General features: G+C 35.9%; 1 protein-coding gene and 1 non-coding gene across 2 annotated transcripts; one reads left to right on the top strand and one right to left on the bottom strand.

The window, feature by feature from the left end:
• Positions 1-31,911: 31,911 nt before the first annotated feature.
• Positions 31,912-32,018, bottom strand: LOC120266255. The gene has a single exon (XR_005538097.1). It is a non-coding gene; the product is annotated as a small nucleolar RNA R71 (small nucleolar RNA).
• Positions 32,019-51,583: 19,565 nt separating this feature from the next.
• LOC120264383 (uncharacterized isomerase BH0283-like) lies at positions 51,584-56,953 on the top strand. Its single transcript, XM_039272198.1, has 6 exons — positions 51,584-51,674; positions 51,774-51,971; positions 53,028-53,357; positions 53,533-53,694; positions 56,387-56,470; positions 56,621-56,953. The coding sequence occupies exons 1-6, from the start codon at positions 51,645-51,647 to the stop codon at positions 56,726-56,728; spliced, it is 912 nt and encodes a 303-aa protein (XP_039128132.1). The 5' UTR covers positions 51,584-51,644; the 3' UTR covers positions 56,729-56,953.
• The last annotated feature ends 15,136 nt before the right edge of the window (positions 56,954-72,089 follow it).

The following is a 72,089-nucleotide window of genomic DNA, read 5'->3' as shown; positions in this document are numbered from 1 at the left end:
TAATGTTTGGCAACATACTTTTTTTTGTACTGCACCATGAACATAGAATTATCCAAACACAATCCTTTGCAGAACATCTAGCTCTTACCCACTTTGCATCATTGTTTACATACTTGAACTCAAATCCCTTTTTGGATTGAGAAGTCAACAAGCTGATTCTTGAACATTTTCAGTTCTTTAAACCTATGATCAAGTCTAAAATTTTTTGATAGGCTTGCTAAGGATAAAAAAGTTGTTACTTGACATGTGCCTCACTGTATCATCTGTGTCAAAACTCCCGCTAGTGTCCACATAATGTCCGGGATCTAAGGAGTCAATGTAATTAGATTCATAGCCACTAACCTTTCATTGTCAATTACATGTGCTATACCTTCATTTTTAGGAAGTTTTCAACCTTCATAGGTCCTTCCTTCATCCTCATCCTCATTATCACTATGATCAGCATTCTTAGTTATTGTTTCCATCAATTTAATATATTTTGTGACTTGATCCCTAGCATTTTCCTTTCTTTATCAACATCTGAACTATAGTTAATAATCTACTCATTTGCAAGCATATTCTCATCATCTTCATAACACTCCCTCTTATTGTTCTTCTCCAAATCAAGTCAACATCATTTTTAGAATCAGATAATAGGACATTTGGCATGGTTTTTCCATATTTAACATCTAAAAACTCCTCATGGAAGTCTTCTTTGCAAGTACTCCTCAATTTTGCAACTAAGGCCATCACCCCCTCATCATCACAAATCTCCTTCAATTTTTCCTCCTTGTCTATTAAGAATAAACTCACTACCTTTTTAATATCATAACCTAGCTTCTTAAGATCTCCTATGAAGTCCTAATAACAAAGCATATCTGTGTCCACAACAAATTCCACCATTGTTCCATTGTCATATCTAAAATCTCCATCTCTAACCAATTTCCCTCCATGATGGTAGTTAATAAAGTTGGCATCCCAAGAAGCCATATGATTTGCAATAGAAAGAAAATGCAAAACAATCAAAATTCCATGCAAAAGAGCAACAACAACAACAACTATATTTAAGAAAGTCAATTCAAGATATGGAATTAATTATTGTCTTTCAAATATTTTAAGTATGTGCACATACATACATAACATACACTTATAAGCAAACCTAAGTCTAGAAAGGAATAAATTACACATAATAGAAAGGAACAAATTACTGTCAATTCAAGAAAATACTAACTCGGGGAAAAAATCATACTTGCTCAGTAATACCTGAAATTGCTAAAGGAATAGATAAGTGCTCAACTAGGAGTGTAAATTTATACTTGCATAATGTAATAAACAAGAAGCAAACCTAAGGGAAGAATGGAGACATTAACAACATTAAAGGGACCAATTTGGCCTTTTCATCATTAATGAATACAATCGACTCACAACTTGAAAAAGCAGATGTAAAGCTCCCAAAAATTTTTTAAAAAACAAACCCTAACTAGATTCACAATTAAAAATTTTTCTATTGCCCATATTTATATTAAAATAATTTAATTATTGAGTAATGAAATTTTAAATAGTTATTAATTAGTTACGGTAGATTGAAACAAAAATAAACTAAACGTTAAGGGTTAATATAAAAAGGGATAAGATGGAATTATATGGAATCAAAGCAAATCCTAGGGATTAATGTGAAATAAACAAATATCTATATATAGATATATTCTTAACCCTAAATCTATTCTCTTACTTTCCTCACAAAGCTGTCAATGTTCCCCATCTAGAGGGTTAGATCTATTGATGTTCAACATCGGTTAATAAGAGCAAGATAAGGGTGAAGTAGAGGGTGCGCAAACTTAGGTTTATCATTGGATAAGAGGTAAGTACTTGCTTATACTTGATTGTAGTTGTATGGTTGTTGCTTGGGTGATTGCTTTGTACGGAAATCTATGTTTGATCATGTTAATTTATAGATCTGTTTCGATTATTGGATTGAGAAATTGTTGTAAGTGCTTTCTTTATGCTTATATGAGATTGCATGTTTGATTGTGTTAATATATATATATATATGATTGAATTATTGAATCGAGCTATGTGGATGCATGTTTTGCCATGTGAATATATATATGATGAATTTATTTTGGATTGAGAGCTTACTTTATATGTATATATATATATATATATGATAGAGCGAGATCAATTTGTTGTTATGGTGTGAGATATGTCATAATAAGAAAATAGTGGATGAGTAGTGCTTGCCTTGTTTAGGTATGTTCTTTGGCCTAAAATAAAATAAAAAATAATAATTATGTTGTGTGTTGTGATCTTCCTTGCACCTATCCATATAGGTGATGATAGGGTATCATGGTACTGTGTCCATATAAGGTGACGATAATAATATTTGAGATTAATGAGATTGGGATGCATGCCCATATAGGTGACGATAGCATATGCATTGGGAGAGAAATATAACCATTAGACCATCAGACATACTTAGCTAGGTCAAGCGAGCCCTAATAAATCAAATTGAATAATTAATGGTGGCATAGATTATGTAATGATTTGTGAATTTTAGATTGACATGATCAATTGTGCATATTATTTGTATGTGCATATTATTTAATTTGATATAATTGCGTGTATGTTTTTAATTGTATGTTATTGTATGATTGCCTACATGTTATTATCATTGGCATTCCTTAAATTAGATGATTTCACATGTTATTATCATTGGCATTATTAATATTAGTTGTAGGATATGATATCTAGTGGGAATGAGTGTACTGACTATGCATTTAGTAAGGAGTATGTAGGATATTATAATGCATTTAATACACCCGTAGCTATTGGTGAGCCTAGGTTGAGGGGAGCCTAGGTTCAAGTCTAAGTGGGACTTACATTTAATTGCAATTATGGGAGGATACGCAAGTTCAGAGTCATAGAGTTTAGTGGAATATTAGATCTAAGGGAAGATGAGGCTTAATGGGAAAAAATAAAGGATGTCATAGATTTGATTGAATGTACTCTAGAGGATAGACTACCATTGGTGACTACAATGCTCACCATGAATACCTTGACCTGGTGAAATCTGTGAAGAGAATCAGAGGTGATTAAGGAGTTATTTGAGAGATATTTAGGCAAGAGTTTAACAATAAATGTTATCCATAAATGTACCAGGTGGTTTGTTCCGGGTGTGGACAGACTAACCACTACAAAAAGGGAGTGTCATGTTTTGACCGGAGCAGGTAGTGAAGCACTATTTTGGCTGGAAGTGAAAGTAGTATAATAGACACTACCATAGGAGTTGGTAGAGGTAGAGATCGAGGTGATAACAGGAACAGTAGATTAGAAACTTTTGAAAGTGCACAGTCGCATATATGGTTGCAGGGTCACATAAATGTTATATCCAAGGAAGAGATACCAATGATAAGTGCTTGTGTATAAGTAATATGAAGTATACTTTTCTTACATTGAGCATTACTTTTATCAAATTTTATAGCTCATTCATGTGTATTTGTGTTCTTTTGTGCATTTAGGGTTGTGGAGACAAGTTTGGAAGAAAGGAAGCAAAATTAGATCATGGACGTGATTGTTGATGAAATTCTTGGATCGAACAAGGGTCAAGACACAAGTTGTGCTTATATACATATGGGTGTGTGCCAACCTCTATTATGCTCAAGTGAATATACAAAGTGGAGAGACACAAAGACAGTCATACTCATATATTCTGACTTGTGCAACATTGATAAGAGCTTCGTCAATGTGGTTTAATTGAGGACGCGACATGATCTACCGGATGGATGTGTGCCCAATCATGTGGCCTCAATGAAGAAAGTGAATTCGGGAGCATTTTGGTGAAGTACTGTAGTAGTTTGTTGTAGCAAAATCACTATAGCAGTTACTGTTTATAGCGCATAGGAAACAAAACCTGGAAATCCACACGGCCATGTGGAAATTCCACACACCCATGTGGATGCCCGATTTTAGCCCTATAAATACTGCTTAGAGAGTTTTATTTGGGGAGCTTCTTCCAATCTTGTGCCTATCTTTTGGGGCGAGTGCGGCTAGGGTTTGGAGAGGCTTTTGCTGGTTTTTAGGAGCGGTTCTACGACATTCGACATCGATTATCTATAGAGAAAGAGCTATTAGGGAGAGCTTTCGTTGGCATCGATTCGGTGAGGTGTACCCTAGGCTTGACAAAGGAGTCCTTAGAGTAGACGAAGCGGCTCCTCAAGACCATCGATAAGGACGACATGGGGGTTTTCTCTATAGATAGCTTACATTTATTTTTGATTTCATTGTTGATTTTGTATTACTCCATGGAGAACTGAATCCCTAGTAGGTGCTTGGACTTGTAAACCCTAGGATGATTTTGTTTCATTGACTTTTATCATGTTTCCTTTAATTGTTATTTTAATTGAGTTTCAATCTTGTGTGCTTGTTGATTTGATTTTCCTTAGAGTGACACTAGGGTTGAGAATCTATCTAGGTAATCCTTTGAAGGGGTGACAACTTCATTAGAATTAGACTTAGCGAGATTGAAGAGGGTTGAGAGGGTGAGTCGAGAGGTAGCGGAACGTCCCCTTTCCCATCCGACGTGATTTATCCTACCTCCACATTCCACGAGTTCTTTGCAGTCACGATAGAGTGAAGTACTAAGAGACAAAGTCCACTGGGGCTTAGTTCCGCGAGCAACAAGTGAAGTGTTGAAGTAATCCTTAGTGTTGGGGCTTAATTAAGACTAGGGGTCTTCTGGCTAGACCAAAAGGTTAGATCTATATTAGGGAATAGGGTTTATCACTTGGAATCCCTAGAGCTTCAAGTAGTCCTACACAGTGTGAGGCGTTGAGAGTATCCCTTTCCGCTGGGCATAGTGTAAAGGGCTAGTCACGGTTGACCTTAGGTTTGGGACCGTGTGTCTTTGGATCTCCACTACTTATTAAACCTCAATTAGGAAACATAATATTAGTCTTGCACTTGAAACAATAGTCCTAGGGTGAGCATTGTCCGAGTACCCCATTTTACCATCGATTACCTCTCCTTACTCGTCTTGCTTTCTCTTTTCTCTTTTACTTTTCTTTGCATTCATATTTTGAAGCAATATCACAACTTGGTTTTCACTCTAGCTAGATAGTAATACTTTGTGCTTCTGAAACAACTATTCCCTATGGATTCGATTACCCACTCACCGGGGTATTTTATTACCTCGATGACCCATGCACTTGTGGTACACACACGCAAGGGGTGTGTCAACCAACACCTATAAAGGTCATATCTTATGTTGTTTCTATTTGTGGCATTCTTGAAAAAAAAATTTAGACTTAGGGTCAACTCATTCTTACATGAATATTGAGGTCGCATTGAGAATCTCTAGGAAGATAGAGCCTTTAGAATATGACATGAGAGTGCAGTTACTTGTAGGGGATAGTGTGGTAGTTAGTAGTGTTAAAAGAAGTTGTCCTATGAAGATACATAATAGAGAGTACCTAGAAGACTAGGTGGTAATAGAGTTAAAGGGGTTTGAACTAATTCGAAATATGGATTTGTTATTTTAACACAGAAGAGTGATAGATTGTTATGCAAAGGAGGTAATATTGTGATATTCTGAGAGAGCCAGGGTAATGTTTGTGAATAAGAGACATGTAGTTTCATCCTATTTGATATCTTGATAGATGAGACAAAGGTGTGCGACCTTTTAGCTCCTATTGTAGATATGAGGATAGTGAGGATTAGATTGAAGGATATACTTGTAGTAAGGACTTCTTTGAGATGTTTCTTATTATTTACCTTGATTTCCATGGGAAACAACATAGGAGGTAGAGGAAAATGGGTTGAAATGATTTAGCTAGAGGCCTATATTGCAAATTTGATTGAAAGATAAATAAATAAATAAATTAGTGTATGTATTCTATGAAAGTAAATGATGATGTTGATAAGGATTCAAATTATGGTGCTAATAGTGGTATGTCAAAGATGATGTTAGTGGTTGAGAATAAGGAGAAAAATTTTGGAGGGTGTAAGTGTATATAGGTATGTAAAGTATGTATGGGTTATGCATGAAATCATGTGTAGACTTGTATTTTAAAATAGGTGTTGGAAGGATGACTATATGATATTCATTAAATGACTTTGAAGATTGAATGCAAGTGTTTAATGAAATTACTGTAAGAATTAGAAGCGTGAATTAAAGATATGTAAGAGTTAGGGAATTTTTATTAGGGTTAATTGAATGTTCATGGGGATAGTAAGACTAGTGCTAGATGAATTTGCCTTCGAAGATTAAATGCAAGTGTTGGTGTAAAGCTTATAAGAATTGAAGGAGATGGTATGGATATATAAAGATAGAATTGGTGTCATATCAATTAACGACTTCATGTGGGTTATACATTCTAAATTGTGACATGTAGAGGATACTTGTAATGTGTTTAATTTAATGTCTAAAATGGTTGAAAGTGAGACTAATTGGATTTATGTTCTTGTTAACATAAAAATATATGAGGAAGTTTATAAGTTATTAGAGGGATGTAAATGCATGATTGCCTAAACTTTAACCTTATGGAATGGTGTGGAGAGATTTGTCTAAGCTTGAACTTATATTCTTTGTCAAATTAAAAGCTTGTTAAAAAAAGGAAGGGAGAGGGGTATTGATGATGGTTGAATATACATGGGATATGCAATTATATAAATTCTCATTTAATAATCTGAATACATGAGTTAGTTGCAAATTTTAGTTTGAAAGCATCTGGGATTGGAGGTGAGATATTGATGTGATTAAAGCAATTGATGATCATGCTCTATTTACGGATATACTTTAAAGAAAATAAAAAATAAAAAGGAAAAAGAAAAATAGATGAAGTAATAGGATTCATTCGAATGTTTGTTTCTTAAAGGTAATAAAATCATGTGGATAAAGTTGATAGGATGGAAAATTAGTAATTAGAACAATTCTTGATCTCAAAGTATACTGATAGAATGAGAGGGTGGGTATTATGAAGATATTTGATAGTAGAGCCATGGGAGATAGGGAAGCATATTAGGGCTCACTATCTTCATAATTTTTTTCTTATGCTCCGGAAAGTGAATTTTGAGGACAAAATTCTTTTTAAGGAGGGGAGAATTGTAACTGCCCCGAAATTTTAAAAAAAAACCCTAACTAGATTCACAATTAAAAATTCTGCTATTGGCTATATTTATTTAAAATAATTTAATCATTGAGTAAAGAAATTTTAAATAGTCATTAATTAGTTATGGGGGATTGAAACAAAACTAAATTAAATGTTAGGAGTTAATATAAAAAAGGGATAATATGGTATTAAAGTAAACCCTAGGGATTAATGTGAAATAAACAAATATCTATATATAGATATATTCTTAACACTATAGCTATTCTCTTACTTTCCTCATGAATCCGTCAATATTCCCCACCTAGAGGGTTAGATCTACTGATGTTCAATATCGGCTAATAAGAGCAAGATAGGGGTGAAGTAGAGGGTGCATAAACTTCGGTTTAGCATTGGACAAGAGGTAAGTACTTGCTTATACTTGAGTGTGGTTGTATGGTTGTTGCTTCGGTGATTGCTTTGTACGGGAATATATGTTCGATCATGTTAATTTATATATATGATTTAATTATTGGATTTAGAAATTGTTGTAAGTACTTTCTTTATGCATATGGAATTGCATGTTTAATTGTGTTAATATATATATATATATATATATATATATATATGATTGAATTATTAGATTAAGTGATTGGTTTAAGTGCTTTGTATGTGGATATATGTTTTGCCATTTGAATATAAATATATATATGATGAATTTATTTTGGATTCAGAGCTTACTTATATGTGTATATATATATGATAGAGCGAGATCAATTTGTTGTTATGGTGTGAGATATGTCATAATCATAAAACAGTTGATGAGTAGTGCTTGCCTTGTTTAGGTATGCCCTTTGTCCTAAAATAAAAAAATAAAATAAAATAATTATGTATGTGCATATTATTTGTATGTGCATATTATATAATTTTATATGATTGTGTGTATGTTATTAATTGTATGTTATTGTATGATTACCTACATGATAATATAGGTATAGTACTTATTGAGCTGGTATCTCACCCCTTGCCACCCAAATTTTTCAAGAGTAGACGATGCTACAACATATGCTTTAGAAAGATTCCTAAGCTTCACCGCATGGTCTATTATGGTTCGCATCACTTCTGGATGGGGAGATCATATTATACTTTGGTTACAAACTTAATTATCTTCAAAAATAGACATATGTACAAGGTGGTCCTGCATATGATTGTCACATGTACAAACAACTACAACATGACACTACATCAAGCATGAATTCATAAGAAAACTCTTCTGGAAAAGGATGAGAGTCCTACCATACCACATCCATAATTATATATGTGTATCACACATCACCACCATCCATAGTCACAAAATAAATTGGCTAAATAAGGGCTAAATGGCAAACCATACACAAAAAGGGAGCGGTGGAGAATGGTACCTAGCCAGAAGAGTTGAAGACGGAGCATGGTGAAGGGTCGGCAGGGTTTTGCGATCGTTGGGGTCGCGATAGTAGAGATCAGTGGGGATATCCTTAGGCAATGGGTCATGAGGGTGGAGATCAGCGGGCAGATCCTTGAGGCAGCGGACTGGGATTTGGGGGATTTGAGAGTTTGGGGCTGCAAGACAGAGGTTGAAGAGATGGAAGTGGATTCGATCCCTTTCAAGGGATCCGGATCCACTTCCATTCTTTATTATTACTTTTTGCTTTCTTGGGGGGTTTAATGGATATTTTAATATTAATGATGCCACGTCATTGATAGAAAAAGGCCGAATCAATGTTCGTCAGCTGGAGGGACCAAAAGGACGAAAATGTGCAAATACAGGGACCAAAAGGACCGGTTATATAATAAAGGTACTAAAAGTGTGGAAAATGCTAAGTAGAGGCATTATTTTGATATTTTGACTATTTTAAATAAATAATTAACTTTAACTATTCTCTATTTAGATAATTATTATTAATCTTTTTTATTTATAAACTATTTCAAATATCATTATTTGTTTTAATCATTATAATTAACTATTTGAAATGAATAAATATCTATAATTAACTATATCATCTTGTAATATTTGCACAAGAATAAATTCATTGTCCTAAATTCCTAATAAATTTCTTTAGTTGACTACAATACGACTCTATCAATCCAAGTTATTGTTTAGCCTTTTCCTTTTGAGGGCCCACCATAAATTCACAAATGAATTTGATAATGATCATCAACTTCATCTAAATTATAACTTTAAAAACCAATACTGCAGAAATCCACACGGCCATGTGGAAATTCCACACACCCGTGTGGATCTTCGGGGCGTGAAAACCTCATGGCCAAGTTGCAAAAATCTTCCAAATACATCATACAATTGTTCTAAAATCATTCTCAAATCACTCACCAACCATTTAAACATGAAATCATGCAACATTAACCAAATGAACCAAAGAAAATAAGATTGGTGAAGAAGAAAGGGGAAGAAAGGCTAACAGACGAAATAAGAGCCTGAAAACTTTGAATACGGCCGGAAAACTTACTCAAATCCCTTTAAATAGATGGAGAGGGGTCGAGAGCTGAAAGGAGGCATTCTATGAGCATTTGGGAGTTTTAGAATGAAGAGACGTGAGCGGGTTTTAAAGAAAAATCGCGCCCTTTGGTGTTCTATGTATCCACACAGGCGTGTGGAAATTATCCACGCCCGTGTGACTCCCACAGGGTCGATCACAGGGGCATACACATGCTCTTGTGTGCTCTTAGGATAGCTCTTTTTGCCTCTGAGCGCATCCACACGGGCATGTAGAAATTTCCCACGCCTATGTGCCCGACCCATAGGGGCACCCACACGCCCCTGTGGCTTCTTTGTCCTCCCGAGAAATTTGGGTAAGTGTTCCACATGCCCCTGTGGAAATTCCACACGAGCGTGTGGATGCTCACAGGAGGACTCACAAGGGCATTCACATACGCCTGCATGCTCTCAGGATGGAGAGGAAGTATCTACAGAGATTCACACGCCATTTGCTTCCTTTCTCCTAAATTTGTCTCCACAACCTTGAATACACAAAAAAAAACATAAATACACATGAATGAGTGGTAAAATCTAATAAAAGTAATGCTCAATGTAAGAAAAGTATACTTCGTATTACTTATACACAACACTTATCAAATTTTGAAATATCAAAGAGTTTTTGTTTGAATACAATAATTGAAGCACTACTTACTGAAAGTTTCTAAATCAAAATTAATACATGAAAAAATGACAACGTTCTTTTGCATGTGAACCGCAAGTGCACGGGTTTGTCGAAGTAATAATACCCTGGTGAGTGGGTAGTCGTATCCATAGGGAATAGTGATCAGAAACAGAAAGATTGCTATTTAACTAGAATGAAGATGAATCGATAGTAGTGTGAACAAAATCAATGAAAATGGAAATAAGGAAAGAAGAAGGAAAAGAGACGCTATAAAAAATGAGAGGAAAGACAATCAATAGAAAGTGGGGCACCCGAACATTGCTTCCCCTAGGACTATTGCTTCAAGTGAAAAACCAACTATTATGTCTTCTAACTAATGCTTAATGAGTCATGAAAATCCTAAAATACACGGTCCCAAACCTGAGGTCAACCGTGACTAACCCTACACTATGCCCCGGTGGAGAAATCGCTCATTCTCAACACCTCACACTGTGCAAAGTTGTTTAAAACTCTGGGGACTCTAAGTGATAAATCCTATTCCCTAACATAAATCTAACCCTTTGGTCCAAGCGAAAGACCCCTAGTCACAATTAAGCCCCAACACTAAGGATTACTTTAATGCTTCACTCTGTTGCTTGCACAACTAAGCCCCAGCGGAGTTCCTCTCTAAGCACTTCACTCTATTGTGACCACAAAGAACTCTTGGAACACGGAGGTAGGATAAATCACACCGAAGAGGAAAGGGGACGTTCCGCTACCTCTCGACTCACCCTCTCGACACTCTCCAATCTTACTTTGTCTAACCCTCATGATGTGTCACTCACTCACAAGGATTACCAATGTAGGCTCTCGATCCTAATGTCACTCTAAAGGAAAACCATTTAACAAGTATTCAAGATTGGAACTCAATTAAAGACATCAATTAAAGAAATATAAAAGAAAGGTAAAAGAAACAATATCATCCTAGGGTTTACAAGTCCAAGTACCCAATAGGGGTTTAGCTCTCCATGGAGCAAGATACAATCAATAATGAAATCGAAAGTAAGAACATGTAATCCATAAGTAAAACCCCCTTGGTATTCATGTTGATGGTCTTGTGGAGTGGCCGCGTCTTCTCCAAAGGTTCTCTCGTCAAGGCCAGGGCACACCTCACCGAATCGATGCCGACGAAAGCTCCCACAATAACTCTCTTCTAAAGGAACGCGGTGTTGAAAGCCGTAGAACCACTCCAAAAGCCTTGCATAGCCCCTCTAAACCCTAGCCGCAAGCGGCTCCAAAGATGGTGAAGAGATGGGAAAAAGATGGGAAAAAGATTCTCCAAACAAGCTCAAATCACGACTTAAATAGGGCTAGAATCGGGCATCCACACGGGTGTGTGGAATTTCCACACGCTGGTGTGAATTTGTAGGAATTGATTTTTTTAGCGGCCTGTGAACAGTAACTACTACATCGATTTGCTACAGTAACCTACTACAGTACTCTGCCAAAATACTCCCGAATTCACACTTTTCATCGAGGCCACCTGAATGGGCACACATTCTGTGGTAGATCGCATTGCTTCTTCAACAAAATCACATTTGACGACAATCTTGCTACCATTGCACAAGTCAGAACACATGAGTGGGACTGCCTTTGTGCCCCTCCAATTTGCATATTCACTCGAGCACAACAGTTGGCACACACTCATGTGTCTTTGAGCATAAGTTGGGTTTTCACATTTGTTCACTCCAAGATGTCATCAACAAAGTGCCTCCACGATCTACTTTGGCTTCTTTCTTCTATACTTGTCTCCACAACCCTATATGCACAAAAGTAACACAAATACACATGTATGACCGATAAGATCTGAGAAAAGTAATGCTTATTATAAGAAAATAATACTTCATATTACTAATACACAAGCACTTATCAAAAAACCTAACAACAAAAACCTTCAACAAATTAAATGAATAAATCAAGTGAATACCCACCATACAATCAAATATCATAGAATTTTGATTATGTTGAGAACCCATGAAACAAAACAAGCATTTCATACTAGGTCTTGTATATCAAATCCACATACATATTATGTGATTACATACCTGATCACAGTGAAACATAGCAAGCATTACATTCCAAAACATGGTGCATATAATAGAAGATTGTCATTGTTTCTTGAACACACAAACTAGAACATGATGCCTACATATTGAAGAGTGTATAATTTTAGCCAATGTCTTTAAAGATAACCACTATACAAGGAAGTTCTTGAAATGACATTTTTGCGAAGATGTTCTACACATTGGGTGGATAGTATGACATCCTTCCTAGAAGTAGATGACAAAAATGTAGCTTTTTTCTCCTTTGGCAAGTCTCAGAACATGTTTTGTTGCTCTTCATCTTTTCTCAAAACATGCATATGCATTACCAATTATGCTTCCTCCTCAGAAAACCCATTAAGATTGAAAATTACTTGATTTAGCAATTTCTTCTTCTCTTGAACTTCTCAATGAGCATATTTCTTAACTATGTGCCCTTGATATTGCGAATTGCACATTCAACCATCATCTTGAATCTTGGTCTCACCATTGTCATAAATTGCCTAAAATTTTCAAAAATCACCACTATATTTCGTTCCTCAGTACGACTTTTCCTCTTTTAACCTCCAAAGCTTGAGGCACAATTTTTTGAAGACATAGGAGATGAAGTATCAATGAATTCCTCCATGAGTATATAAAACAAAACCATCGGCGGGTTTCTTACAAGTGATGGATCGATGTTCCTTGGATATATGAGAGGGAGCTTCTTATAAATAAAAGCTCAAACCTTGCATAGGTAAAAGATTACGTGTTCTACACACAGTAGTACACAGTAATATTCTAAGTACAAACATTGCTATCAGCACTCACACAAAGCCTTAATAACTAAGATAGGTTATGTACAGGCAGATATATTCTCCCTTAGGCTACATTGTTTTAGTCTTCCATCAAATTGACAAGATTCTTGGCTCTTTCTTCATCATCATCTGAGTGGACTACAGGGAGATTGTTCACCAAATCAAGATTAATCTCTCCAAAATGAGATTCCATTTGTTCCATCATGGAGCTTCCTTCAAGGGGATGATCAGCTGGAAAATGATCTCCAAAGGTGCGCTTGTTGTACCATGTGCCAATCTTTTTAAGATTCTCTGTCATTCCTGGAGAGAAAGATAGGGTGTTGCCGAAAGAAATTTCAAGTGGAGTAAATCTTCTAGGAATAAAGACCTTCATGGTTCTGTCCTCCATTACAAGTGGCAGTGCCACAATGAACTTAGAACCTCTCTTTGCTAACATGAAAGTTCTCCATTGTTGCATATGTTCAGCGACATCATCTAGTTGTAGAGTGAATTCTATCAAAATATCTTGTTTTTTTATGGAGCAATCAGGACTTGATAAGGATAACTCTGATAAATTAGACAGATTTCAATAAAGTGCCTTGCTTCATCAGGGTAACAAGTTTCATATCATGAAGGAATGGATTCAGTAGGTAAATTAATAAAAGCTCTGACTTCCTTCTTCTTGAATAGTTTGTGAATCACCCTCCTGAGTTTCAGATTTTTTGTAAACAATTTTGTCCGTTTTTCTTTAGTGATGGTGACTCTTGAAAGAAAACCATAATCCATAAGATTTTCTAATGAGAAATATTTTCCCTCTAGTTATTGGTCTTCCTATAATGATAAATCAAGAGATACTCTGATGACCACGAAGCCTTTTTCATGGTGACAATCTTGATGTTGATGTGGCTCTTCTTTGTAGGTCATACCAGTAATAGAAAATCCTAGAACAAATTCTCCTTTTGATGCAATTTTTCTTAAAATCAATTTAGTTGGGATGAAATCTTCATTTTTTAACTGCATGACTTTTTGATGAATTATTTTTTGAACTTCATGTAGCTAAGGTGAAAAGCTGGCCAATTGTTCTTCTCTTTCTTTCTGTATTCCTTGAACATATTGAGCTTGTTCTTTGTAATCTTTTTCAAGCTTTTCAATTTTTTCTTCTTTATCTAATTTTTCCTTTTTTTTCTCCATTCAATTTCAGCTTCTAAGAGTGAGATATTTTTTGCTGTTGGGACATGACATATTCAAGATTTTGAGCTTTTTGTGGAGTTTGAGATTGAAAACCTGGTGGAGATAAAGGATCTTCAGCTAATTATTGTATGTTTGTGCTATATAAATATTGATCTAAAGTTCTCATGACATGCACAAAATGGCTTGGATTATTTTTGGAGGCCCAAAGGTTATCTAACAGGACATGTTGTTGGATTTGTAATTTGTGTGGGGTTCTGAACCTAAGTCTTGAATGTATAGAATGAATTGGCAATTTCAAAGTAGGTTCCATAGGCAGATTGTTTTTATTTTCCATACCTAAAAAAGAAAAGAAAGATTTATTTAGTAATTTATATACAAATCTCTAACCTTTATTGGTAAAGGATACTTAGTTTCAACAATCAAGTAAGCAAGGGAATGGTCCTGCGAGTTTCGCAACCATAAGCTTCTTGATGCATATGGACAAACTAAGGGCTAAGGATAGAGATACATAGTTCCCACAATCAAAGAAGAACGCGAATGAACCTGCTAGCTTTGCAGTCATAGTCTTCAATGATGCAAATGGACAAACTATGTGTTTTTTGGAATTTGTAAAATTGCTGCACTGAAATAAACATCTTGTCTAATTTGTTACAGTCCTGATTTCAGTTCTTGTATTTCCTTTCTAAATCCCAAATCCTTTTTTCTAAAGAGATTTTTTGTTCTTTAACAGAATTTTTTAAATCATATTCTTTCTCTATTGGCACTGGCTTTTTTTTTCTTTTTGCTCTTGCTTTGGTTAAATCTATTAAACCTTGTATATTTTCTAGTACTCTGGATCTTGCATATGATAAAGAGTACTTTCAAATTACTTTAGATTTAAAGTCATTTAAATCTTCTAACTTACTTTGTAGTTCATTTTCATCTTCTGTACTAGTTTCTGCTTTTCTACTTCTAGCTCTGTACAAAGTAGGAAAAGTAATATCCATTAATATCTAGTATTATGAAAAGTTTCCTGTATAATTCTACTTTGTTTATCTCCCAGAAAGTTATCTGTTCCTTTTATGTGTTCTACATGAACTTTAAAACCTTTTATATTTTCTACTACTCTGGATCTTGCATATGATAAAGAGTACTTTAAAATTACTTTAGTTTTAAAGTCATTTAAATCTTCTAACATACTTTGTAGTTCATTTTCATCTTCTGTACTAGTTTCTGCTTTTCTACTTCTAGCTCTGTACAAAGTAGGAAAAGTAATATCCATTAATATCTAGTATTATGAAAAGTTTCCTATATAATTCTACTTTGTTTATCTCCCAGAAAGTTATCTGTTCCTTTTATGTGATCTATATGAACTTTAAAAACATTTCCTACTATATAATCGGCGAAATTTAACCATCTACTTGCAGAAAGTTTATTTTCATCATTGGTATTATTATTATCATTATGATGATTATCATCATCATTATTATTATTATTATTATTATTATTATTATTATTATTATTATCATTATTATTATTATCATTCTCATTATTATGATTATGATTATTATTACGGGAAGTACCCAAAAATCCCTGGAAAGTTTGGATAATCCCATTTAATCCTCCAAAGTATTGAGTTTCCTCACGGGTCCCTCCTTTTTTTTATTTACTTTTCAGCCCATTAGCAATTGACAAAAAAAATGGAGGCGTTAAAATCATTGTGAAATTACGCCAATGCCCCTGATAGAAAACATTTGAGAAGTATTAATTGCCCATTATTTCAATCGGCTGAAATGATAATTTTAACCCCACTTTTTTCCTTGGGAATTGCTAGCGAGGATGGTCATTGGGATTCAGGATCAAAACAAAGTTTGGATATTATTATTATTATTATTATTATCTTGTTAAAAGTTGAATTTGAAACTTTGTTTTTTGTTATTTTGAAGATAATAAATTTAAAATTTTTTTTATCCAAATTTATAGTATTTAAATTTTGTTTAAAGATTAAGATAGTTTTAAATAATATTTAATTATTATTTTATAAGTAATTAATGGAATTGTTTTTAAGTTGGTTAATAAAACTTATTTTATTTTGTAAGAATACCAATCACTCTTAATGATCTATTCCAATTTCTTTGCTTCTTTCTTGTCATGCTACCTTGCTGTTTTTTTTTGTTGTATTTTTTTATTAATGAAATTATGATTTATTCAACTTCATAAAAAAAAATTCATTGCATATCCAATTAGACTGTTATTCATAAAAAAAATCCAAAAAATATATTAAGTTTTTCTACAATTTTGAAGAATTATTGAATTTGTAATTTGGTTTTATTTTTTTTATAATTTTGAAAATTGGTCCATGCAATATATATATATATATGTTTACTAACTGTTTAAATTAAACTTTTCTTAATTTTAATGGTGTGTTATATATGATGGATACTAACTGTATAAATTAAGCTTTTCTTAATTTTAATGTTGTGTTATATACATGATGGAGGAGACAACGGTAGACCTAAACTCCAAACCTGAGATAAATTTGTAGGGATCTGACATCAGTACCTAATGTAAACATTAACATTGCAAGAACTTCAGTATCCATATTATTACTTGTTAATTTTTTTTGTTGTTTGTAATTACAAAATCAGTCGTAAATCCAAAATGTACTCAATAAATGATGCACATCAAATGGAATGTTAAACAGGAAAATATAGACAATATACAGGAAACATAAATAATACACACCAAACAAAGGTAACACACAGGAAACATACTTAATATATAGTAAATAGAAATAATACACACCAAACAGAAATAATATATACATAGGAAACAAAACTACTACACACTCAATAGAAATAATACAAATGAAATGAAATAAATACATATAAAAGAAAATTAATACATAGGTACCCAGTCAACTACATAATAACATCAAAACATACACAATTCGTGGCATTTTAAGTGTGCACATGAAAGGGTGCGCCATTGCCCTGATGACGAACAGCGTGGAAAAACTGTGATTGGGACAGTCATCTCGTATAATATGTTACAGGGAGACTAGTTTCATAAAGGTGGCGTCTATATGCTTGCTATTGAAATCACTCAAAGGAAAACAAGGAAGTGTGTCATTTTTCTGTAGGAAATGTTTGCTAATTTTGTGTAATTAGTTGTTTCAAGTGTATTTGTAATAGTTTCATGTGTATAATACCCAGTATCTGTGTAATATGTAAGCTTCATGTGTAGAATCCTTGCTTCCTGTGTATATTCCTAGTTTCCTGTGTAGAATCCTTGCTTCTTGTGTATAAAATGTAATTAATGTGTAGTGTTTCATTTTTATGTGTATACTATAGATTAACTGTGTATGATATGCTGACGACATTGTATTTGTTGTGTGTTTGCTTGTTTGTAGTTCTTCGAACTTGTGTCAACTAGTGGCAATTAGAAGATCGACAGCAAAAAAGAAACTGCTGCAAATGATGATACTGTTTCAAAGCAGTCATAATGTTGATGTATTCCATATTCATGTGAACAATAACATTTTCAAAACTTCAGTTTGCATATATGTACTTGAGTTTTTTTTTTGTTCTTTGTGAATGAAAACATTGCATATACATTTAATTACAAAATCAGCCTTAAATAAGAAATGTACATAGAAAAATAATGCAGATCAACATAATTTACTAAACAGGAAAAGTTAAAGATACATAGGAAATGTAAATAATACACACAAACCTGATATAACACATAGGAAACAGATATAGTACACAACAAACCGAAGCACACCATAGGAAGCTGGTTTTCGTACACATGAAACAAAAAAAATACATAGTACTCCAAATATATACACAGGAAACAAATTTAATACACAAGCTACACAACAACAACAACAACAAAACAAACACAGTTCATGCTTATATTAGACAGAAACTAAACATGGCAACAATAAAAACAAATAAATTGCGTTACTGTTATGGATAGAATGTTCAGTCCGCTATGATTGCATTACATGATCTACAATTATGTCCATCTTGATGGCACTAACTATAATGTAAATAGCAGACATCGAAGGCTAGTGACTCGATTCTCTTCTTTCTTGGATGGTCGGACTGTTTCTTTGATATTGGCGGCTGAACTCAAAGCTCTTCCTTGTCGTCAGATGGCTTGTCATTATCAAAAAATTGAGGATATTGGGTTGGCATACGCCCGACGATACCATTCAATTGTGAATTAATCGCATATGTAAAAATGGACATTTGTGTATGTTTGCATGATCATGGCACATGCATGCTTGTACGGTAGGCCATGTATTTCCCATCTTCTACAGGAACAACCCCAAAACTAGATGACACGTATTGTATGTCAACAGTTCTATACAATGGTTTTTCTTACAATTTTTGCATGACACGTTCAAAAACCCACTTTTTGCTTGCTTTTGGATGCGCTATCGTACTGATGCCTCCATCGCAAATGTAAGTTAATTGAATTATCTTCAATTGGAACATGCATGCATTTCCCTCTTTCGAAGCATGCACTTACCATTGGCATCTCGAAGCAACTCACCTTACAGTCACCCAGATTTATCATTTTATAAATGTAAAGGCAAAATTTTGTCTTATAGTTGTGCTTCGCAGGAAATCTTTGAAGTGGTATACATTTTGAAACCATTGGCCTACTTTTAATGTCGACCCATTGTGTTTTTGGGAACACCCGGCAATATTGAGCTCCCCAAAAGGAGGATGTTCAAAGAAGGAAGTATCGCCATTGGGATTCATACTAACTGAGAAGGACTCCCTCCGTTGCAATAAAAGAAAAAAAACACAAAATACATAGGAAAAATTAATAATACATAGGAAACATATATAATACACAGAAAATAGGTATAATACACAAGAAAAGATAATAATACACAGGAAATGATAGGAATACAAAGGAATGACAACTTAAACACTAGAACACAACCGAAAAATAACCAGCAATAGCAGTAATTGTTGTATTACGATGGGATCAATGAGTCTAAGTTTCCATCTGCAGAGCCACTCACTTCCTCGATGGTAATATCCACGATAAATTTGTTGAAACTATGGTATATATGATACATGCGTTGAAAATTCGGATCAGATTTAATTGGGCAAAGCGTTTTGTATGAGTCAGGTGTTACGAACTTCACTCTCACTTTAGAAACATCCAGGGCCCAACGCACACATATCTCACCCATGACTGACTCTCATGAGATGAAGATGTTAAATTAAAGCACGCATCTTTCTCCTTTGTATCGTGCCACAACACAAAAAGTTTCCATTCTTGATGACATCTACATGAAATTTCAAAAAGGTTGTAAGATCCCATAACCACAAAAGATTGAAAAATAAGAAGAAGGTTGTAAGATTCCACAGCCACAAAAACATGGAAAATAAGAATAATCTTGTAATTTTCCATAGCTGCAAAAGTATGAAAATTATTAGGAAGAAGAACGTACGTGTTGATATTTTCAACCAACAACTTAAACAAGATGAAAAAAAGAAGTTGAGGTTTCGGCAACCCAAGCAAGATGACAAAAAAAAAGTTGAAGAAGAATGAGAAGAATGAGAAGAAGAAAGAGTGCAAAAGGTAAAAGTATTTGACAAAAAAGCTTCATTGCCTTACATCACATTTAATGTGATGTGACTTGGAGGGAAAACTTTTGCTTTTGCCTTTTCTTTTGAAATATGGCCATTTGTGACATTTTTCATCCATTTAACTAATGGAAGCAACACCAAGGATTAAAAAGAATTTGGCGTAATAAAGGAGGGGTCTAATTGAAAATGGAAAAGTCAGAGGGACTGTAATGGAAATTTGAAACTCTCCAGCGACTTTTAGTTAATTTTCCCTTATTATTATCATTATCACTATTATTATCACTGTCATTATTATTATTATTATTATTATTATTATTATTATTACTATTATTATCATTATTAGAAAAAATTACTTTTTAGTCCCAAGGAAGTTTCTTTCTTCCTTTTCAATCCCTCTGACTTTTTCATTTTCACAAAAGTCCCTCCTTTAATGTTTGCATTCTTTTTCAGTCCTTACCATCAAAGCCGTCAGTTATTTGGCTGTGAAATGTCAAGCTTGCCTTTGTCTCAAAAAGAAACATTGGAGGGCTTTTTCCATCCATGTCATATCAACTTTTGAAGAAAAGGAAAAAGCTAATCCCAAAGAAGTTACCAATGTTAGAACCTTTTCATTTTCTTTATCTAAGTCTTCTTCTTCTTCTTAGTGCTAAAGCCTCCCATTTGTTTTGTCCTTCTTTGATTCTTCTTTGTCCTCTTTGTATTTGTACACCTTCTTGAGGTGTCGGAAAAGAGCTTTGTTAGGTTCATCATTGTCTCAGTTTTTATTCTCCATCCTATAGAGGCTATGGGGAAAACTTTTTGAGGTTCTTCATCTTTTTATCTTTTATACTAAGTAACAGCCGATAACCTTTGTAGCTTTTTCAAATTCCATGTAGGTGTTCATAATGAATGGAAACCCTTTGTGCCATGGCGTGATACAAAGGGAAAGGGCGTACGCTTTAATTCATCGTATTGAGTTCATGGGAAACAGTAATGTGTGACATAAGTGAGCGGTGGGCACTGGACAGTTCTAGAGTCAGGGTGAAGCTTGTGACCCCTGACTCGTAGAAGACGCTTTGCCCAATTGAGTTGGATGTTGACATTCAACACATGTGCCATATACATCATACTTTCAACAAGACTATAATCAACATCACCATCGAGGACACAAGTGGGTCAGTGGATGGCAACTTGGCATCATTGATTCCATCATAATAACATTGATAACTATTGCCGGTTACCTTTCATTTGTGTGTTACTGTGTAATTAATCACATACATGTTTATTAAATTAGCATCATGTGTATTACAATAGTTCTCTGTGCTAGTAAACGTTCATCCTGTGTAATATTATGCGTTTCTATGTAATAGTATGTTTTATTGTGTAACATTACCCGCTCTTGTGTAGGTTTCAAATTTTTTGTGTAATTATTAATGGTATTGATATTATCTGTGTTATACAGGTTCAGTGTTGTCGGCAGTCTCCACGGCAGGTTTTACGTCTGCTGTAGCCTCCGCGGTAGGTTCAGCATCCTGGGCAGTATCAGCATTGTCGACAGTCTCCACAGCAAATTCTGCATCTGCTATAGCCTCCACGGTAGGTCAATGTCCTAGGCAGTATCAGCGTCATTGGTAGTCTCCGCTGTAAGTTCAGTGGTTGCTCTAGTCTCCGCGGTAGGTTCAGCGTATTGGTCCCCAACTGTTGTTTGCATCTCGCCATCCGTCCCATCATCCTTCCCCCCGCCGGCATCCTCTACTGGGTCAGAAATATTGTCGACATCGTCAGCCTTTATAATTTTTTACCACATTCCATCCAGCAATATCCATGACACATAACTCTGTCTCAAATACGGGATGCCTCCCCACGGTATGTCCAATTGTTCTCCATTCAAAATCTACTCCATGTAGAGAACGAAAAATGTTAGACAATCGCTGCTTCCGGGGGGTTGTTGGGGGTAGTCATGCACATGCTCTAGAAGTAGATCTCTTAATTTTTTAGTGGCCCAAATTAATTTCCAGATACAGTTCAAAGAGATCCTGCTGAAGCATCATATCCCATCATCAGTAAGGAGTATATCAAATGATGAATGCCAAACACAGACGACTGAAATGAAGAGTATTGCAAGTATTTTGAATTTTCCAAGTCAAGCATCAGCAAATGATAGTAGCCGTTGAAAATGATTGGCATTAGGATAATGTTAGTGTTTTCTGGCCAAACATGATATCCTCCATTATGTATACAGCATAGTCTGTCGAGCTTTCCGACTTCTTTGTGGCGAGCGCCAGAGGACGCGTGACGATGGCTCATTTTTGGAATGTGAGGGTGATTTGAGAGTAACTATTCACGCATGATGAGGACCAGGACGTCAACAACATCATCGGGGACTTGATCTTTGCCTTGTAGGAGAATGGAAATGGTTTCACGCTTTGCAAACCCACAGTCATTCCTCAACACTACTGAATTGAAAAAAATATGAGATGAAAAGTTCAACGTGATCATATATTACACACATATAATATAGCTTAAACAGGTACAACGTATATTACACAGATAGAAAACATATTACACACTAAGACACTATTTTAACATGTATAACCTAATTTACACATATAGTATTTATTTTACACAATTAATAATTATAATACACATACAAGCAAGGATCAAACACAATCATCACATATTACCCAATCCACTCAGGGGTTCAAGTAATGCATAACTATTGTCCGTTCTAGCTGGTTCCGCCTCCCGAAGCCTGCATACTTCTTTTTTTGTGGGAGGAAACTAGGTGGGGTCTTCACTTCTGGGGTTATCTCTTTTGGTGGACCTTCGTATGGAACTATTGCAAGAGAATTGTTTTCCTGTGTTCTATTCTTCAGTCCACTCAGGGATTCTACAAGTACATCCACTTCTCATAAAGCCTCTAGGTCAGTATCTGTTACGTCAGTTGAACTGTAGTCAAGTGGGAACATTCTCTTCGGCGGGGCTCTAGCAAGTCATTGTTTTTTTGGACCACAGGTCCTTGTACTTCGTGCTCCCTTTGGTGCGGCTTTCTTGGGTGTATATTTTTTTTTGCCAAGATCCCTTCTGTGGGGCTTTCCTTGTCAAGGCCCTAACAAGGGCTTTCTTGGGTGGAACCCTCTTCGGTGATAGTTTGGGTGAGACAGCTTCAGATATGTTTGACTTAGCCTTGCGGCGCGTTACATGCCTTGGCGGTGTTTCAACTTTACCAACTTCAGCGGTAGAAGTCGCTGCAACAGGGGCAAGGTCCGTATTAATGTCAGGCTCGGAAATAGATGTAGACTCTGTAATAGGGAACGCGCTGGGGCCTCAGGATTGGTATTTTTATTTGTAGATGAAGGCTCTGCAATAAGGGAAGGTGCAGGCTCTGCAACAGGGGACGGCGCTAGGGCCTCTCGGGTGTAATTAGAATCAGGAACCTAAACCACCATTTCCAAAGTGTCCCTTTCCCTAGTTTGGCCAGATCGGCCTCTAAAAGAACGCACTACCCGCTTGAACCTTCTACCTGAAGAAAAAGGAGGAGAAGGATCCGTTACTTCCCGCTGTATGTTACTATCCGGCCACCTTTCATCATTCGCGTCGCGTTCGTCCAAGCACGCACGCATTTCACGAAATTCCTCTAATACCCGTTGCAAGAGGTTGCGCACATCATTGTCGTCTCCCTATGATTAACGCCGAGAGAATTTTGATGAGTTGTCAGGGGGAGAATCTTCCTGGGATTGCTTCCTTACCGGCTACCTACTTGGTTTTTACAGAGGATTTCTTGGGGGGCCTATTTTTTTCCACAGGCCTCATTGGCAGGGAGCGTCATCCGACCCTTTTCTTTCTGTTGGCCACTTCAGATAACCTCTCATACCCTTGCTTTTTGCTTTCTGGCCTTGCAACGCCAACCAGTTCAGTCTCCTCATCATTGGCTGGAACAAGTTCGTAGAACAACAAAATTAGTCATATATTACATAGGTAAGCCTTATTATACACATGAAAAACTAAAGATACACATAGACTATTTATTATACACCGGAACACATAACATTACACATCAATACGTTTTATCACACAGGTAATCTTCATATGCACATAAAAATAGATTTCTACACATGTAGAAATTATTATACATATGAAAATATTATACACAGAAAAACTATATTATACACAAGTAATAACGTAAGTCACATGTTTTGCAAAAATTTCACACATGTAGATCGCAAACTTACTTCTATCCCTTTAGGTGACTTCAACAGAGGACCGATTGAAGTCACCTTAATATAACTGGTTTCGCCATAACATATTATACGGGGTGGCCATAACATATTAACTGGTTTCTTCACACTACTAGTTACCTCATAGAACCAAATGATGAAGGCGACGGTGCCCTTTCAAATAACCTGCGGTGGTGTAGTTTCCTTTGCACCGCATTTGTACACGTCCTGCAGTTGTTGGGAGATCGGCCATCAGCCACCTGTGAATGACATGGACACAAGCATAACAGCCAAGTGAGGGAAGATCATTAGCGTATTTGGTCGCCAATATTGACGCGTTAAGAGAAGTGTTGGGGAAGAAGATAGTGGCCATAAAGTAAACCACCAGAAGCTTCATAAATGTCTCCTTATCACCGTTTTTCCTTCGCACGAGCCTAAATAGGTTATCTTTAATTGGGTCACGATGACGATTATGCATTTTACTAAGGAATGTCTCCTCAAACTTGCATTGGACCTTCTTGTGCCTGAACGATACCATATCCCCTTTGCAGCGGAGATCGAGAATGAGTGCCACGCCTTATGGCCTGAATGCTAGTATGCTCTCTCCTATCTTGAGGCACTGGGTGCGATCATCATACACCTGCAGCAGCGGGTCAAGCACCCCTTTCTCCTGCATGATGGGTGTGATATCTATGAAATGGGCAAAAGGAGTGCCTCGAAGTATCTCTTAGTGCCGCCTGTTCATCTCCTTCCTCAATGCGGAGATCAATTCCATAACAGGAGCAAGGTAACACCGTGTATTTACAAACATCGTCGCCATCTTCAGTTGTGGAAATAAAAGCAAAAAATAAAAAATCAATATCTTAAACACTGACATACTTATTTTACACATAAACAAGATATTGTACACAGGAACACCTTATTTTATACAGGAACAAAAATATTACATAGTAAGATACACAAACTAACTGACAATCTTAAGTAAATACACATCATGATAATGTTGCATTTCACACAGAAAGGAACCAATGCTACAACATCTAAACACCACGCTTATCACTATCATCCTCCTGCTTGAGGGCCTGTTTTCTCACCTCTCAGTTGCGATTTCCTTTGAGAAACTTCTTCAATAACCGGCCTTCAACGAGAGAACAATAGATTCGGAGAAGATGAAAGCCGATGCTCACGAGGAAGACAACTGCTGGGAAAAGTTTCTCTACGAACTTCACCAAGATGTATGGAAGACAAACAGTTGCTCCACCATTGGAGAAAAGCGCCCGCGGATCCCAACGCTTCTCAAATCTAACCATCCAACAGTGTGCAGTTACCAAGATCTTCAATGGCATTCTCGTCATTTCACGGGACTGGGAACTTTCTCCACTCATTAAGGGCAGTCTGGTAACTTCCACTTCCATTTAACACCCAATCTAACACTGTCTGGGGAATAAGAGCTGAAAAGTAAATGCCCAATAAAGGATGGGACTAAAAAGGAAAGAGAAACTTGCAGGGATTTAGAGGGAAAGTGCAAATTTCTCAGGGATGTTTCAATACTTTCCTGTTATTATTATTATTATCATTATCATTATCGACATCATCATCATCATCATCATCATCATTATTATTATTATTATTACTACATGAAAGTACCAAAAAATCTCTCCAAAGTTTGCATAATCCTAATAAATTCCTGCAACTATTGGTTTCCTTATAGGTCACTCCTTTTTGTTTTATTTACTTTTCAGTCCATTCACACTTAACAGAGGCAATGGAAAGGTTATGTGGGATAGGAAATTACAATAATGCCCCTAATCTCAACCACATGAAACCATGGCTTCTCCCATCCTGTCAACCTGTTGAAATGACGAAAATAACCCTAGAAATTCTAGTGTTATTATTATTATTATTATTATTATTATTATTATTATTATTATTATTATTATTATTATTATTATTATCTTGTTAAAAATTGAATTTTAAACTTTGATTTTTTATTTTGAAGATAATAAATTTAAAATTTTTTTTCTAAATTTATAGTATTTTAATTTTGTTTAAAGATCAAGATAGTTTTAAATAATATTTAATTATTATTTTATAAGTAATTAATGGAATTGTTTTTAAGTTGGTTAATAAAACTTATTTTATTTTGTAAGAATACCATTCACTATTAATGATCTATCTCAATTTCTTTGCTTCTTTCTTGTCATGCTATCTTGCTTTTTTTGTTGTAATTTTTTATTAATGAGATTATAATTTATTCAACTTTATAAAAAAAAAATTCATTACATATCTAATTAGCCCGTTATTCATAAAATAAAATTCAAAAATATATATTAAGCTTTTCAACAATGTTGAAGAATTATTGAATTTGTAATTTGGTTTTATTTTTTTATAATTTTAAAAAATTGGTCCATGAAAAAATATATATATATATATACATGTTTACTAACTGTTTAAATTAAGCTTTTCTTAATTTTTAATAATGTGTTATACATGATGGATACTAACTGTATAAATTAAGTTTTCTGAATTTTAATGGTGTGTTATACATGATGGAGGAGACAAGGGTAGACTTAAACGCCGAACCTGAGATAAATATGCAGGGCTTTGACATCAGTAACTAATGTAAACATTAACATTGTAAGAATTTCAGTATCCATATTATTACTTGTCATTTTTTTCTGTTGTTTGTAAGTGACTAATATTGATGTTTGTAATTACAAAAATTAGTCGTAAATCCGAAATGTACTCAACAAATGATGCACATCAAATGGAATGTTAAACAGGAAAATATTGACAATACATTAAAAACATAAATAACACACACCAAACGAAGGTAATACACAGGAAACATCCTCACAATTACATTAACACTCTAATGAAACATTATTGTGACTAATGACCTTCTCTTAAGTAGACAATCTCCCCCTAAAGAGAAATTGTCCCTAATCCGTAATACAAAGTAGAAAATGTGATTTCTCCTAAAAACTACTCAACATGATTGTAAAGAGAATAGAGATTATCATCAATCGACTCAAAATTATTACGGGAGATAAAGTCTCTTAGATACCCTAACCAGAGGGCACCCACTATCCTCTCAAATTGTGGTTAGCCTATGCTAGGTGGGAATTTTTTCTCGTTAAGTAGCAATACAAGATATGAGAGCTAGGTCTTTTGCCTCATTAGCCATCAAGCATCCATTCACACAATTGGACTCAAATAGATATGATTGCAAAAGAGAAATCAATTAAAGTGTAAGAGATCCAACAACCAAAGTCACAAAATATAAACCCTAGAGATCAACTATGCCTAAACACCTACAAATTAGCCCTTCATTAATGGAGGGCAAGCATTCAAGATACAAAGAATAAAGGTAAACATAGGATCCATGAAAACCCCCCCCTTGTCAATCCCTTGGATAGAGAATCACCGAGGTAGACTCCACATGCGCCACCAAGATGGGCCTTGTTGGCTATGATCTCCAATCCCCTTGAATGCTGAGCCAAATCCCTCTCCAAAAACTTGCCTAAGGTCCTGGAGATTCAGCCCTTTTTCTTCCTCAATCTCACCCCAAGAATCGCCCCCAAAGAATAGAGAGATAGAATAGATGATGCCCTAGCTTAAGTTCTATTTATACCCCACTGCTTACGGGCTATTTACGGGCATAAGTGTTAGGCCGTAAGGGAGCAAGGGAAGATTGTCGCAAGCCTTACGGAACAGCTTACGGTTATAAGACCCATCTGTAAGGTCTTCTAATTTTGTTATGGTTTCTCTTACGGCCCTAAACGTTGAACCGTAAGTCTCACTGTTCTGCTTCTTGCGACTGTCCTTACGGGCATATGTTATGGTCATAAGCCCCTAAGGATGGTCTTTACGGGCATCCTTACAAGTGTAAGCCTTACTCTTAAGGTCCTCTGACTTAGCTCTGAATCCTCCTTACAGGCATAAGCATGCCTATAAGGTCTTCTAGCATAGGCTTACGGCCATAAGGGTGATCATAACCTGCCTGTAAGCCACCAAGTTTGCCTTGTCCTTAATATAATAATGCCAAGAGAGCTCCAAACTTATCATTTTGTGCCTAGAATGCATCCTTTGGCTCTCCCTCATCATTAAGCACTGCCCTAAGCCTATTAATGCAAAACACACAATATTTAGGCTCGAATTCCATATTAAGGATCTAATGCATGCCAATTGAGTATAGAAATTGATATAAAATATATGAGCATTGTACACTCATCAATATACATGTCTTAAGGATGAATAATTTTGTAAATACAAACATAAACCTATATGTGTTATAGCTTCCTTGGTACACTATAGGCTATTATAGGTAGATATATTCTCGTTGTTTCCATTTGATATTAAGTTCACAATTTTAGTAGAGCTTGTGCTAGGACCAAAGATGGTTTCACATATAGGGTGACACACTGCTGGACGGTTAAAGATCAAATGAAACATATGCATATAAATAAAAAAAACACTGATCTTAGTAGGCAAAAAAATATGTGTTTTATGTAAACAGTAAGGATGGACATGGGGTGGGGACTCGCCGCTCTCCTTGAGGATCTGCCCCATTCAGGGAGAGGAATCCCTGGTTCCCTCTCATGTGGGAATAGGACGGGGGAATAAATTTCCTCGGTCCCTGTAGTGGGGCAGGGGTCGAGGAGTCTTTTTCCCCTCCCTATGGGTTCCCCACCTCGAAATGCTATATGTGAAATATAATATAATATAATATATGGGTTAAAAGAAAAAAAATTCAAATAAATATAATATAAAATATGGGTTAAAAGAAAAAAAATTCAAATACACTCATCGAATTCCCCCACACTTAAGTTGACAAATTGATATAAAATATATTAGATATTTAGCTATTTCCATTTCTCAAATTTATTCGCTCTCTTTTTAAACAAATTCTTTAAAATTTGAAAATTTTTCTTTACAAGAAGTACAATGAATAAATTTAAAGGAAGTCCAACATGTTGTAAGTCGTTACAATAGAGAAGTTGTGTGCTCTAATTAGGCTAATCATCAAGAATAACATGCACACTAAAAAAATAGAATTGAAAATAGAACAAACTCACAAGTGTCCACCATAATACCAAGAAACTCCTCTACATTTCAAATGCACCATCATAAGTCACAACTTGGTAAGTAATAAAGCTAACAATAAAACTTAAACCCCTCCCCCACACTTAAATCATACATTGTCCTTAATGTGTGCAAAAAGACAAACATATAAGGTAATTGAAACAATATTAGGGAGGTAGTGGAATACGATTACTTCCCCGGTTCACATTTGTAAAATCATTGAAACTTGGTGATAAGTGCTTGTGTATTAGTAATATGAAGTATTCTTTTCTTAAGATGAGCATTAACTTTCTCAGATTTTACCGCTAATACATGTGTATTTGTGTTCTTTTGTGCATGTAGCGTTATGGAGACAAATATAGATGAAAGAAGCCAAAGTAGATTGTGAGTGTACTTAGTTGATGAAATCTTGGAATGAACAAACATGAAGACACAAGTTGTGCTCAAAGACATGTGAGTCTATGCCAATCTCCATGGTGTTCAAGGAAATATGCAAATTGGAGGGCCACAAAGGCTGTTACAATCATGTGTTCCGACTTGTGCAAAGCTAGTAAGATTGTCATCAAATATGCTTTTATTTGAAGATGCAATGCAATCTACAGCATAGACGTGTGTCCGTTTATGTTGCCTTGATGAAAAGTATTGATTCGGGAGTATTTTGGCCGAGCACTATAGCAGGTTTACTGCAGGAAATCACTGTAGCAATCTACTACAGTAGTTACTGTTCACAAGCTGCAGAAAATCGAATTTCTGGAGATTCACACGGCCGTGTGAAAATTCCACATGCCCGTGTGGACGGCCTATTCCAGCCCTAATTAAGTCACGATTTCAGTCCGATTTGAGAATCCTCTTTTCCATCTTTTGGCTATCTTTTCTCCACCTTTGGAGGCCCCCGTGGCTAGGGTTTGGAGAAGTTTTGGCTAGGTTTTGGAGGGGTTTACAGCCTTCCACATCGCATTTCCTTCGGAAGAGAGTTATTGGGGGATCTTTCATCAGCACCGATCCGGCGAGGTGTGCCCTAGGCTTAACGAGGGGACCTTTGGAGAAGACGCGGCCACTCCACAAGACCATCGACACTAACACCAAGGGGGTTTTATTCATAGATTTTATATTTTTACTTTGGATTTCATTATTGATTGTATTTTGCTCCATGCAGAGCTAGACCCCTAGTGGGTACTTGGACTTGTAAACCCTAGGATGATGTCGTCTCTTTGACCTTTTATTATGCTTCCTTTAATTGATGTTTTAATTGAGTTCTAATCTTGAATGCTTATTGAGTTGATTTTTCCTTATAATGACACTAGGGTTGAGAATCCATTTAGGTAATCCTTGTGGATGAGTGACACACAATGAGGGTTAGACAATACTAGATTGGATAGGATTGAGAGGGTGAGTCGAGAGGTAGCGGAGCGTCCTTTTTCCCCTCCGGCGTGATTTATCCTACCTCCACATTCCAAGAGTTCTTTGTAGTTACAATAGAGTGAAGTGCTAAGAGATGAGCTCTGCTGGGGATTAGTTGCGCAAGCAACAGAGTGAAGCGTTGAAGTAATCCTTAGTATCTAGGACTTAATTGTGACTAGGTGTCTTTCGCCTAAACCAAAGGGTTAGATCTATTTTAGAGAATAGGGTTTATCACTTAGAATCCCTAGAGCCTAGAGCCTAGAGCCTAGAGCCTAGAGCAACCCAGCACAGTGTGAGGTGTCCAGACTGAGAGATTTCTCCACCGGTATAGTGTAGAGTTAGTCACAGTTGACCTTAAGTTTTGGGACAGTGTGTTTAAGGATCTCTATGACTCATTAAGCATTAGTTAGGGAACATAATGATTGGTCTTACACTTGAAACAATAGTCCTAGGGTGAGCAATGTCCGGGTGCCCCATTTATCGTCGATTGCCTCTCCTATCTTTTATTTGCACCTCCTTCTTCTTTTCTTATTTCTATTTGCATAGATTCTTATTCACATCATTATCGATTCATCTTCATTCTAGTTAAATAGCAATCTTTGTGTTTCTAATCACTATTCTCTGTAGATTCGACTACCCACTCATCGGGGTATTATTACTTCGATAAACCCGTGCACTTGCGGTACATAAGCAAAATGGAGTTTGTCAAGTTTTTGGCGCCATTGTTGGGGACTAGGTGTTTTAGAAACACTTTGCTATTTCAGCTATTCATCACTCGTTCTTTTTCATATTTTCTTATTCTTCCATCATTCTGATTTGTTTTTCTTTCTTTAATTGCAGCTCCAGATTATAACCCGAGGAAACTCTTCGATATCGGTTGAAGAAAATTTGGACATTGAACGAAGCATTCATAGAAGGGGTAAAGAACCTGTGCAAGAACAGACAAATCAAGTTGAGGTAGAAGGTGAATGGTCAGATAATGCAGAACAGAATGAGCAGCAGAGGACACTATCCGATTATGCTAGACCCGCAGTTCTTGGCACACAATCTAGCATTATGAGGCCATTGATTATAGCTCAGAATTTTGAGCTCAAGCCAGCATTCATCCAAATGTTACAGTCAGTCGGCACAGTTTAATGGTTTGGCCGATGAGGATCCAAACAATCACATAGAGAACTTCTTGGGAGTGTGTGACATGCTCAAGATCAATGGTGTTACTGATGATGCTATCAAGTTGAGGGCCTTCCCATTTTTCTTGAAAGGGAAAGCGAAGCAATGGCTACATTCATTACCTCGAGCATCGATCACTACATTGGGAGGAGATGGCAGAAGCTTTTCTTACCCATATTTCCCTCCGAAAAATCTACAAAGCTCAAGAATGAGATATCCTCCTTTGTACAAATGTAATTGGAGTCTCTATTTGAGACATGGGATAGGTTCAAGGAGCTCCCACGGAAATGTCCTCAACATGGGTTCCCCGAGTGGATGATCATTCAGACTTTCTATAATGGGTTAAACACGAGCATGAGACAGTCACTTGATGTTGTAGCAGGAGGTACCCTAGGGAGCAAGACCCCGTGACAACACCCCTTGCGTGTGACCTGCAAGTGCACAAGTTTGTTGAAGTAATAAATTCCCAAGTGAGTGGAGTATCGTATCCTCATGGAATAGTGATCAGACACCAGGATTGCTATTTAACTATGATGAAAATGAATTGATGATAATGTGAATAAAATTGATGTGAAAAGAACTAAAAGAAATAAGAAAGAGAGGCACGATAAATTGAGAGAAAAGGCAATCGATAGAAAGTGGGGCACTCGGACATTGCTCCCCCTAGGACTATTTCTTTAAGTGCAAGACCAACTATTATGTCTCCTAACTGATACTTAATGAGTCATGAAAATCCTAAAATACACGGTACCCAACCTAAGGTCAACCGTGACTAACTCTACACTATGCCCCGGCAGAGAAATCGCTCAGTCTCAACACCTCACACTGTGTACAGTTGCAAGAAGCTTTAGGGATTCCAAGTGATAGACCCTATTCCTACATATAGATCTAACCCTTTGGTCTAAGCGAAAAACCCCTAGTAACAATTAAGCCTCAGATACTAAGGATTACTTCAATGCTTAACTCTATTGCTCGCACAACTAAGCCCAGCGAAGTTCCTCTCTTAGCACTTCACTCTATTATGACCGCAAAGAACTCTAGGAACATGGAGGTAGGATAAATCACACCGGAGGAGAAAGGGGACGCTCCGCTACCTCTCGACTCACCCTCTCAACCCTCTCTAATCTAGCATTGTCTAACCCTCATGGTGTCTCACTCATCCACAAAGGCTACCAAGATGGACTCTCAACCCTAGTGTCATTCTAAGGGATCAATCATTTAACAAGCATTCAAGATTAGAACTCAATTAAAGACATCAATTAAGGAAAGCATAATAAAAGGTCAATGAAACAATAACATCCTAGGGTTTACAAGTCCAAGTACCCACTAGGCGGTTTAGCCCTCCATGGAGCAAGATACAATCAATAATGAAATCGAAAATCAAAACAAGTAATTCATAAGAAAACCTCCTCGGTATTCGTGTCGATGGTATTGTGGAGTAGCCTCGTCCTCTCCAAAGGTCCCATTGTCAAGCCTAGGGTACACCTCGCCGGATCGGTGCTGACGAAAGCTCCCCCAATAACTATCTTCCAAGAGAAACATGGTGTCAAAGCTGTAGAACCACTCCAAAAGCCTTGCCAAAGCCCCTCTAAACCCTAGCCGCAAGCTTCCCAAAAGATGGAGAAAAGATGGAAATAAGGATGCTGAAATCGGGCTGAATCACGGCTTAAATAGGGCTGGAATTGGGCATCCACACGGGCGTGGGTAATTTCCATACTCCCATGTGGATTTTTGGAAATCTGATTTTATGCGGGCTATGAACAGTACCTATTACAGTAAATTGCTACATCGATTTGCTGCGGTACTCCACCAAAATATTCCCGAATCCACACTTTTCATCGAGGAAACAAAAACGGGCACATGTCTATGCCGTAGATCACGTCGCTTCTTCAATAAAAGGCCTCATTGCTGAAAGATTTTGCTATCATTGCACAAGTTGGAATACGCAAGTGTGACTGCCTTTGTGCCCCTCCAAATCATTGTAATTACTTGAACGCATGGAGGTTGGCACACATTCATGTATCTTCGAGCACAACTTGTGTCTTCGCATTTGTTCATTCCAAGATTTCATCAAACAGTGCATCCACAATCTACTTTGTCTTCTTTTCTTCTCTATTTAGCTCCACAACCCTATATGCGCAAAAGAACACAAAAACACAAGTATTAGCGATAAAACCTGATAAAAGTAATGCTCATCGTAAGAAAAGAATACTTCATATTCTTAGTACACAAGCACTTATCACCCCGGAAGAAGCCCGGCTTCTCATTGAAAGAAATGGCTATGAACAGTTATCAGTGGAGTACATGAGACGGAAAGAAGATAGCTGACTTCATGAGATTGACGCAGTTACTTCATTGGCGGCCCAAGTGGAGTCATTGAGCAAGAAGTTAGACACTCTAATTTCTAATAGAGTGGTGGCCATGACTATTTGTGCAGGATGTGAGGGAGGACATGCTCCATCTGATTACACAATTTCTATTGGTGGTACATCCTTAGTAGAACAAGTGGATTTTGTGGGTAATACAATGAGAAACCAAGGCAATCCATATAGCAACACCTACAATTCAGGGTTGGAAGAGCCACCTAAATCTTTCATGGAATAATCAAGGGCAACAGAAGACAATGGCACCGTCCGGTTTCCAACAACAACAACAAGCCCTGAATATGGAGAACTGAGTTTCAGGGTTGGAAAAACCTGATGACCGATTGAGAGAAGGCTTTGACCAGATTCGTCCAATCATCAGATACAAGGTTTTAGTTGGTTGAAGCTACACTTCGCAACCGCCCTCGCATCATTGCACAACTTGGAGAATCAAGTGGGGAAAATTGTGAAGTCTCTATCGGAGAGACCTCAAGGGAGTTTACCTAGCAACACCGAAACCAATCCGAGAGAACATGTGAAGGCGATTACTTTGAGAAGTAGTCGTGAGGTTGAGGGTAGACTTCCAAGTAAGATGACCAATATTGAAACACCCGAGGTCGTGGAGGTAGAGAAGAGAACTAAAGGAAAGGAGGTGGCACCTCCACCTTACAAGCCAAGAATCCCTTATCCTTCAAGGCTGAAGAACGACCAAAATGATGAACAATACAAGAAGTTCTTGGGGAAATTCAAGCAGTTGCACATCAACATCCCATTTGTGGAGGCGTTGTCTCAAATACCTCGGCATGCCAAGTTTCCAAAGGACCTCTTGACCAACAAAAGGAAGTTGGAGGAAAGTGCATCTGTGATCTTAGATGCTTCATGTTCAGCGGTGTTGTAAAAGAATATACCGAACAAGAAGGACCTCGGAAGCTTCATCATTCCGTGCAACATTTGTAATTTAGGTAAAGAGAAGGTATTGGCAGACTCTGGCGCTAGCATCAACGTCATACCTTATACATTCTTACAAAAGCTAGGCTTGAGAGAGCCTAGGCCCACTTGAATGACATTACAATTGTCAGGCTGAACGATTAGATATCCGAGGGGCATTATCAAAGATGTACTTATGAAGCTTGACAAGTACATATTTCCTGTGGACTTTGTGGTGTTGGATGTTGATGAGGATGTTGACATTCCTTTGATACCTGGGAGGTCGTTGTTGTGTACTTCCAAGGCTCTTATCGACATGGACGGCGAGGAGTTGACTTTACGAGTTGGGGATGACAAGCTTACATACCGCTTCACCGAAGCCATGAGACATTCTCTAGACTTTGATGATACTCTTTATTTTCTTGACACTACCGACTGAACTAATAGATGAATTTGTGCAGAAAATGATGAATCCGGACCCATATGAAAGGGGTGCTAGATCAAGGAATGGAGAATGAGGAAGTCTTGATGCTTGGTCTAGAAGAGAAAGATGCAACCTACCCCGGGGATGACGAAGAGTGTGCTTGAAAAGATGAAGCTTGCAAGGAGACATCACAAGAAACGCCCAAGGCTAATGGGGATATGCAAGAACGGAGTAAGGGTGACGAACCCTTGTGTGGTAACAAACTCGATAACTCCCCCTCTACCTTCAAAAGATTATGTTCATCATGCTTTCAGGTTATGGGTAAAAGGAAAACCTTCATCTATGAGCCCCTGTGAGGTAAGAAGAGGTACGTCAAGCTAAGTGACGTTAAACAAGCGCTTCTTGGGAGGCAACCCAAGTCTTAACTGTTTTTCTAGGTTTTAGTTTAGTTTTTGCATGAATAAGTGCTTGAGTATTGGTGTCTTGACTTTTACATGCAATTTCTGTGATTTTCTAGTGGATTGTTGGTGCTATCATGTGCTTAATTGTGTGTGACAAACTTTTCTTGGTCATTTAAGCATGTTTTTCATGATTCTCTAGTTACATTTGCATGATATAGGTAGGCTTTGAATAGATGTAAATGTTCAGAAATTTTCTGCAGAGTCTGTAAAGTTTTCTAAGTCATCCAAAGAAGACATAGGGGCATGTGTCGGCCCCTGTGAATGACCTTGTGATGGGTTGTTTCTCTGCAGAGGTTCAGAGATCTTTTCTTCACCATACTTGATTTTATTCAATTAAATCTGGTGAATGTAGCTTTTGTTTTGATGTTTAAATGATGAATGTATGTTTTAGAAGCATTCTAGAACAAATTTATGATGTATTTTGGAGCTTATTGCATAGTGGCCGTACGGGTTTCACACCCCGTGAATCTACACGGGCGTGTGGAATTTCCACTCGACCGTGTGGATTTCTCTAGTATTATCCTATGAATTTATTTGATTGATTCTCGTTTCAATTTTTGCAGATATGGCTCCGAGGACAAAGAAAGCAGCCGGCAAACATCCCAGTGAAGATTCCCCTGAGCCTGAGCATTTAGAGTTTGCGATCCCCGAGCATCAGGCTCGTTTCGAGCGATTAGCAAAACTCAGGTTTGGACAGTCAAGATTCCCAGACTTGAGTGCATTGAGAGAGGTTCAGCGAGGAAATGAGATCACTGATGAGATTGAGGAGTTGTTTGTCGTCGGCAGTTGGCGCCAATTGTTGTCTATTCGAGAGCTAGCTATCCGTATGCTTACACTAGAGGTTCTTTCGTCATTTGAGTTCGATCGCTCGTATAGTTGTTTCTCGAGCATTAATGCTATGCAGTTCAGAGCTTTCGGACATCAGTACAGTATGAGCGCCTCTGAGTTTTCGGTATGACTCGGACTGTATGCAAGGTTGTCAGATTCGGCCCGAGCATTGACCCGGCTAACCCCAGGGGTCAAGGGTCAATAGGTTCGACTGGGTCGAACCGAGGGTTGAACCGGGATCAATAATAAAATATAAAAAATATTATAATAATTAATAATGAGTAAATATAATATTAAAACCATAATTATAATATAAAAAACTCCGCAAATTTGATATTTAAATTGATAAATGACTAATTATGTCATTTATTTTTAAGTTTTTTAAATATTTACAACTTTAATATATTAATATATAATTATCAAACTTCTCTCGGTGTTTTTTATTTATTTATTTGTTTATTGGTTGATTTCGTTAGAATAGATAAAAAAATTTAATTCACTAATTTTTATCCTTTTATATGAATGATATATTTTATCAATAAATTATATAACTTACCCAATCTCTATTGAGTTTTTATTTTGTTTTAAATTTTCTTATATTTTTTTATTTAGTTAAAATATTTTATTTTTATATTTTATAATAAAATTGCACTCATTTATTGTTTTATTTTCTTAATAAATTAAATTTTTATAAAGTATTTACATAACATATTAATGGATTTTATTTTTAAATGTCGATTTTTGTTGGTATGTTTATGATATATATATATATATATATATATATTTGTAATTCTATTTATTGATTATAAATTAAAAATTAATATTAATAAATATACATGATTTTGTGGTTTCTAATGAGAAAATAATAATAAATTTTGAAATATTGTAAAAAAAAATTCTAACATTGTGACCTGATTGACCCGGCCAGGTCAATCGGTTCCCGGTTGAACTGTAAGGGTCACCGGGTTAACACCGGGTTTTTTCATACCCGGTTCAATAGGGTATGCCATAGCCGACCACATGGCTGGTTCCCAATTTTTCCAGTTGAACCGGTCGGAACGGTCTGGGTCTGACTACCTTGACAGAGGAGTAAGCTCAGTTACCGACGGACTATCATGGCGCTTTGACCCTGCAGAGAGCGTACAGAGCCTTATGCGGACAGGGGCAATATGAGTCAGGAGTGTCTAAGGTCACGTGCTTGTCTCGGCCGAGCTACAGATACATACACGTTGTTCTCAGCAGATCAGTGAGTGGCCAAGGCGACAACACATGTGTTCTGAGCCGACAAGAGCTTTTATACTTATATTCGATGGTACAGAGCGAGCAATTCATTTGGGGCATATAGTGGCCGATTACTTACGCCATCAGGGCCAGTATGCCAGGGTCAGTGTTCTGTTCTCAGGCCCTTACATCACCAGACTTATCATGGGGATGGGTCTGTTAGATGCGATCACGGTGGCCGAGAAGGTTATTGTTCCATCTCCTCTCGGCATAGAGACTATGAGGCTGATGGGGATGGTCCGGCGGTACCAACCAGGGGTCTATGTTATGATCATGGGCCCATCTGAGATAGCCGAGACCGAGGGAGATGTAGCCGAGGTGTCTTCTCACGGGACTCGAGAACATGATCACTTTGAGAGGCTCGAGAGCGAGGTAGGGGTCTTCCAATCCGATTTAGTTGAGGTTCGCGCGCTGCAGGAAATGAACCATACTGAGGTGATGGCACGTCTGGATATTCTACAGCAGCTACTTGAGAGAGATGTAACCTCACTATTCATTATGAGGCCCAGAGCTCCACCGATACCCTCCGGCATCACCGACACCATCATCACCAGTTCTAGCACCAATTGATCCACCAGTTACTTCTTTCACCGCCACCAGCAGCAGAGCAGCTACCAATAGACACCGACGCTTGAGGCATCATTACTTTTCTTTGTTTTTAGTTTCCGTATTTTATTTCTGCATTATATTTTGGACTTGTACCACTCAGAAAGGATCTTCCTTCTGAGTTTATCTTTTCTTTTCATTGTCTCGAGTTGTATTTCATTGCTTTATTTTTATATACTCGAGTTTTATTCTGTTTTTGTTGAGCTTCACTAAACCCCTTTATGTATACGTGCAGATGGTCTTGTGAGTATGGAATTTGAGGAATAGTCATAGACACGGTCTTATGGTCGCGTGTGCTCCACAACCCATTGGGACTCAACTCTCAATGAATATAGCTCCATCAAACATACCATTCCGAGTTCAGGGGAGTATTGTTTCAATTGCCCACTTCCACATATGCTTTTAATTGATTTATATCCTATTGTGCTTGCATGCGTACATTGAGGGCAATGTGCATCTTAAGTGTGGGGGGGAGTTCACATTACACATGTACATTACACAAGTTTCTGACTGAAATTATATGCTCACGTAGCCAATGGCGGTTCACCTTAGTTGCAATGGTCGTATTCTTAGGTCTAGGAGAATTTTTAACATTGAATGTTTTCATGCTCTAGTTTTTACTTGAATTTCTAGGAATTTTTGCCCGATGACAATTGTTGCACTACTCGCTCTTGAAACCTTGTGGAAACTCAAGTTCGATGTTTAAGGGACTAATTAGTTTTGTTTTTGTGTTAATTTTTTTAAAAAAAAGGAAAAAAAATGGTTGTTTTGGTTGTGCATATGGGGTGGAAAGAGCTACCACCTATGAAGTATGAAGCTACTCTCATAAGTTGGATACTAGTTTATGCCCCAATGAGAGAAAGAGCTATCTCATGGGATGAGTGAAAGCTACTACCCCGATATAAAGAACTACCACCTTGAAAGTGTGAAGGCCACCTAGCGGCCACTTCAGAAAGTGCTACCTTAGAGGATGTGTGAAGCTACTACCATCTCTTTGCTTTGTCTTGTACATAAATAAGTCCCCTATGCTTGGAACTTTGAGGAGTATACGTTTGGTCGACTTGAGTGAGTCAACATCACTTACATGATTTCGGGTGTATTGTCCTTTTTTATTCGAGTTTTTAGGTAGAGCATTAATTTTTTTTCGTATTTAGTGTTAAAATTCCTCTTACTTGTAGAATGCTTCCCTTGCATGCTTTGGTGAACCTAAGACCAAGCACTTTTAATATTTCCTTCTTTCATGCTTCAATGTTTTATTTTTGCTTGAGGACAAGCAAAAGCTTAAGTGTGGGGCAGTTTGATAAGTTTTGTGTATTAGTAATACGAAGTATTCTTTTCTTACGATGAGCATTACTTTTCTCAGATTTTATCTCTAATACATGTGTATTTGTGTTCTTTTGTGCATGTAGGGTTGTTGAGATAAATATAGATGAAAGAAGCCAAAGTAGATTGTGAGTGCACTTAGTTGATGAAATCTTGGAGTGAACAAGCGTAAAGGCACAAGTTGTGCTCAAAGACATGTGAGTGTGTGCTAACCTCCGTGGTGTTCAACGAAATATGCAAATTGGAGAGGCACAAAGGCAGTTACACTCATGTGTTCCGACTTGTGCAAAGCTAGCAAGATTATCATCAAATGTGTTTTTATTTGAAGATGCAACGCAATCTACAGCGTAGACATGTGCCAGTTTATGTTGCCTCGATGAAAAATATGGATTCGGGAGTATTTTGGCGGAGTACTGTAGCAAGCTGATGCAACAAATCACTGTCGTAATTTACAGTAGCAGTTACTGTTCACAGGCCGCAAAATATCTAATTCCTGGAGATTCACATGGGCGTGTGGAAATTCCACACGCCCGTGTGGATGCCCGATTCTAGCCCTATTTAAGTCGCGATTTTAGCCCGATTTGAGAATCCTCTTTTTCATCTTTTGGCTATCTTTTCTCTACCTTTGGAGGCGCCCGCGGCTAGGGTTTGGAGACGCTTTGACTAGGTTTTGGAGGGGTTTACGGCCTTCCACATCGTGTTTCCTTCGGAAGAGAATTATTGGGGGAGCTTTCATCGTCACCGATCCGGTGAGTTATGCCCTAGGCTTGACGAGGGGACCTTTGGAGAAGACGCAGCCACTCTACAAGACCATCGACATGAACGCCAAGGGGGTTTTATTCATGGATTGCATAATTTTACTTTGGATTTCATTATTGATTGTATTTTGCTCCATGGAGAACTAGACCCCTAATGGGTACTTGGACTTGTAAACCCTAGGATGATGTTGTCTCTTTGACATTTATATTATACTTCCTTTAATTGATGTTTTAATTGAGTTCCAATCTTGAATGCTTATTGAGTTGATTTTCCCTTAGAGTGACACTAGGGTTGAGAATCCATTTAGGTAATCCTTGTGGATGAGTGACACACCATGAGGGTTAGATAATACTAGATTGGAGAGGATTGAGAGGGATGAGTCGAGAGATAGCGGAGCATCCCCTTTCCCCTCCGGCATGATTTATCCTACCTGGCTACCTCCATGTTCCAAGAGTTCTTTGTGGTCACAATAGAGTGAAGTGCTAAGAGACGAACTCCGCTGGGGATTAGTTGCGCAAGCAACAAAGTGAAGCGTTGAAGTAATCCGTAATATCTAGGACTTAATTGTGACTAGGGGTCTTTCACCTGGACCAAAGGGTTAGATCTATTTTAGGTAATAGGGTTTATCACTTGGAATCCCTAGAGCCTAGAGCAATCTAGCACAGAGTTAGGTGTCGAGACTGAGAGATTTCTCCACCGGGGCATAGTGTAGGTTAGTCACAGTTGACCGTAAGTTTGGGACAGTGTATTTAAGGATCTCCGCGACTCATTAAGCATTAGTTAGGGAACATAATGATTGGTCTTGCACTTGAAACAATAGTCCTCGGGTGAACAATGTCCGGGTGCCCCCATTTATCGTCGATTACCTCTCCTATCTTTTATTTGCACCTCCTTCTTCTTTTCTTATTTCTATTTGCATCGATTCTTATTCACATCATTATCGATTCATCTTCATTCTAGTTAAATAGCAATCTTTGTGTTTTTAATCACTATTCTTTATGGATTCGACTACCCACTCACCGGGGTATTATTACTTTGACAAACCCATGTACTTACGGTACATACACAAAAGGGCATGATTGGACGTCCCTTTGTGATCTTTTCCCTTGCAACTTTCTTGGGGGGGCATGGTTACTTGTCTGGATGATGAATCTTCTGAACAACCCCTCTTTGTGGTCTGGTAGCTGTACATTTGGTGTTGGTCATTCTACAAAAGAAAAAACATAGTTAGCCTTTATGATTAACCAAGGAAAAAGGCTTTACGGCTTGCTTACGGCAGGATTAAGGCCGTATGTCTTGGGGCATTTCATCTTTATGGCTCCTTTATGGCCGTAAGCCTAAGAACGTAGACTATAAGGGTCACCTTGTACAAGGAAATCCCAAAGATGTACATGGACACTGACTAAATACTAACATGAATGAAATATATAATGCTAAAGCGTTGTTAATCCCAAAGATAAACTTGTCTAGATGATGAACCTTTTGAACAACCCCTCTATTTGTAGTTCGGTAGTTGTCCATTTGGTGTTGGTCATTCTACAAAAGAAACAACATAGTTAGCCTTTATGATTAACCAAGAGAAAAGGCTTTACAGCCTACTTACGACTGTAAGCCTTGGGGTATTTCATCTTTACGGCTCCTTTACGGCCGTAAGCCTGAACGCAAACTATAAGGGTCACCTTATGCAAGGAAATCCCAAAGATGTACATGGACATTGACTAAATGCTAACATGAATGAAATATATAATGCTAAAACTCTGTCATTCCAAAAATTTTGGACCTATGCTTGATGTAAGAAATTTTACCTCAAACAACGGAGAAAACAAGGGAATCACTCAATCAAGACCAAGGAACAAGAGCCGTTCGACCAGGAAGGGAGAGAAAAATCTGCCAAACTATACACTAGGGCAGGAGAAAGATAGGAGCAGGCGAACAGGGAGTGAGGAAGTAACAAGCCTTTGAAGAGAAAAAAGCTCAGCTTCTCACTTAAGTGCGCTAAAACCCTAAGTACTTTACGGCCGTAAGGCTTGCCCCGTAAAGTCACCCCTCACTTACGACCCAGGTTATGACCATAAAGGAGCTAAACCTTGCAGCCCGTAAAGTTCTCTATTTCACTCTTACGGTCTAACTTACGGGCGTAAAACACCTGTAAGAAATCTAAGCTAAATTCCCCAGACGATTACGGGCCTTAAGGATTTAAGAAATGACTGTAAGGTGCTCTGGAGGACCGTTATGGCCTCACTTACGGCCATGTTTATGAGCATAAGTAGCTTGTAAGAGTTCTAGAAATGGAGCAAAGATGTCCCTTGTTTCTGACAGATTCAGCTCAATTACATGTATAATCTAGAAAGCATTAAAATGAGTGTTTGAAAGTGCAAACAAACAGCAACACACAGGAAAACCACGACAAGCTGAGCAAATTATTACATACTCCAACAAAACTATAAAAGTACCACTAAATCCAAATATTAAAACTGGAAATAAAAAACAATCTTCCTTGGGTTACCTTCCAAGAAGCACTTGTTTAACGTCATGAGCTTGACGTTCCTAAAATGCACATGTCAAGGAGGCCTCTCCTGCAAAATTTCCTTAACCTAATTAGGAGTATCTCCAAAGTAATGTTTCAGCCTCTGACCATTTACCTTAAATGTGCCATGCTCCGAGTGTATAATTTCAATGGCCTCTTGGGGGAATACTTGAGTAATGCAATATGTCCCTACTTACCTCGATTTGAGTTTTCCTGGAAACAGTTTCAAACGAGAATTTAAAAGTAAGACATGATCTCCCTTATGAAACTCTCATCCTGGCTTGATCAATTGATCATGATATAATTTTGTGCATTCTTTATAAGTATGAGAGTATTCATATGACAATTGCCTCCATTCCTCTAGCTCATTCAATTGGAGTTTCCATTTTTCTCCCCACAGCTTCTAAATCAAAGTTCATGAACCGAGTGGCCTAATAGGCCTTATGTTCAAACTCAACTAGTAAATGGCATACTTTTCTATAAACTAAGCTATACAGCGAATTTCCCAAAGGTGTCTTATAAGCTGTCCTATATGCCCATAGAGCATCATCCAATTTTTTGAACCAATCCTTCCTACCAATAGTTGCGGTTTTTTCTAGGATTCATTTCAATTTATGATTAGAAACCTCTACTTGACCACTAGTTTAGGGATGATATGGAGTAGCTACTCCATAAGTGAAACTATACCGTTTAATGATTTTCTCTAATTGAGCATTACAAAAATGTGTACCTCGACCGCTAATGATTGCTCTAGATGCCCCAAACTGAGAGAACAATTTTTTTAAGAAACCAGCACACTACTCTGGCATCATTAGTAGGTAGAGCTTGAGCTTTAACCCATCTTGAGACATAGTCTACCACTACTAATATATACCTATTCCCATAAGAACTAGGAAAGGGTCCCATGTAATCAATGCCCCAAACATCAAATATTTCACAATTTACAATAGGGTTTTGAGGTAATTCAAAATGGTGAGAGATGTTACCTGTGTGCTGGCAATTGTCACAACATTAAATGTACCATTGTGCGGCACGGAATATGGATGGCCAAAAGAAGCCAGCTTTGAGCACCTTCGATATAGTTTTGTTTGCACTATAATACCCTCCGACAGGGCCTGAATGACATTGCCAAATGATTTTCCATCCTTCCTTTTGTGAAACACACAGTCGAATGACCTAGCCTACTGACACACCCCTTGCGAGTGCGAACCGTAAGTGCACGGGTTGTCGAAGTAATAAAGTACCCTGGTGAGTGGGTAGTCATATCCACAGGGAATAGTGCTCAGAAACATAAGTAGTGCTATTTAGCTATAGTGAAGATGATTTAAGAGTGGTGTGAACAATATCAATACAAATAGAAATAAAGTAAAGAAGAAAGAGACGCAATAGAATAACAGGAGAGGCAATTGATAGAAAATGGGGCACCCAGATATTGCTCACCTTAGGGATATTGTTTCAAGTGCAAGACCAATCATTATGTCTCCTAACTGATGTCTAATGAGTCGTGGAAATCCTAAGACATACGGTCCCAAACCTAAGGTCAACCATGACTAATCCTCACACTATGCTCGCCGGAAAGGGATACTCTCGACGCCTCACATTGCGTGGGGTTGCATGAATATTTGGGGATTCCAAGTGATAAACCCTATTCCCTAATATAGATCTAACCCTTTGGTCTAGGCGAAAGGCCCCTAGTTACAATTAAGCCCCAGTACTAAGGATTACTTTAACACTTCACTCTATTAGTCGCGCAACTAAGCCCCAGTGGAGTTTGTCTCTTAGCACTTCACTCTATTGTGACCGCAAAGAACTCTTGAAACGTAGAGGTAGGATAAATCACATTGGAAGGGAAATGGGACATTCTGCTACCTCTCGACTCACCCTCTCGACCCTCTCCAACCTAGCCTTGTCTAACCCTCATGGTGTGTCACTCATCCACAAGAATTACCAAGATAGATTCTCAACCCTAGTGTCACTCTAAGGGAAAATCAATTCAACAAGCATTCAAGATTGAAACTCAACTAAGAACATTAATTAAAGAAACATAATGAAAGGTCAATAAAATAAGGTTATCCTAGGGTTTATAAATCCAAGCACCCACTAGGGGTTTAGCTCTCCATGGAGCAAGATACAATCAATAATAAAATCGAATGTAAAAGCATGCAATCTATAAGTAAAACCCCCTTGTAGTCCGTATCGATGGTCTTGTGGAGTTGCCTCGTCTTCTCCAAAGGTTCCCTTGTCAAGCTTAGGGCACACCTCTCCGAATCGATGCCTACGAAAAAATTCCCCCAATAACTATCTTCTGAAGGAACGCAATGTTGAAGGCCATAGAACCACTCTAATGACCTAGCCAAAGCATCTCCAAAGATGGGGAAAAGATGAGAAAAAGATTCCTTAAAATGTCTAAAATGGCGGCTTTTATAGGGGCTGGAATCGGGCATCCACACAGGCGTAATTTTGCTGCGAGCTATGAACAGTAACTACTACAGTAACTACTACAGCAATTTTGCAGAAGTCGATTTCCTACGAGCTATGAATAGTAACTACTACAGTAATTTTACTACAGTGGTTTACTACAATAAACTGCTACACTACTTTGCCAGAATACTCCCGAATCCACACTTTTCATCGAGGCCACATGAATGGGCACACATCCATGCGGTAGATCGTGCTACTTCTTCAATGAAATCATATTGACGAAGATCTTGCTAGTATTGCACAAGTCGGAACACATGAGTATGACTGCCTTTGTTCCCCTCCAATTTGTATATTTTCTTGAACACAATGGAGGTTAGCACACACCCAAATGTCTTTGAGAACAACTTGTGTCTTCACGTTTGTTCAATCCAAGAACTTCATCAAAAATTGCATCCACAATCTACTTTTGGTTTTTTCCCATAATTATCTCCACAACCCTAAATGTACAAATAAACACATATACACAAGAATAAGAGATAAAATTTAAGAAAAGTAATGCTCAATGTAAGAAAAGAATACTTTGTATTACTTATACACAAGCATTTATCACCTACACATACCGGAAATAGATACGAGTTATCCTATATATGATGCTTAACATCTGCAAAGAATTTCTTCTTGAGATGAGAAGTTAAATCCATGGATAGAACTCGGGTGACAAGGTAATTCGTGAAATCTACGAACTAAGATGTATCGACCTCACCTAATGTAGTAATAGAATAGAGGTGTTCCTCAGGAAAAGAATCGTTAATTTACTTTTCTTCTCTAGATCTCTTTCCCCAGTGATCAAGTCTGGACAAATGATCAGCTGCTAAATTCTCCACACCTCTCTTATCCTTAATCTCTATATCAAATTACTGCAAAAGCAAAACCCAATGAATTAATCTTGGTTGGCATTTGGTTGTAACTCCGCAAGTGCACAGGTCGTCAAGTAATACCTCTCGCGCAAGCACGAGAGGGTCGTATTCCCATGGCCCAAGAAGCTACCCCTTACTTCTTGAATATTTACTTGCTAAATATTTATCATAATTTAAGATTGGTGAATGTGGTGGTTTATTGTCTAGAGATATTTTGGTGACTCCAGTATCTACTGTGGCTTTAAAGTTAACTTTCAGTACAATCAAGAGATTTATAAGCTGACATCATAGCAGATTACATGCCAATACAGTTGAGGTATTAATGTATACTCAAAGTTGAATATTAGCTCCTACAAAAGGTATGAGAATAGGATATATATATATATATATACATATAACTATTGCATATTTTAATGAATGGCTTTACTTTTCAAATTACAATTTATAATAGTTGGCCTAATTAATAACTGATGCTTTAGATTCCATTTCGATGACTCGTTCTCAATGTTACACAACGATTATGATATAGATGCAGATGAAGAGGTAAGCTTCCAAATATTGTATTTATCAAAGACTCTTACTAACAAAAAGTTTATAACTTAAGTGAAACTTATACAATTCTATTTGCTTGATATATATTTCAGGTTGTTGATGTTAATAAGGATGGAAGTAGATCAAGTCACCAAGTGGTCTTTGATTGATAGATCTGTGAAAGGTTTGGCACGCTAAAGCTACCAGGTGATTTTTTTGTTTAAAAAAATAAACGAAGTTAGCATCACTATTAATTATGGCATGATGTTTATACTTTTATCTCATTGTTAATTGTGGCATGATGTTTTAGGTTTCTGCTATTAACATTTCTCTTGCTTTCTTATATTGGTTTCTATGCCCTACTTCATTACCTTTAGATTATAGTAATAGTGAAAAGAAGCCATTGGATCACCAGCTTTTCCATATTCTCCTTAATAGAAAATAATTGATTACAATCTTGGTTCATGCTCTTATTTGTTTGTTTATTTCGCCTTTCTACTCTAATGCCAAGTGACATCCTTTTAATATCCTCAAATCTATTATAATTATTGTTTTGCTTATTTTTATTTTTATTTTTGGTTCTGTTATTGGTCAGGATATTTGTGAGGATGATGGTTTCATAAAGATAGAAAGATGTTTTCTTATTCAAATATGTTATTATTAAACTATTTGAAGTAAACTAAAAGTGCTTAAAATCCATTGTTTCTTTGCATTTATTTTCTCTGAAATTACTTAATCAGGAAGATAATGAGAACTGGTGACAATAAAATTGTGCACATTCATTTTCTTGATGATAAAAATTCCTTGTTTATAGTGGCGGAACCATAACTTACCGGTAGGGGGGCTGAAGTGAAATTGTAAAATAATTATCAAATAAAATTTATTATCTACAGGAAAAATAGTTCAATAATATAACTACAATTTGAATATACATATAGTGAAAAACAAGAACATTAACTATAATTTGAACTACTATTGTTGTCATGATGTATCTGACTAAAAAAACAACTATGTTCAACTAGACAACTAAACAATCATTCATTCACCCATGCCACATTATCAACTTATTTTTTTTAACAAAAATATTAAATTGTTTTTATAAATTTTATTAATATTATTCAGAAACTTTTATTAAAAATTTAAAATTTGAATGCCACATTATCAACTTAATTTTTCTTAAGTTTTTATAAAATTTAAAATTTTGGCAACTTTTTGAAAATAAGAAAACTTGTTGATTTTGTAAAAGTATCAAAAACTTAACACTGCAACCCATTATCAACCTATTTTTTTTTAATTATTAAATTATTTTTATAAATTTTATTAATATTATTCATAAATTTTTATTTAAAAACTTGAAATTTCAATGCCTCATTATCAATTTAATTTTTTCCTTAATTTTTTTTAAAATTTAAGAAACTTGTTAAAAATAAGAAAACTTGTTTTTAATTAGTAAAAGTATCAAAAACTTAATATTGCAACCCTATTATAAACTTAATTTTTTAATAATTAATTTATTTTTATAAATTTTATTAATATTATTCATAAATTTTTATTGAAAATTTGAAATTTCAATGCCTCATTATCAATTTAATTTTTTCTTTAATTTTTTTTTAAATTTTTAAAATTTCAATAATTTTTTAAAAATAAAAAAAAACTTGTTTTTAATTATCAAAAATTCAACATTGCAACCCATGGGAATTGAACAAGGGTGGGCTCTAATCATCAAATTCTCACCAATCACTCAAGCATATTGACATTACATAATGATTAAATACAAACAAAATATTATCTAACATTAATATATATATATGGGGAGGGGCCCTGCGCTTGCTTATATACATGAATATTTGCAGCTTTTTTCTTTTAAAGTTATAAGAAACTACCTATTTGGTTATAATCTCCTTCATGTTTAAAATCTTACAATTTGTATGATTTGAATGGTTTTGTTCATGTGATTCAGTATTCAATTCTTAAATATTAATTTTTTTCAAACTATTCTTTTCTCAAATGTCAATTTCAAAGGAAAGAGCAAGAGTTTGATGAATTCGGTCTTTCTATTATTCATTGGAGATGCTTTATAGCTTTTGAGTTTTTAAATTAGTAGTTATAGTAAACCTTTAGAACTTAAAATGATGTACTAGAAGCATGACTATTCATTGAATTTTATATTGTGAAGTAGATGGAGTAGAAAACAACACTTTCTTCTCCCCAATTTCCCAATAAGGGTGGGGACAAGAAACCCCCGACCACCAGGATAAGGGAATGAGTGGGAAAGACTCCCCGTCCCTAGCCCGCTCGTGGTTATTCGTAGTAAACAACCTAGGTATTATAGAATTATTCAAATGGGGTAGAAATATGCAATGTGCGAAAAGTGATGAATACATTTTCTATTTGTACTTGAATAAAATTATTGTTTTTTAAACTAAAATCATAAATAAAATAAAAGTTATTACTTTATTATTGATTTCTTAAGTTCACTATCCTTTTTAAAAGAGCTATTACAAGTAAAAAAACAAAATTAAAAAAAATATATTCAGAAAAATTTTTTTAATTTTTTAAAATAAATAGGCAAATTTTTATGCATTAGAGACGGATTTGACTCTCGTTTAATACATGGTTAAAGTAAAAATAAGATATGCAAGTGTGGTGTAGAGGTGGGCACGGGCCGGTTAACCGGGCCCGCCGGGCCCGGTTCACTGGAAACCGGCCCGTGCTACAGGAGAGACCCGCCGGGCCGGGTCCATTTTGTTAATGAACCGGACCCGGCCCGGCTTATCACAGAACCCGCCGGGTCCGGGCCAGACCCGTTTGACCCGGCGGGTTTTTGTACATAACCCAAAAAATTGTGTCTAGATGGGGTTTGAACCTAGGACCTCTCACATGAGAAAAATAACATTAACCAATTGGCCGACAAATTTTTCTTGTCTTAATTTAAAACATAAATAAATATAAAGAAGTTACAAAATATTTTTTAAATTTAATCTCAAACAACAAAAAATTTAAAATAATTTATAATAACTTAAAAAATTTTATGACATATCAAAATAATTTTAAAAAGGATAAAAAAAGCTACATTTTTAATTTATTTATCTATCAAATTAAATTATTAGCACACCTTTTTAAGTGCAACAAAATGTATATATCAAGTAGTATTCTTATTTTTTAAATTGAAGTTATCATCAACTTATTTATTTATTATAATTAGGGTTGGCTCTAGATTTTACTTTGGTCTCTGACAATAGGGTTATTATTGTGCTTATCATGTTGTTATTGAAAAAAAAGTTACAAATCAAAATAATATGGTGTGAACCATATTATTCAAAGATATTTTTTTTTTACTAATATATTTTTTTATAAATTGATTTACATAATTTAAAAAAACAATTTTTTTGTAATTTTATTTTTTTATTTTATAAATTGAAACAAAAATAATCTAATATATATGTGATAAATAAAAAGTCTGCTTATTTAAGAGAATTTAAGAGTGTAGTATATGTAGAGATTTAGTGCTTTATGAGTCAAAAAGACAATTAACAAAAATAATTATTTTTTTAAAAAAATATTTATGAAAAATTTATTGTTTGATACATTGATATTTTTACTAATTGATTTGTATACTTTTTTTAATTTATTATATGGTTTCTTAATTTTTTTATAAATTAAATATATAAAAATATTTTTGATCCATATCCTACATCTATCATATATAATTCTTTCCAATAAATATTCGAAAACAAAATGTAAATTTCAGTGGTTGGGTTTTTCTTTATCCAAGTCCAAGATCATGGGTTCAAATCCCATAACCAACAAATACTTAGTATTAATAAAAAAACCAAACAAAAAACATTAAACCGGGCTTGACCCGGCCCGCCGGGCTCAACCGGGTTTTGACCCGGCGGGTCAACCCGCCGGGTCACGGGTTGGGAAAACCCTAACCTCGTAACCGCCCGTCTACAGTACGGCGGGCCGGTTCCGGGCCGGGCACGGGCCGGGCCGGTTTTCCGAACGGCCCGTGCCCACCTCTAGTGTGGTGGTTTGTTTACGTTATCAAAATAATAATAATAGCCATAATATTTTTACTAAATAAATAGTTTTAAAAAATTAATATGTTTCAAAAAATGGCAAAACGAAAAATTTTAGCACGTGCATGCAACCAAAAAAAGAAAAGCCAATTTGAAAAAAGTTAATCAAGCTTTTTGACTCCTTTAAGTACTCATTTGCTATGTCCTGTCTTGGCATTGATTTAATTATTCCATGCCATTTGAAGAATACAACAGAATACAACACCTAGCCGCCACTTAAGTAATTTAAAAAACAGACAGTACCAATTTGAATATATTTTATAAATATAGAGACAAAAAGTAGGCAATCTCGAGGAGTCAGCAACCAAAAAGTCAAAATAGACAGGTAAGAAGTCATTTTTAAAAATTTGGCCTGCACATATGGTCAAAGTTGGCTGGTCTTTATATATATATATGTTAAATCACATAATAATTGTCTCGTTTTATCTTTCTCCTCTGTTTGTTCACTTTGTTGGGTGTCTTCCTCCTTCGGGAACTGCAAATGGCTGCAAGAACAGTGAGATACGCAGTGGTGAGTACTTGAGAGTTTGCTTCTTTCTTGTTGCCTATCAACGGTTTGATCATTTGCCTCTGTGAACTTTAGTGTGTGATTTTGGGTCTTTGGTTTCAGATTGATGCTTTCACAGACACAGTATTTAAAGGTAATCCTGCAGCCGTATGTTTCTTGGAGGATGGACATCAAGTGGATGATGAGTGGATGCAGTCTGTTGCCAAGGAGTTCAACATCTCTGAGACTGCTTTCTTGACTCGTGCTGTCTCTGGTGACAACCCGCGGTTTAATCTTCGGTGGTTCACTCCGGTTGCTGAGGTTTGGTTGATTGATTTGCTTTATGACGTTTTATGTTTTTTTTGAAACTGAGCAAGCTTTTTATGGGTTCAAGTTGAACGAGCATAGGAACATTTTTCATATGAAAAGATCATGAGGGGTGGTGTGTGGTGTGTGGACAAGGGGGAGGCGGGTGGTGACATGTTGTATAGGAAGACCAAAATGTTAGTGGTGGCAAAGAGCCAAACTTAAAAGAAGCAATGTTTGCTCTTGATTGGCTCAAGATAGTTTAGACTACCTTGAGCTTTGCTTGAAGTTGAGTTAAGCATGATCCTAAGCTCAAGATCTGCTCATTTTGATTTGAGCCAAACTTGAGAGTTTTACATTCAGGCAATCGAAAATTATTATTATTTTTTTAAAAAAAAGGCACAGGGGAAATTCAAAGTCAATTGAGCACAAGGGAAAGCGTAAGTTCTAAGCATCATTACAAACCATGATCTATAGTAGGAGAAGAATTATATAATGTATAGTATGTTTGATCTTATAATATATTATCCATCAAGCTGTTTTGAGCTGAGCTTAACCAGCCCAACTACCAGTCTGCTTGATACTAATCTCAAGTGCCTGTGAAAGACAGAAGGGAGACTAGTTGAAAGAGGTTGTAAATATGTGAAATGTAAATGGGGCTAGATGGAAATGAGTGGAGAAGAAGAATATTGTTGGTTGATCCAAAAAAGGTCACTCTAGATGTTTGAGGTTTAATTCTTATTTAAGAAACCAACCTAGATCTGTATATGTTTGTTATTGTTTTAGAGAATTATTTTGTGAACTTTTGGTGCTAATTGATGAAGTGTGCTTTTGTGACTAAAGCTATGTTTGGTATCTATTGTTTCATAATAAGACAACTTTTTATTTTGAAGGATAATTTTCTATTTCCTTATATAGTTGCCTCTCCTATGGACAATTTGATCACAATGCTAAATACTCATTTACTCATTTGTCGAAGAAGTTAGTGCTACAGTAATTGTGGAAAGATGGCATTTTCGAGTCTTTTAAATGTGGTAATGCATTAACTAAATTATATTGATTCTTTTGCAGGTTGATCTTTGTGGTCATGCAACTTTGGCTGCAGCACATTTTCTTTTATCATATGGCTTGATAAAATGTGACGTCATTGAGTTTGCCACAAAATCTGGAATTTTGACTGCTACAAAAATCTATGGAATCAAGCAGTCAACTTTATGTAATGTTAAGGATGAAAACTTTATCAAATCCAATGAAGAAAAAGAAAATTTTTCAATTGAGTTGAACTTTCCTGTGTGCAAGGTTGTTGAATGCAATCCTGCTGAGATCCCATCTATTCCTGAAACTTTGAATGGTGCATCTGTGATCAATGTTACGAAGAGAGGCTCGTCTGATGACCTCATTGTACTCCCTTACCCATCCCTTAATCTTTGATTATGATTAGGACAATATCTGCCAATAGCTAATATTTTGTCAAAAATTGTTTCTATTCCTCTTGTCTTGTTTCTGGAATAATTATCCTGACTGCTAGTTTGAGACTCACTTCTTAAGATGGATAACTAAATGGTTTCCACTCCAGGTGGAGGTTGCTTCAGGACTTGATGTTGTTAACTTAAAACCAAAGTCTGATGAGATACGAAATTGTGCTGGAAGAGGGGTTATTGTAACAGGCCCTGCATCTCCTGGATCTGGATATGACATCTTCTCTCGCTTTTTTTGTCCCAAGTTGGGTGTTGACGAGGTAATCCCTTCTAGTGAAGTGTTTTCATATCTTCTTCCCTTAATCTAAGTTTGGTATCTTATAAGAAGCTTAAACTTATTATATGGATCTTCATTTAGAATTCATTCAGATTTTAGAGTAACACAGTCAATCTAACTCAATGTTTTATTTAATTTTACTCATAAAATAATTCTTAGGATCTCAAACAATCATAAACAGTTGATGCAATTGTAAATTTTCTCATTTGGACTAGTTTCTGCTGCGAAATCCCATTTTTATTCCTAGAAGATTTATTATGGAGACCATTTATTTTTTACTAGGTTACCTAATTGAAAACCTCACATTGAAAATGTATAATATTTATTTGTGTCTATCAGTTTTGCAAAAGCATATCATTCGTTGCCTAGTGAAATGATTTTATGTGTGTTATAATAGAAAAGCGTATATGCTAGGTGGAGTGGTTAGTGTGGTAATGAAATTTCTTGGTGCATGATCTTAGAATGTGTTATTATTGTATTAGGCGACAAAACCAAAGCGCCACTCGATCAAAATTTGGAATTATGGAAAAGAATGATAGAATTTTGCATTTTAGATTGAATATATCAAAGGCTTTATACAAAAGTTAGGTTTAGCACATGTAGTTGTAGGTGTCGAATCTAACTAAATTAATCCTACTTTACTAACACAAATAAATTGTGTATAATGGTGAGGATTGGTAAAGCCTATTTATTTATGAAATTGATAAAATAAAGAAGGGGGGTTTGAAGTTGCACTCAAAATAAAGTAAAGAAACAAGGATGCAAGTTAAGGAAATTCAATAATACGAGTATCTAACCTAAGATATAATTTTAGTATTGATTTGTTAAGTTGATCATTAATGCAAAGATAAACCGTTTTGTTCCTAAATAAATTGGTTATGGTTACTAACAAGTTCTAACAGCCTATCCCTTCTTAATTCGATAACCAAAATAAGCTCTTTGATTACTTTTCTTATCAATAAACAACCCTAAACAAACTTTAAGGATTTAATCTACTGATAGTATTAAATTTAGTGAAGGACCACCAATTCTAGAAAACAAATACACAAGCTTGGTTTATTTAGACTAGGTTATATATCCACACAACATGAGTAGAATGCCCTCTATTGGACCTTGTTATTTCACCACTAATTATTGGAACAATTGAACAATTATGGATTTAATGTTCTAATTTGCAATATATTATTTTCATAATTAAGCAATGGGCCTTTTTTGCATCAACCAACAAAACGATATTGTTGATCAACTTACAAGGTATATAAATATTAAAGCATAAAAAGAATAAACAATTAGATCTCACAATTCTTAATGAATCAAACTTCAATTATCCTTCAATTAGAAAAGAAAGTTTAGTTGCACATAGTTCTAAAAACACGGGGAAGAGGAAGATGATAGATTGCTTGAAATGTTTATTCCTCCTTTCTGTCTGTTTTTTCATCTTTTAAAGAACATATAAAAGTTCGAAAATATACTCATCCTCCTAATTCAAAAAGAAAATAAGATCTAAAATCAAACCTAACTTTAATAATCCTATCTTATCCTTTTGAGATAAATTCTAAACAGAATAAAATAAAGGATACAAGGGTCAGCTGTCAAATTTTGAGGATCAACCACTTAATTTGGCACCCTAGTTGAGGGTTATTCTTGCCCCATAAGGCATGCTTACGCCTTTAAGCTTAGGCATATTTTGTTTTTAGCTCTAATGGATCTTCATGAATTCCTACTCCTTTCTTGTCAAACCTCAACTTTCAGTCTCATTTTGACTGAAATCTCCAATCTATTCCATAAAACACAAAATATAATTATAATCCATAATACAAGCATTTTATCAATTAAAACAAAGAAAATTGACACGAAATATATGTCCATCATGCATGCTATCATATAGGTGTGTAGAGAGATGTAGCATGTGGAAGTATTGTTATAAGGAAAAGGTTTAGCATAATAGTTTGAGATTTATCTAATTATAGAGTTCATTCATAGCTCAAATGCTCAGATAATATACATCATTTTGTTGCGAAATTCCTCTCATCCGTAAAGTTTCTATTAAATCTAATGTATTTCTCTAATAGTGATAAATTGTTTATTTTCTAAGATTGTGCTAGAGGAAGAACCGATATTTCTGATTTGTAAGTGACTTCATTTTCCTATTGTAGTTGCATTTATCTCGACCTCCTTTGCATCGTTTCACATGTTAAAATTTGCAGTGTTATGCATATGATTTTCAAGAAAATGCCTTTCCATCTTTGTTCAAGCAATAAAAAATATATATATTTATTCAAATTGATTTAGCAATATATGGCTTGATAACCAATGCATGTAATGCGGTGTTTAACTTTCATCCGTTACTCATATTGGTTATCAAGCAGTAATGGGAGGCAATACACAGCTTTATCTAAGACTTCGCTTATCTCACTTCGAACTTCACCTCTGAATAAAGTCTTTTGCATTGCTACATAAATTCTTTTATCTAGAATCGATTTATTTTCATGGCACATTTTTGTAATCTAGAAAGGGAATATAATAATTGTAATGAATTTTCTTCTCAAGTTCTTACCTTAATATTGTCTTGTTGTTAGTATCCTTAAGTAATCTCCACATTCAGTTATTTCTTCACAATTGACTTCAATAAAATTAGTTGATCAATTATTTATTAATTTATTTATTCCTTTCAGGATCCTGTCTGTGGGAGTGCACATTGTGCCTTAGCACCTTATTGGAGCAAAAAGCTTGGAAAGAACAACCTAATTGCATACATGGTAGATTTTGAGTTCAACACTCTAAATAAAATTCTACTGTAAAAGTTTAAATTAATGTGAATGTAAAACTAACCAATAAAAAAACAAAAGGAAAGACTTCAGAAACAGATTAGTTTAATAATGTAGCTAATTTGTTAGTCCTTTCTTTAGGCTTCTCCGAGGGGTGGAAGGTTGGATCTTACATTGGACGAAAATGCGGAACGTGTTTACATCCGAGGAAAAGCTGTGGTTGTCATGGAAGGCTCTCTACTAGCTTAGTTTTCGATTTTCTTTTTTTCCCTGACATTTTTCTTTCTATATTTCAGAAGGCAAAACATGTCATTTGACGAACCTTGCAGGAATTTAGTTTGATGAAATGTTCTACATTTTTCTGCTTTTCAGCTTGAATGCAGAGGATGTTATTTAAACCTTGGATGTATGGAACAAGCATAGGTTGTAATGCTATTGGCAAGCTACAATGGAAACCGTTTTGATTGTTTTTCATACATTAGATGTTTTTGTCACACATATATTAATTAGGTGGTGTTTGTTTGGTTGTAACCGAGAGTTTCAAGTAATTTTAGTTATTATAACTTGTATTTTAGTTCCTACATTTTATTGGTGGTAAGATCATATGATTAAAGTTATCAAATTCATGAAATTTCTCGCATTTTGGTTCATAATTTGGATCAGGTGGGATCACTTTGTGTAACTCATTTAATTGGTACGTGATATATTTATATATAGTTAAAACAAAAATTATAGATATATTATTTAAATGGTTTGTGTTTCCATGTATATATCCACATTAGAAGGTTGAGATACTTAATTACCTCATTTTGAATTTTTTTTTTCTATCCATTGATTATAATTGAATATTATTTTCTAGATCTCTATTTATACAAGATTAGTGTCTTGATTAGAGTGGTAGTTTATTTCCTCTCAAGTGGAATATTGAGAGATTGATTTAATTCCTATACAGTGATAAAAGGTTTCGTGACTTATCCACTATTATACCAAATAAAAAAAAAATCCTTTTATTTAAACATAAGAGGGCATCCTCTCTTGTAATCAAGGGTTTAATAACCGGTCCGGTCAATGAACCTATTGGCCAACCAGTTCATGGTCCAATCGATTCGACAGGCTGGTTCAATAATTTTTGTTTTTTTAATTTTTTTTAAATAAATAAAAACATAAAAAGAAATTTTCATAAAATTATAAAAAAATCAGAAAAATCAGAAAAAGGGGGAAAAAATTAAAAAATTTAATAAATATAATTATATAACTGTAAAATTAAAATTTAGTTGAAATCAAAATAATATTCAATTCCAATCTAAGCAAATTACAACATATATACTAGAAAGTTTTTTTTTTTAAAAAAAAAGAACTAGAAAGGCTTTCTATATGTTACAATTAAACAAAATAAAAAATCAATGACTTTTATATATAAACCATAGTTTTAAAAATTAAAAAATAATTACACAAATAAAAAGATAAAAATGAAACAAAATTTTGTTATTCGCGGGGAAAAGTAGGATGAAAAGAAAATCAAAACAAGTTTCAAATAATAGATTTTAAACTTTAGTTTATTAATTAGAGATATAGATCTGAATTAGAGAAATAAAGAAAAAAGAGAAAAGGATATAATATCATTGAAGATCTACTTCCTGTTTTAAAAATTAAAAAATCATGATAATCATAAAAAAGATTAAAAAAATTCAAGTTGAAATCAATTTCAGATCCGTACCACTCGCGACATACGGCGAACACAGTATGACAAAAAAACAGAAAACATTTCCAAGATCCCAAAAACAACGAAGGAGAGAACCAAGGCACTGCCGGCCTCAATCTTTGCTTCCTGGCAGGTGAGCTCGAAGATCCCGATGCTGATCACGGTTCCGATCCCAAACCAGATGAGATCCCAGCATGGGAGGTTCCTCTTCATCTTGTGTCCGCTTCGTGCCCGCACCGCAGTGAGAAATCTTAGAGAAATTCTTTAAAATCCGGCCGGTCCAGTCGAACCGGTTTACCGTTTTCCAGCCCAAAATCGGTTCATAACTGGTTCGATCAAGACCCGGTTCAAATTATATGAATGAACCAGACTAGCGGCCAGTTCCCGGTTGAACCGGTTGGAACTGAGTCCGGTCTTTTTTAAAACCTTGCTTGTAATCTCTTGTATTATTAACATAGTTAATTTATTTTCAATTATTATACACTAGCAAACTTTTATTTATCTACTTAAATATTTTTAAATGTCTTTGTTAAAAAGTGTAAATGTATTTTTTAGATATAAATTTATTACATAATTTTTCTTCTCTATTGATAAATGGTTGGTGTTATATGTTGTTAGTATTAATTTCCTTAGCACTTTGCTTGATCCTTGATGTATTTGATAAGTTTCAATACTCAATTTGGTTATTTTTCATGATAATTATTGGTTTTGAAATGGAAGAGAGGAAGTTGAGCAAGTTTTGGGGAAAAATGATAAAAAAATGAAGGAATTTTATCTAAACACTCCTAATAACACACATCCATGTTTTCAAACACGACTGAATATAGATTGAGTATGATTTCAGAGTGGAAACATGATCTAGAAACACGGGTATGTTCCGTGTTCTATGTTGTGGACCCATATATATAACAACCCTGTTTCTGCTTGATTTATCTTCCAAACATGCACAGTAAGTAAACACACCCCTTGTTTATAAGCCATGTTTAGGTTTAGGCTGTGGTTAGATTTATGAGAAACCTATAAATAGCTGGTTGAGAGATCAAGAGGGGTTTTTGGAGACAATTTTAGAGAATTCTCAGCACCTATTGGAGCATTGTTGAGGGGATTTGATCTCCCAATCTATAGAGAGGAGAAGATTTAGAGAAAATTTTGAAAAAAAGAGATCAAGCTTTCAAAAAGATCAAGCTATTTCATCATCTCATTTACAGGAATTTGAGGAAGTTTTCCATGTAATTTATGGTTTCTTGTAATTTTACTAAATTTTGTATGGATTTTACATTCATGAGTGGCTAGGGATCTCTTGGTGTTTGGACTTGATGAACTTTGGTTATAATTTAATTTCTTGACTTCTTCTCATTAATCTAATTCGAACTGGTATTGAGATTTAATTGTAGTAATGCTTAATCCTTGAACTTAGTTAGCAAGAGCCTGAATCTATAATTGATCATGCACTTAGTTAGAGAGATATCAAGTGAGCATGAGATTCTCTATAGTTGAAAGAGTTTGAACTTTTGTTCCTAGAAGTTAGGGTGCTAACAACTCTCCTGATTATTGTGACCTAATAAAGAGGTTCACGAAATATAATGCATGCATTCATAGGGGGAATGTACGAAATAGTTGCCTTATTATGTTTAGGTGTTAGTCGCTTAGAGATGAGGGCTAGCATTTGCAAGGAACCCCAATAGTCCAATGATCAAGGAGCATTAGACTCAAGAACTTTTAGTTAGAAGTTTTTCACACTTAACAACCAAAAGGAATTCTCTATCTAAGTATCATTCCTATAAAATTGATCATTTCTTTATTTATGATTGTGCGTTTAGAAAGTGACTTCTTGTTCTTGTTTGATTTTCTTGTTTTGAATATGACATTCATCATCATTTCGGATAGATAATAAGGAGTGAGTTAGTATGTAGTACTCAATTTCCTCATGGGATCGACTTTGCTTGTTAGCACACTTAATTACTTGATTGACAAGTGCATTTGAATTTTATATCTTCATTCAAATAACTCATCATCCACTTTTTTTGTTTGTTTTTTCGAGACATGTGTTTAAGCTACGTATGGGATTCGATCCTCTATCTTTTGAGTTGGGAAAAAAATAACATACCAACTATTCTGTTGTTGGGGTGCTATATTACTCACATCTTTCAATAATATATATATATTTTTTTTTAATTTTTCCCCATCTTGTTTGGAATTGCATTCTTCGTAGATTATGTCATGACTTCTTGGATGGGAACAAGACTTTGTTAAATATTGGGCATCTTTAGGTTATTAGAATTTTCACTCAAGTTCTTTTATTTTGGACAAAATGGACAAACCATGTCAGAGCCGTGCATAAGCAAGGAGTTAATACCTCAACTCGTCTGTGCCCTTACGCTGCACGAGTTGAGGTTTGAACGCACTTCTTCGGTAAAGACACAAACTCTATACGCAAAGGGACCAATGCCAATAAATCAAGAGGTCGTTAGCTACTTAAGTTCTTTTTCCTCCTATATAATTGTAAATGATCTTTGACTAATTTCGAAAAATTCTTTTGCATCCTATGTGATTTTGAATACTCTTTGGCTAATTGGGGAAAATTAAGCTGTGTGGCTTTCTCGAGGAAACCATAGAACCTGATCATCTTTATAAGCAAACACTCTCTGATGCATGCAATTACTATCTTCTTAATGGCTAAAAAGATCCTTTTCTCCATCCTATCCAAATCAAGAATTTGATTGTGTTAGGGTTACCAATGGTCCTTACCATAAGAGGCCCTTTGTTGTTGATTTGGATTTAATTTTGTGACTAATTTTAATCTTGTTTTAATCATATAATGTAATGCTTATAATCTGTTATAAGTCAGAATTACTGTAAATAAAGTGACAAAGAGGAAGAAGAATTGCTACTGATGAATGCTCTATTTGAATGAAGAAAATGATGAACTTAATTTATTCATTGCTATTGAGAATATTATAAAATCACATTAGTTAACCCTGATAGTTATAACTAGTACAAATACAAAGCAAGGGTAAAGTTGGAAATTACATCTGGCTGAGATATATAGGGGGCGTTTGGTTGGATGTATTTCAAAATACAGTGGATTTTCAATTACAATGTAACTGAAAATACTTGGTTTTCAAAATACATTGCAGTCAAATCTTGTGTTTGGTTGGATGTAATTGGATTTACTGTATTATAAGATTTTATATTTGTTTGGAAGGACTTGTAAATCTGGAATTGAAAAGTACATGTTTGGTTGGATGTATTTTGAGGGTATGGTTACTCATGGTAAGATTACCCCCATACTTTATTAAATATTAATTTGTTATGATATACTTATTATTAAATATATATTAATTATTAACTTTAGTTTTTTATTTTATTTATATTATTTATTATATTTAAAAATTTTATATTTAATAATTAGTAATAATACATTAATTTTAATTATTAATTGAATTAATAATTAAATTATCAATTTAATTAATAATTAAATTATCAACAAATTTCACGTGAATTAATTTAATTAATAATCAACACTTAAGTTACAGACTGAGTTAAAAAATGGCTTTTTTTGGTTTTCTTCCTTTTTTTTTCGGTTCGGATATAGATTGCCATACATGATCTAAGAACTACTGGGGGTTTGGAAAACATAACACAAATGACATTTCCAGTCCTCAATTGATGATGTAGATTTACCCCCATTAAATCCACAATTGACATTTCTTCAGCTTATCATTTACTCACTCAAAAACACAAATAAAGAGCAACACAAAGTAAATCCAAAACCAAAAGAAGTGAAACAAACCAAAAGAGGAGATGTCTTCAACGCGGTCCTTCGTCTTCTTTCGTCAGCACGACAACAAGCAAAACACCTTCCTTCGTCTTCAACGCCATCGCATGACAACCGAAATAATCAAGGCAAACAAAATTTCAGTAAAATCCATACAAACCTAGTGAGAAACAGATCAAGTAGGACCAAAACGGGACCTTAATCATGGTGCGGGAGATGCAGACGCAATACGCCGGTGGGTGCGTCGTCGTTGGTGCTGAGGAGCTGCGCTGGCGTTGATGATGAGGGTTTTCAACTCACACAACCAACTATTACATCTGAATCCTGAGCTCCACTCACCCTCAGAAGGGAAATCATGAATTCCTCACGTGATAACACGTGCGGGATTTTACAAATCTCTGCCAGCTTTGGATTTGGTTTTACGGTCATTTTGACCGTAAAACCAAATCCATCAGTTATGATATTTTAAAACCCTTCAGAAAAAGAAATCCCTTGAAACAAACATTTGATTTCAAAATACAAGGGATTTGGAGTTACATGTAACTCCAAATCCCTTGAAACAAACACCCCCATAGACATTAGAAGAATTTACATTAAGTACCCTTATAAGTTGAGGTTGGTTTCACTGAGTGCTAAAGGGTATGATGGGAATTAGAATTGATTTATTGAGGAGTGTGTTTCTGATTGGCTCTAGAAGTTACTGGATCGGCTGAGGTGGCATCCTAGTCAGTAAGGGCATATCAAAGCATCTCATCTGGGTGATGAGGAGCATCTTACAGCTTGGTTTATTTTTCTTATTTCCTTGTTCTCTTCTTTTGATGTTTCTCTTTCTCCATTGTTTGGGTTTGGATGATCTCCATGCATTCTTGCCTCTGATCTTCATTTTATGGTTGTAATATTTGGTGAATCAATGAAATCCTTGTTTGGTTGTGTTGTTCTTTATGAATGGACTGTTTAGCTACATCAATTTAGTATCAAAGAAGTTCTAATCCCTTAATTTGTGGAGTAGTGAGTTGCTACAAAAGTGAATCATGGAGACTATGGGTTAAGAGCTGAGAAGGATTATGGAAAATTATGTGGAGTTTTTTCAAGGAGCAAACTAATCTGCAAGTTGAGAAGCATGATAAAGCCATCTAGGATCTAAAGGAGCAACAATGAAAAGACATGGATGAGGTTTGTTCTATTCTACTTGGTCTTCAATCTATGCCTAATGTTAAGCCTATAAGTAGTCCATCAATTATTGTTAAATCGGTGAAGGAATTTGCTAGTAATACATCAAATCCACCTAAGCTAACTAGGTTGGAGTTTCCAAAATCCAATGGTGATGGTTTGCATGAATGGTTGTTCAAATGCGATCAATACTATGAATTTTATGATACTTCAGATGAATCTGAAGTGAGAATTGCTTCCTTGCATTTGGAGGACAGAGCATGCAATGGCACCAAAATTATATAACGAGTAGATTGAGTAGGGAGATGCCATGATGGGGTGAATATGTTGTAGCCTTAAACATTAGGTTTGGTAATGAATTACACTATAACCCAAATGACAAAACTCAAAAATCTTAGGTAATTGGAGTACGCCTAAACATATTTGGATAAATTCGATGAGCTCATAAATCAAGTATTCCTTTCAGAAGAGTATATAGTGAATAGTTTCATAGGTGAGTTAAAGGAAGAAATCTAATACTTGGTTAGAAATGTTTGCTCCTAAGAACTTACAACAAGCAATTAGCTTAGCTAAATTGTAGGAGTTGGCTATGGAAAATGCACAACATAAAGGGAAATTAATCCAAAAAGGTATTAGTTTAGCTCAACTTTCATCTACTCCTAAACTGTCATAGGATAATGGAGGAGTTAATATGAGAAGAACTAACAATTTTACACCAAGGAGAAATCCTGTCAGACCATTTAAGCAACTGTCTAGTAGGGAATTGGAGGAAAAAAAGGATTAAAGGGCTATACTATTGGTGTAATGAAAAATTTTCATTAGGACATTAATGTAAGTTGAAATGGTTGCATCAGTTAATACTACACACTGAAGAAAATTGAAATACATAAATGTAAGATATGACCACATATTAGAACACCCATGCTCTATTAGATCTATGCATGCACTAAGAGATTAGGTGTTACTAGATTTCGGGACTAGGGTTTGATTAGATTTCTGGATTAGGATTTGATTAGCCTTTCTAGTGGAGTTCTTGAACTTAAGGCGGACATAGGAGACAAGGATGGAAGAGATTCTATTTTAATTTCCTAATGTTTTAGACCTGGTTGCCAAGAGATTAGGACCAGTAGGCCCTTGAATTCCCCGGTCCAATACTAGATTGAATCATCACACCTTAGAGCTATTTCACAAGTAATCATTAAGAGAATCTTCATACAATCTCCCAAACTCCTTCCAATTGCACTTAACGATCCTCAATTGTATTGTTTAATAAATTTTGTAGAAGTAAACTTAAGAAACACAGTAGATGTTTAGGCTATTGATTAAGTGAAAAGGAAAGTAATAGGAGTCTCTCACCATTCCCTGAGGAATATAACCCTCGTGCTCACCCATGAGGTATTACTTGACGGTCCCATGCACTTGAGGTATTCATAGACTCAACCTTATTTACACCACACACCCATCAAAAGTCTTGTCAATATCTCAAGTGATATATTTGAATATATTGGCTGGAATTCCCTCATCAACTAATTATCACATTTTAGTTGATTCTGGCAGTACACATAATTTCCTTGATTCTTACACTGCTAAGAAATTAGGTTATGAAATAGTCAATTTCTCTCCTGTGAAAGTGGTAGTAGTAGATGGATATACAGCTCACTGTGATAGATTCCATTCAGGATTGAAATAGAAGATGCAAGGGGTTGAGTTGCAAGCTGATTCTTAATTTCCCTCATCAACTAATTATCTCATTTTAGTTGATTCTGGCAGTACACATAATTTCCTTGATTCTTACACTGCTAAGAAATTAGGGATATGAAATAGTCAATTGCTCTCCTGTGAAAGTGGTAGTAGTAGATGGATATACAGCTCACTGTGATAGATTCCATTCAGGATTGAAATAGAAGATGCAAGGGGTTGAGTTGCAAGCTGATTCTTAATCTTACCTTTAGAGGAAAGTCAGATGTCATTGGTAATCTAGTGGTCGGTTTATCTGGGACTGATAATTTGGGATTTTTATTAGGATCTTATCAACAAACAAGGTAATTATCATGCGAAAAATATACATGCCGATACATAACGGATAGCAAAATTTAATGGCAAGTAAGCATAACAAAATCACTATTGCATACCAGAACTAGGATTAAAAGTTTTACCTTTCTTTCGATGACAATTCTGAATGTACCCTTGTTTCCACAAAATTAGAAAAAAAGGGACTGCGAATCACGAACTCCCTCTACAATCACGTACACATGAACGCCTCTGGGAATCAAGCAGGTATGCTAGTACCTCGAGATCGATAATTGTTTTTTGGTTCGAATAGTAAGCACCTAAGATCAATCAACGATTCTCAAGAGAAAAACAATTTCCTCTTTGTCTCGAGATCCAATCTGTAAAGAAGAGAAAAAGGGGTTGTAGGTACGACGGCAGTGGGTTCCGGCTGCGGGCTTCGACGGCGGGCACCTACGGCGGCGTCCAAAGGAGAAGAGGGGAGGATGACGGCTAGGGTTTCTCAAGAGACTATCTCTCAATCACTCTATTTTCTCTCTATCATATTAGAGCCAGACCATCTATTTATATTGGAAACCCAAAACACTAATTTATGATAAAACCCTTCAGTTCTAATCTTAATCAAATTAGGACTCTCTTCTTTACTCAATTAATTAAACCATTTTAATTAACCAAATCGTAGATTGGATTAACACTTAATAAGACCCAACTTGAATAATCTATTCGGTCCACCTAATTAGGTTTTTCACCAAAACCCTAATCAGATTGTCCAGTGAGTAACAAATATTGAACCTTGATCCCGCCATTCTTAGTGTACGATCCTGTAGGTCCATTTAACATTGGCAATGATCTTAAACAACTTTAACGCTCATAAATCATAATTACTCACTAGCAAAGATGATACGATTACCCAATATTAAATGAAGGTCAATTTCGAGAATTAACAGAACCTATCACAACCTTATACAATCCTTTGCCACTGAATATCTTAATTAGTATAAGGCATGGAGCGAGTCACGCTTATTTTAATGCTAATTAATTTCTTGATCTCTTAGTGAACTGACTTGGTCAAGTAAATGATAACTCTTATCATTTCCCTTGGGCGTAACCAGGCACTACTCAGTCTCACTAATCAAGTGGCTACTGATATTCACTCTCTCTACAGAGAGGAGCAATCCCTTCACTTCACTCATGTCCCTCAGAATGAACCATAACATGCCCAAACATACCCGTACTTGCCACTCAGTTACGAATGACGTTAGGCATAAGTCAAAACATGTAAGGATTCATCTGAGATCCATAGTGATTTCAGGTCGAAGGATTCGAGTACAAGAATTGTTTGAGAAAAACACTTATGACTTTACAACCATGTAGTGTTCTCAAGAGCGAATCGATCCAGGTACACTATTCCCTAACATGAATCTATGTCCTTTGATTGATATCCCATATCCTATGACCCGTAAAACAAGGCCATCTCACAAAAGATATACTAATCTTAATTTATTTTCATTCCCATGAAAATAATCGACTAGGGACATTTAGAATATTGTTCTAGTTTATGCTCCAAAGTTTTACTATCCAAATCATAAATTTGATAACTTGAGCAGAACCAATATTCAAGGATGTTTTATCTTATTAACTATGCACAAAAATCATAATAGATACAAACGATGCCTCATAATAATTATCCAGATAATAAGAGTTCATACAACGTATTGGGGCTAGGGCTTACACTAACAATCTCCCAATAGCACTAGTCCCAATCCGGCATAACTCTAAGACCAAAACACCTAACATGACGATTTTTTTTGGCCTAGCCAACTGCTTGGTTAAAGGATCAGCTACATTGTCTTCTCCAGCAATCTTGCAAACTTTTACATCTCCTTTATCGATAATATCTTGAATGAGATGGAATTTCCTGAGTATGTGTTTAGATTTCTGGTGTGACCGGGGCTCCTTCGCTTGTACTATGGCCCCGTTGTTGTTACAAAAGAGGTTTACTAGATCTAAGATGCTTGGGACAACTCCTAACCCAGTAAGAAACCTCTTAAGCCAAATAGCTTCCTTAGCAGTATCCGATGCAGCTATATACTCAGACTTTGTGGTAGAATCAGCGATGGTGTTCTGTTTTGAGCTCTTCCAGCTTACAGCACCTTCATTCAAGCAAAACACATAACCAGATTGCTATTTACTGTCGTCGGTATTGGTTTAAAATGCAGCATCAGTATAACCCGTTACAATGAGCTCATTCTCACCACCGTACACTAAGAAGTAATCTTTAGTCCTTCGCAAGTACTTAATAATACTCTTGACAGCGGACCAATGGTTTTCCCTTTGGATCCTGTTGGAATCTGCTAGTCATGCATAGTGCATGTGCGACATCCAACCTAGTACATAGCATGGCATACATGATAGATTCTATAGCAGACGCGTAAGGGATCTTACTCAAGTGTTCCCTTTGTTTTTCAGTCTGAGGACAATCCCCTTTACTTAGAACAACTCCCTGAGACATGGGTAAAAACCCTTTCTTGGAGTTAGACATACTAACCATTTTCAGTATCGTATATATGTACTTTTCTTGCTTTAGTCCCAAAAGCCATTGTGATCTATCCCTAAAGATCTTTATATCTAGTATAATCTCGGCTTTACCTAAGTTTTTCATTGAGAAACACTTCCCTAACCATTGCTTAACATTTAAAAATGTCAGGATGTCGTTTATAATAAGCAAGATGTCATTGACATATAACACAAAGGAAAACGACTATGCTTCCAATAGCCTTCTTGTACACATAAGGCTCATCTTTGTTTTTGAGAAAGCCAAACCCTCTGACTGCCTCATCAAAACGGAGGTTCCAACTTTGGGATGTACCTCAACAGCTTGCACATCTTGTTAGGGTTCTTCTGTTCGACAAAACCCTCTGGCTGTGTCATGTACACATCCTCAAGGAGGTTTCCATTAAGGAAAGCCATTTTGACATCCATTTGCCATATCTCATAGTCATAATATGCTGCTATGGCAAGAAGAATTCTAATGGATTTGAGCATGACTATCTGTGAAAAAGTTTCATTATAGTCAATACCATGAGTCTGTCTGAAACCTTTCGCCACTAGTCTACCTTTGAAGGTGTTATTGGCCTTACCTTTGAAAATCCATTTGCACTCAATGATCTTAGCACCTTTTGGTGGATCAACCAAAGTCCATACTTGGTTATCATACATCGACTGCATTTCAGATTTCATAGCTCCAAGCCATTTATCCGAATCGAAACTCTCAATTGCCTCTCGGTAGGTGTTGGGATCATCCTAATCCACTAGCTCTAAGTTTTGATTGTCAGTAATGAGAAAACCATATTTCTCAGGCTTGTGATGAATCCTACCAAACCTTCTTGGTTCTTGTGTAATGGGTTCGGGTTCCACAACTCTTTGTGAATTCATTTCCATTTACAAACTATCCTCTATAGGAATTTGTGGTACTTGAACCTCCTTAAGTTGTAATCCACTCCCATTGTTCTTCTTAAGAAGAAATTTCTTCTCCAAGAAAACAACATTCTGAGCAACAAACACTTTGTTCTCGTTAGGGTTGTAGAAATAGTATCCCTTAGTTTCCTTGGAATACCCCACAAATAGGCACTTGTCAGTCTTGGATGCGAGCTTCTCCGATGTTAACCTTTTAACATGTGACTCACAACCCCAAATCCATAGAAAAGTCATATTAGGCTTTTGCCTAGTGCACATCTCATATGGTGTCTTTTCAACTGCCTTAGTTGGAGTTTTATTTAACAGGATTGCAGCAGTCTTAAGGGCATATCCCCAAAAGGATATTAGAAGACCAGCTTGAATCATCACTGATCGAATCATATCCAATAAAGTCTGATTCCTCCTTTCTGACAAACCATTCCACTGAGGTGTTCTAGGAGGAATGAGTTGTGAAACTATTCCACACTCTTTCAAATAATGGTCAAACTCTCGGCTTAAGTATTCACCACCTCGATCTGATTGAATGGCTTTAATACTTTTTCCAAGTTGGTTTTGCACTTCATTCTTAAACTCCTTGAATCTTTCAAAAGTCTCAGACTTGTGCTTCATAAGATAGATGTAGCTATATTTACTGAAGTCATCCGTGAAAGTAATGAAGTACTCAAAACCATCTTTAGCATGTGTGCTCAATGGTCCACATACATCAGAATGTATTAGTCCCAATAAATCACCTGCCTTTCACCTTGTTTGTTAAAGGGTCTTTTAGTCATTTTTTCACGGAGACAAGATTCGTGTGTCTCAAATGATTCAAAATCAAATGAGCCAAGAACTCCATCTCTATGAAGTCTTGAGATACGTTTCTCGTATACATGACCCAAACGACAGTGCCAAAAGTATGAAGAGTTCAACTCGTTAAATTTAACCTTTTTAGTATCTATGTTATAGATGGACTTGTGGTTTTCTAAGTCTAGAATGTATGCCCATTACTAAGCATAGCATAGCTATATAGAATGTCCTCACGAAAAATGGAAATAACATTATTCTTAATAATAAAGTTATAACCATCATTATCCAGACAAAAAATTGAAATAATGTTTCTACTCATAGCAGGCACATAATAACAATTTATTAAATTCAAAACAAGTCTAGAAGGCAAAGTTAATGGATAGTCTCCTATCTCTATGGCAGCAACCCTTGCTCTGTTTCCTACTCTTAGGTCAACTTCGCCTTTAGTCAAACATCTCCTATTTTTAAGTCCCTGCACATTTGAACAAATGTGAGAACCACATCCGATATCCAATACCCATGATATTGAAATAGAGAGATTGACTTCTATCATATAGATACTTGAAGTAGAGGCCTTGCCTCCCTTCTTCAACCCTTCCAAGTAGAGTGGACAGTTTCTCTTCCAATGACCAACTTCATTGCAGTGAAAACAAATACCCTCCTTTTAAGGTTTGGGCTTGCGTTTCTTAGCCTCCTTGCCTTTGGAATAAGGTCCAACCTCCTCCTTGGGCTTGTACTTGGCTTTACCCTTCCTCTTTCCACTCTTGCCCTTGTCCTTCCATACCATAAGCACAGGGATGGATTTCTTGATACTCTTCTAAGCATTTTTAAGCATCTGATGCAGCTTGGTAAGTGTCTTATCCATACCATGCATGTTATAGTTCATGACAAACTGATCATAACTATTTGGCAAGGACCCTAAGATAAGGTCCAACATAAGTTCCTTTCGGATCGGCGCATCAAGTTCCTCGAGCATATCAATATACCCCTTCATCTTGAGCACATGGGCACTTATTGAAGTGCCCTAAGCCATCCTACAAGAGGTCAACTCTTTTGTGATTATGAACCTTTCATGCCTGCCTTGTTCTTGGAACATTTCCTTAAGATGCACCATAATATCATAAGCCTCCATATCCACGAACTGCTTTTACAATTCTGGACTCATGGTGGCCAGCATGAGGTAGGTAACATCATTAGAGTCATTCTTTGCCATGTCGAATGGCTCTTTAACAGCAGCTATAGCGTTCCTTGCCGATGCTTCAGGCAAAGGTTTCTCAATGGATTCCAACTTTCGTTCTTGCCTAAGAACAATTCTCAAGTTTTGAGACCAATCAAGGAAATTGGTTTCATTGAGCTTGTCCTTCTCAAGGGCAGATCGCAACGAAAAATTTTGTGGATTTGCATTATTAGTTGTCATTATGATCTACCCAGAATTAAAAACAAGAGTCAGTTATGAAGTCTTATAAAGTTTCCCAATATTACGAATTAATATCCCAATGTAAATAATTCGTTCTTAGTGATTTATTGAGGGCCAAGATCCATATTTCACTTCCTCTTGGTCAAGCTGAGCTTGTACACCCAAGACTAGGTTATTTAGGTAGGAGCTATTTCCAATCACATCACATGTGAATTTTGGATATAATGGGGTTAACATTTAGTGTTAAAGCACACCCCAATCTTTTCAATGCCTAGGGCTAGGACCGTCCCACTACCTATGTTAAGTCAAACCTTTACTCAAGTGTTGGACATAACCATTATCCCAACACTTTCCTCACAAAGATAATCTAACGTGCTCAGCTTTGGCATGACCCGCGTTTTGATGATCGATGCCTTGACAAGTTTCGAGTAAGGGAAGGCATTTTCATGACTTATTATTATTGGGATTAGTTACAGCTTACATGGCAATAGCAAAATTCCATTCATCCAAACATATGTAAGGAATAAATAAAAAAACAGAAATAAATATGATATTCATGGGCCAGAAAATCCTAATCCTAGAGACTATCTTCGGCAGGCTACTCTTCTGGTTGTGCCACGACGAGCTCTACCACCAACCTTTGGGGCTCCGTCTTCATCAAGTCACCTTGTCTTCAATTTTATATAATATAAAAAACAAAACTAACGAGGACACATAGGTCGTAAACAAAAATATAACGACTCGCAGGACGTATAAAATAAAACAACACGCAGGGCGTTTAAACAGCTAAGTCCCATGAATGCACCAACCAACATTCAACACACGCATATTAAATAAACCAAGCAAGAAAGAAATGGAATCAGAATTTTAATTAACTTTTAATTTAAGCCATATTTGAATTGTATGTTTAGGTTTTAAGAACTAACCCGGTAATGGGCTTGCGTGTTAACCCAAACGATCAAACCCTTTGATCTATTTTATCAAATGAAATGTTCTTAAAAAACCCTAAAACTCACTATTAGTTGATTTGTGCTATCAATAAAACTAATCAATTCCTTATATAGAATTTTTAATTTTTAAGACATAACAATTATACCAAAAACAATAAAACAATTATACTATAAGAGCACATATATATATATATAACAGATTTTAAAATCCTAATGTACCAAATCCTAATCCAATCAAGATTTGCAAATAGGAAATAAAATCTTTCTAAAAATTAAGCTTGATCAATTATTTACTAATCATATTTGGAAATATTAACTAG

Source organism: Dioscorea cayenensis, chromosome 7, assembly GCF_009730915.1.
Source record: "Dioscorea cayenensis subsp. rotundata cultivar TDr96_F1 chromosome 7, TDr96_F1_v2_PseudoChromosome.rev07_lg8_w22 25.fasta, whole genome shotgun sequence".
Lineage (NCBI taxonomy): Eukaryota > Viridiplantae > Streptophyta > Magnoliopsida > Dioscoreales > Dioscoreaceae > Dioscorea > Dioscorea cayenensis.
This window is presented reverse-complemented; position numbering and strand designations above follow the sequence as displayed.

What these genes read in the sequence shown, in the direction of transcription:
- LOC120264383 (XM_039272198.1), top strand. Translation starts at nt 51,645, where the DNA reads ATGGCTGCAAGAACAGTGAGATACGCAGTG. An exon ending in GCTCGTCTGATGACCTCATT is followed by an intron (nt 53,358 to 53,532) that starts GTACTCCCTTAC and finishes TTTCCACTCCAG; the next exon opens with GTGGAGGTTGCTTCAGGACT. An exon ending in CCAAGTTGGGTGTTGACGAG is followed by an intron (nt 53,695 to 56,386) that starts GTAATCCCTTCT and finishes TATTCCTTTCAG; the next exon opens with GATCCTGTCTGTGGGAGTGC.